General features: G+C 38.2%; 1 pseudogene; it reads left to right on the forward strand.

Annotated features, from left to right (window-relative positions):
* The first annotated feature begins 23,930 nt into the window (after positions 1-23,930).
* On the forward strand, positions 23,931-33,955 carry LOC138076275 (DNA primase small subunit-like; annotated as a pseudogene).
* Positions 33,956-72,089: the final 38,134 nt, after the last annotated feature.

Below are 72,089 nucleotides of genomic sequence, written 5' to 3' on the forward strand. Positions count from 1 at the left end.
TCTAAAATACTATTTTTTCTGCTTGCATATTATGCTATTGCACATGTAATTTATCAAAAGTGCCATCTAAATGATTGTTTACTTTTACAGAGTTTTCCCCAGCATTTTACTAGTGTGCACAAAACTACTAGGAGAATTATTGTATTTTAATTACAATGAAATTCTTAATTATCTCATGAATCTAATTACAAATGTCAGTCAGCAACATAAAGTTCTAGAATTGTGATCAGCATTGTCATAATATTTTCCAGTAAGTTACTACCATGGACACTGGTGAGAGTAGCCACTTCAGATACTCGTCAACACTGGTTGTTGCCACTTGATACAGGATTAATATGATTTACCTATTTTCCATTTTTTTCATTAGTGTAATTATGCTACACTGTCTTTTAAAATCCAGGTAGTATACACATTGTGATTATATCTATATTCACTCAAGTGAAATAACTAGAAGAAGGACAGAATGGGTATATATTCTCACAGTGAACTAGAACCCATGTATCAACAGTGCATGTGGAACACAAAACTTGTCACCCTCTGTTAAAGGCTTAGCACATTTTGAATATTTTTTGCAGCTTTCTTGAGATATAATTGATGTGCAATAAACCTTACATATTTAACTGTACAGTTTGACAAGTTATGACATTTGTACAAACCCAAGTAACCATCACAACGATTGAAATAAAAAACATTACCATTATCTTCAAAGTTTCTTTTTGTCCTTTCATAATCCTTCCTTCATCACATCTTGTACCCATTCCCCAGGAAAATATTTATTTTCTTTCTATATTTGTTTCCAATTTCTACAGTTTTATGTAAATTGAATAACATACTATGCATTCTCTTTTGTCCACTGTGTTTTATTCCTCGCAATTATTTTGAGATTCATTAAATGGTTGGATGTACTAATAATTTGTTCCTTGTCCTTGTTAAATATGAATATATCACTATTTGTTTATCCATTCATTGATTAATGGATATTTGGTTCTATTATTATAAATGAAGTTGCTACAAACACTCATATACAAATATTTTTGCGGTTGCATTTTTCATTTCCTTAGAGTAAATAGCTAATAGTTGGGTGATACAGTACTCATGTGTAGCTTTTTTACAAATTGCAAACTGTTTTCCAAATTGCCACATTTTACATTCCACCAGTTGCCAAATCCTCTACTGCAGCCTCAGCTTTGGAATCACCTGAGCTTGTCATGGCAGCCCCACAGTTCGTTAAGTCAAGATTCACACCATATAGGAATTAAGAGCCTCTTAGGAAGGAGAAACATCAAGGTCAGCTTCAGCCCAGCCAAAGGATCTACCATATTCACTTTATTATGGCCATGCTTCAAGTTGGTACTATGCAACTTTTGAGAGCTCCTACCGGGGAACTGAAAGATAAACCTGGAATAGTGTAACCTGTCCTCAACATATCTAACATTCCTAGACGCTACCCTCAGCAAACAATGGAAACATGGAGATGAAAATTCCAGAAACACAAGTCTGATGTCTTTTTGCTCTTCTCTCTCTCTCTTCTTTCCTTTTACCAAATCACTCATAGTCAGAGAAATGAGCTATTTCACTGCACTTGACCATGTCCTTCTAACATAACAAGATGCCTTAAGGCTCTGCTGTATAAGGGGAAGCATTCTCCTTATGCCTAACCCAAATCCAATTCTTTTAGGACTCCCATCAGAGACAACCACTATCATGAGTTTAGTGTGTTTGTTTCCTAATATCATATACATGGGCTTCCCTGGGGCTCAGACCACAAAGAATCTGTCTGCAATGCAAGAAACCTGGGTTTGATCCCTGAATTGGGAAGATCCTCTGGAAAAGGGAATGGCAATCCACTCTGTATTTTTGCCTGGAGAATTCCATGGTCACAGAAGCCTGGTGGGCTACATACATATACACATACATGAAAAATACATTAAACAGTTGTATGTGGGAATTTTTCAAAATTTCATTAAGATATATTTTGAACATACACAAAGTATATAGAAGTATATATGTCATTTTTGTTATTTAAATAATTAATAATAAGTAATATAAGTATTTTTATTAATATTTTGTAACATATTCTAAAATAAATCACAATATCAATCCCTTTACTGAAGAAAAGAACCTTAAGTTTTAACCTTTCTTTGAATCCCCACTTCTTATCCCAAACCATGTGAAGTAACCATGCATTTGTTACTATTTTTAGAATCCTTTAAGTTATTTTTAACACATTTTAAGATATTATGCTCATCTCTGTTTGCAGAACACCACTCCCTCTGCCTGGGGTTATTTTGTGTGCATGTATATAGTTTAATCTTATCTATGACAATCTGTGGGGAGATTAAAAGATAAACATTTCAGAAATGCATTCATTTTATTTATGCTTCTTTCTGAAAGACAATAGAAAATTCTGACTTATTGTTTAAAAAATATAAATCATATTGGAATTTTCTTGATGTGAGGTGAAAAGGATAGTTCTGATAAAAAACTTTTTCACTATACATACATTTCAAATGTACTTTGGTTTTGACATTCAGTTAAATCTGAAATATATAATAAGTCTAATTAATGAATCAATATTATCTTAAAAACTAACTATACATTCTTACTTCCCATACTTTGCTAAATGTTCCATGATTTTAACAAGCATAAAAGTTTACACTGAAATAGGTAATAAAAATAAAATGTAGAGAATTCTTAGCATGGAAATTAAAGGGCAAGAACAGTAGCATAGGAAATTTACTTTCAATCCCACAGAAAAATTTGTCTTAAGACCCGTTTTAACTTGATCAGTGGGAAGACATGAATCTGCCTAACACCCTATGTTATAAATATTCTGAATGCTTAGCTTCTCTTAGCAGTGAAGGGAAATAATTCACAGCATGGTGTCTGGATAAACAGAAATGCCTTAGATCCTAGTGATTTAAATCATAGCTTCTTTTTCATTTAAAGGTGATTCTAAGTTTAAAGGATACTGCCAATTTGTTTCCTTTTTAAGGGAGGTCTTATTTCATTCTGTCTTAGTGGTGGGCTCTTTGGATTATTATGTCTGTGTAAAATACCGTAAAATAGTTTGGACAAAGAAATCCAAGTTCAAAGATACTTTCCCTCTGCACTATGAAGATACTATTCCATTGTCTTCTGATACACACTATTGGTGACATAAACCTTTCCTTTGTTGGCAAAGTAATGTCTCTGCTTTTTAATATGCTATCTAGGTTGCTCATAACTTTTCTTCCAAGGAGTAAGTGTCTTTTAATTTCATGGCTGCAATCACCATCTGCAGTGAATTTTGACGCCCCCCAAAATAAAGTCAGCCACTGTTTCCACTGTTTCCCCATCTATTTGCCATGAAGTGATGGGACCGGATGCCATGATCTTCGTTTTCTGAATGTTGAGCTTTAAGCAAACTTTTTCACTCTCCTCTTTCACTTTCATTGAGAGACTCTTTAGTTCTTCACTTTCTGCCATAAGGGTGGTATCATCTGCATATCTGAGATTCCTGATACTTCTCCCAGCAATCTTGACTCCAGCCTGTGTTTCTTCCAGCCCAGTGTTTCTCATGATGTACTCTGCATAGAAGTTAAATAAGCACGGTGACAATATACAGCCTTGACACACTCCTTTTCCTATTTGGAACCAGTCTGTTGTTCCATGTCCAGTTCTAACTGTTGCTTCCTGACCTGCATACAGATTTCTCAAGAGGCAGTTCAGGTGGTCTGGTATTCCCATCTCTTTAAGAATTTTCCAGTTTGTTGTGATCCACACAAAGGCTTTGGCATAGTCAATAAAGCAGAAATAGATGTTTTTCTGGAACTCTCTTGCTTTTCTGATGATCCAGCAGATGTTGGCAATTTGATCTCTGGTTCCTCTGCCTCTGTTCAACCAGCTTGAACATCAGGAAGTTCACAGTTCACATACTGTTGAAGCCTGACTTAGAGAATTTGAGCATAACTTTACTAGTGTGTGAGATGAATGCAACTGTACAGTAGTTTGAGCGTTCTTTGGCATTGCCTTTCTTTGGGATTGGAATGAAAACTGACCTTTGCCAGTCTTGTTGCCACTGCAGCGATTTCCAAATTTGCTGGCATATTGAGTGCAGCACTTCATAGCATCATCTTTTAGGATTTGAAATACCTCAACAGGAATTCCATCACTTCCACTAGCTTTCTTCATAGTGATGCTTCCTAAGGCCCAAGACAGAGAACAGGGAAAGGGAGAGATGCACACAGAGAACAGAGGGTCCTCTGCAGTCTTCAGCACGGGAAGGTGGGACACCTCCCCCCAACCCCCCTCCTCAGCATGGGAGGGAAGGCCCAGAGCTCAGTTTGCTGGTACTAGGCCTGCACACAATGGCCTGGGTAGAGAATGTCTTTAATTCGTAGGGCAGAGGGCAGAGTCCAGAGGTCTCTTTGAGGCAGACTGAGCTCCAGAATCAGTGCTGCTTTAGCACAGCACTGGAGTGGCCGCTGCGCAGCACTGGAGTGACTTTGAGGAGATACCCCACATTCAAGGACAAAGGAGAAGCCCCAGCAAGATGGTAGGAGGGGTGAATTTGCATTTAGAATCAAACTCCATTCCCGCCAGAGATGCTCAGAGGGCTCAAACAAACCTTGTATGCACCAGGACCCAGATACCCCACAGAGACTGAGACTGAAACGTGCTGGAGCATCTCCTGTGGAGGTACGGGTCAGCAGTAGACTGCCACAGGGGCAGGGGCTCTGGGTGCAGCAGACTTGGGTATGGCATAAGCCCTCTTGGAGGAGGTCGCCACTAACCCCACCATAGGGCTGCCAGAACTGACACAGGACTGGGAAATAGGCTCTTGGAGGGCACAAACAGAACCTTGTGCACACACAGAACCCAGGAGAAAGGAGCAGTGACTCCACAAGAGACTGACCCAGACTTGCCCAGGACTGTCCAGGAGTCTCCAGTGGAGGCATGGGCTGGCAGTGGCCTGCTGCAGAGTTGGGGGCCCTGAATGTACCAGTACACGCCTGGGACCTTTTGAAGGAGGCGCCATTATCTTCATTACCTCCATCATAGTTTCAGTTCAGTTCAGTCGCTCAGTCGTGTCCGACTCTTTACAACCCCATGAATCGCAGCACGCCAGGCCTCCCTGTCCATCACCATCTCCCAGAGTTCACTCAGACTCACATCCATCGAGTCCGTGATGCCATCCAGCCATCTCATCCTCGGTCGTCCCCTTCTCCTCCTGCCCTCAGTCCCTCCCAGCATCATAGTCTTTTCCAATGAATCAACTCTTCGCATGAGGTGGCCAAAGTACAGAAGCTTCAGCTTTAGCATTTGGCCTTAGGTAAATAACAGGGAGGGAACACAGCTCCACCCATCAATAGAAAATTGGATTAAAGATTTCCTGAGCATGGTCCCACCCATCAGAACTAGAACCAGTTTCCCTCTCAGTCAGTCTCTCCCATCAGGAAGCTCCCATAAGCCTCTTATCCTTCTCCATCAGAGGGCAGACAGACTGAAAACCACAATCACAGAAACCAATTACTTTAGTTCTTACACAAATCCACACTGATGTCCCAGCAAGTCCTCTTGACCCTACCTTCAAACTATATGAAAAAGAGGCTGATTTCCTTCACCTTTCCTCTGCTACTCTATGACACCACTATATTTGACCCAGATTACTAAAACAGTCTTCAAATTGACATCTTAGTTTCACTTTAGTCTTCAGATTGACCTTGTTTCACTTGACTTCTTTACAACACAACTTTCAAGACAATTATTTAAAAATATGTCACACCACATCATTTCTCTGTTTGGAGTCCCCCAGTGGGTTCCCATCTAATTCAGATTGAAGACAAATGATTTACACTTATAATCAGTATGCCATATTACTCTGAAATTGTCTCCTACTATCTCCTCTTTGATGATTCCTCTCATACTAATCTTTTGTGGTTTCTTAATGCACCAGTGAACTTTTTCAGTGCAGGCCTTTGCCCTTCATTTTGGTTTTGGCTAGAAGGGTTCCTCCACCCTCAATGTTCACATGGTTTGTACCCTTTGTTTTTTGGTATTTCCTCAAATGTCACTTTCTCAGTGAAGCCTTTTCATTGCAACCTCCTGATTCTGGCACTTGAAAACTGCCCTTTTTCACACCTCTTTAGCACTTACCTCTGTCTAAAATATTACCTAGTTTTCTCTGGTTTAACTTCTACTCCTCTGTTAAACTGTAAACCACTTAAGAGTTGGAGTTTTGGTTTGTTTTATTCATCTGTATCCCAACATCTACTATAGTGCTTGGCCAATAAATAGATGTTGGCAATTTGATCTCTGGTTCCTCTGCCTTTTCAAAACAAGCTTGAACATCTGGAAATTCACAGTTCACGTATTGCTGAAGCCTGGCTTGGAGAACTTTGAGCATTACTTTCCTAACATGTGAAAGTGAAGGTGAAGTCCCTCAGTCGTGTCCATCTCTGTGACCCATGGACTGTAGCCTACCAGGCTCCTCCGTCCATGGGATTCTCCAGGTAAGAGTACTGGAGTGGGTTGCTGTTTCCTTCTCCAGGAGATCTTTCCAACCCAGGGATCAAACCCAGGTCTCCTGCATTGCAGGCAGACACTTTACCATCTGAGCCACTTTGGGTTTGAAATGAAAACTGACCTTTTCCAGTCCTGTGGCCGCTGCTGAGTTTTCCAACTTCACTGGCATATTGAGTGCAGCACTTTCACAGCATCATCTTTTAGGATTTGAAATAGCTCAGCTGGAATTCCATCACTTCCACTAGCTTTATTCAACTTGCTGCTGCTGCTGCTGCTAAGTCACTTCAGTCATGTCCAACTCAGTGCGACCCCATAGATGGCAGCCCACCAGGCTCCCCCATCCCTGGGATTCTTCAGGCAAGAACACTGGAGTGGGTTGCCATTTCCCTCTCCAATGCATGAAAGTGAAAAGTGAAAGTGAAGTCGCTCAGTCATGTCTGACTCTTAGTGACCCCATGGACTGCAGCCCACCAGGCTCCTCTGTCCATGGGATTTTCCAGGCAAGAGTACTGGAGTGGGGTGCCATTGCCTTCTCCATTTATTCAACTTAGTTGAACACAAATTTACATTTTTCATAAGCTTAAACATCATGTAGAAATGTCAGCTTATTTGTTCAGCAAGTAGTAGAAGTAGTGCAGATTCATTTACTAGTTACTTTCTGAGGAAACAAACAAATTTTATGAAAAATAATTTGGATCTTTTTATTATAGTTAACACTGATGAATCATAGCAAATATACATAGTTTTTTCCTTAAATAAAAATTATAAATCTGTGTGATTTGTTAAATATTCATTTTCATTTTGTGACTTAGATTCTTTAAATGTTTCTAAATTAACAATACCTGAAAGAAGGAGTGCTATTTTTCCAGGAGAGAGGAACAGACTACTTAAAGTATGAGAACACAATTTATTTTCTATGAATTTAAAAATACATAATATATGTAAGTATTTATTTATTCTTGAAAAATCTATCAGACTAGAACTCTATTAATTAAAAAGACATTATAATGTAACCTATTTACACCTGGCAGAGATAAGAAAACACTTCACACTTGTCAAAGATATGTAAATACGTTTCTGAATTATAGACACACAAACATAAAAACAGATATAAAGAGAACTTACAGTTTCAGCTCTGTAACTTCAGTTGTAGATCAAAAATAAAAAGAAGCACAAAATTCACCAGTTCAGAATTAAGTTGTTCTCCTTCCCATAAGGCACAAAATTTTAAGTGTTTTAAGCTCACAAATAGACAAACAAACAAAGACTAACAGACCAAGTTCTCTGCTATATATCACCCAAGTGAAGACAGATCATCATCCATAGAACAGGCATCTCACCAAAGAGTCAAATTTCTATCTATTGCTACCCTAAACAGGAAAAGGTTGTTCATTGTCACCCTGCTTATTTAACTTATATGCAGAGTACATCATGAGAAACGGTGGACTGGAGGAAGCACAGGCTGAAATCAAGATTGCCGGGAGAAATATCAATAACTTCAGATATGCAGATGACACCACCCTTATGGCAGAAAGTGAAGAGGAACTAAAAAGCCTCTTGATGAAAGTGAAAGAGGAGAGTGAAAAAGTTGGCTTAAAGCTCAGCATTCAGAAAATGAAGATCATGGCATCTGGTTACATCACTTCATGGTAAATAGATGGGGAAAGAGTGGAAACAGTGTCAGACTTTATTTTGGGGGGCTCCAAAATCACTGCAGATGGTGACTGCAGCCATGAAATTAAAAGACGCTTACTCCTTGGAAGGAAAGTTATGACCAATCTAGATAGCATATTCAAAAGCAGAGACATTACTTTGTCAAGAAAGGTCCATCTAGTCAAGGCTATGGTTTTTTCAGTGGTCATTTGTGGATGTGAGAGTTGGACTATAAAGAAAGCTGAGAGCTGAATAATTGATGCTTTTGAACTGTGGTGTTGGAAAAGACTCTTGAGAGTCTCTTGGACTGCAAGGAGATCCAACCAGTCCATTTTAAAGGAGATCAGTCCTGGGTGTTCATTGGAAGGACTGATGTTGAAGCTAAAAGTCCAATACTTTGGCCACCTGATGCGAAGAGCTGACTCATTTGAAAAGACCCTGATGCTGGGAAAGATTGAGGGCAGGAGGAGAAGGGGACAACAGAGGATGAGATGGTTGGATGGCATCACCAACTCATTGGACATGAGTTTGGGTGGACTTCAGGAGTTGGTGATGGACAGGGAGGTCTTGCGTACTATAGTTCCTGGGGTCACAAAGAGTCGGACACAACCGAGCGACTAAACTGAAAACTGAAATGGGGAAGCAATTATCAACTATGTATGAACTAAAGATAAAAACAGCTGAAAGGAAACAGAGAGAAAGAAAGAGACACGTCAAAAAGGTTAAAATTCACTGCCACTTGAGATTTACTCTAGCATCAAGAAGACATGCTTGAACTTAAGTAGTTATGGGGTACATGGGTTCTGCAATACAGTTTTTATTAGTCCTGACATGAGTCTACTTGGGTATCTCAAAGAATGATCTCCAAACAAATCATAATTTTCAAAAGTTGAAAATTGTGATTCTTATAATACAATATAAAGTGAACACAAGAAAGATTTGAAAAATTAGTTAATAAAGAAACCAATAAACTTCATGACTGGTTCACAGATCCTTTAAGAAGCTAAGTATACAGAGGAATTTAAACAAAGAAACGTTAGAATAAGATTTCTGTGTTATACATGAAACTTCTTAGATCCAATCTTCAGCCTTATCTATTCTCCTGACAGGCATTATTTGTTTCTCTCCCAGACAAAAGTCTGTAAGTTAATCTCTTATCCCTTCAGAATTGAAAACAGCCTACTTGAGTCCAGCAATACGCTGAAAGAACACCAACACTCTTTGTTGACTACTTTGAGTTTGAAATAATTTCTTGCCAGTTATATATAAGTCTCTGGATTTTATTAGGCTTCTATTTACTTACAGGAGCCCCAACTATCTGTGTCTAACTTCTGGCTTGTGATTCATGTAGTTTTAGCTCCTGTTTAGCACTATGTGAGGCGCACTTGATAACCTACAGAGATGGAGCCCTATTTAGCACTGTGAATCCCAAGACCTTATATAGAAAACAATCCCACAAGAGTTAAAGTATATTTGACACTCCATGATAGTTAAACAGAGTCATGTCTTCTATAGTATGGTCAATTTATCAAATCATAAAAAGTTTGGTTTCAAAACCAATTAGGTTTGTATTTGGGAAAGCCTGAAGAGTTTTGTCTCGTTTAGCACATGGTCTTTTTCATCATTTGGATAATGACAAAACAAAATGAATGTGCTAAAAAATAGCCTCACAGGACAGATTAAAATGATAGTTAGGAGTTCTGTTATATTCAGGTTGCAAAATTTCATTTCTGTAGTAGCATTTTCCTACAGTAATCTAACTTCAGGGCTTTTGTTTAAATGACTATAGCTGCCGTAATATCTCAATGAAGCTTTATGCAAGGACTAGATAAAGTGAAAGAAATTATTCCCAATGATTACAGTTTTCAAACAGTCCATTCTCAGCATCTGATATTCTTTCTTTATCACCATATCATTTATATTGATATTATCACTTTATTACATATTAAGTAATAATTTAGTTCAATTTATTAGACACTAATTACTTCTATTAATATTTTCAAGCCTACATTTTATTCTAAACTAGCAAATATTGAACAATATAATGTTTAAAGACCTCTTTGTATTCTGTGTAATGAATTTATTCAATTTCCTCTAATCCTTGATCTTAATGTGAACATCATTGGAAGTCCTGATGTTTTTACCTTGTTCTCAAAACAGCGGAATTCTATGGGTGCTTCCAACAAACACCCTGATTGCCACCTAATCTGCAATACTTTTTTCACTTTCCAGTTAATAGGCTCTTGTTCTACCTGGTGAATACATGGAAAATACAATGGTCAGACCCCAACTCTATCACTCCTTTTGGACAGACTCCCATACTTTGTAGCTTTCCCTATCTCAATCACTCATTCAAAAAACATATTTTTCAGAGGCTATGATAACAATTGCTAATATGTTTATTCATTGTCTTTTAAAAAAAACATTTAAATAAAGGCCTCTTTTAGCTCAACTAATAAACCTTTCATAGAAATTCAGGTTTATTAGTTTCCAAGCTGTTATAACAAATTACCACTAATGGTGGCATACAATAGAAATTGATTCTCACAATTCTGAAGAGTAGAAGGTGTCAGCTGAACTATCTCTGAGGTTCTAAAGAAGATATTTCATGATTTTTTTTTTTTTTTTTTTTTTTGCTTCTGGTGTCAGCGATTCTTGGTGTTCCTTGGCTTATTGATATATCATTCTAAGCTCTGCTTCCATCATCACATGGCATTTTCCTGAGTGTCTTCTGTCTTTTCTCCGCTTCTTACAAGGATACCAGTGGCCCACCCTAATTCAGTGTGACCGTATCCTAATGATTATATCTGCAATGATCCTAATTTCAAAGAAGATCACCCTCACAGTTACTAGGGATAGGACTTTGATACATATTTTTCAGGGGGACGTGACTCAACCCACAATCTTCCAATTATTCCCCAATGGTTACAGAGGCTCTAGCGAAAACCACTGGCAAGCATGCAGTTTAAATCATCCATCAACTATACTTCTCATGTCATAAAGTGACCATTTTTCATGTCCTTTTTGTTTGAATGTTGACATGCTTGGCTTTTCCTCTCAATGTTAAAACATAATGGTGACGGAAATCTACAGGAGCCATGCTGGTCTGCCTCCTGCATCATCTGCAAAATTGGCAGCTCAATTCTGACTCCAAAATTTTTCTTTTAGTGTTAGTACTAGAAGCAGAATAAACACGGCTTGATTTGAAGTCCGTATGCTCTGGTTGTGACATTAGAGCTTTAGAAAAAATACTGCTGGGAAGCATAAACTAAGAAAATTTAACATAGAAATCATTGATGCAGTCTTAGGAAAGGCCCTTTTTCAAACAATAGATGCATTTTATTGTGCTTTTAACACGCAATACATTTTCAGCACTTTCCATATACATATTAAAAATAACTTAAAGAGTAATTTATATGCAAATATATGGGATTTAATTATCACATGACTGTAAAGCTATTAGATACTGCTTTAAAGGATATAGAAAAAACTAATTTGAGCCTAATTCACATTTTTGATATTTTAATAAGAATTCAGCTTAATTTTACTTCTGCTTTATAAGAAAATAATTTGCTAAGCATATTTAACTTGTGATGAAATTACCCTCCTTATGTGACAAATTGTATACATATTCCAAGTAGCCTGGAAACATTTACATATGAATAATTGATACACTAATTATAAATTATTCTTCAGCTGTCAGTTTAGTCAAGTTTTCTAAGTTCAGTGTACTTCAAGGCTGAATATAGCATGGTTGAGGGTGTTATAAAAAGACATTTCTATATAAGAAAAATCTTTTAATTCATAATTTTACTTATTCAAATAAACCTGTCCTTGGAGAAGGGAACAGCAACCCACTCCAGTATTCTTTCCTGGAGAATTCTATGGACAGAGGAGCCTGGTACATGGGGTTCCAGTCCATGGGGTCGGTCGCAAGGAGTCAGACATAACTGAGTGATTAATACCTCACTTCACTTCACTTCACTTCATTTTATAAGATGGAGCAATTTAGAATATAATGTTTCTTTTACAAGATGTTACTCCTGATTGCTAATTTTTTCACATTCTGAGATACAAAGTAAAAGTTGAGTGGGTAGATATTAAGATTGATTGTTTCTGCAAATGACTGAATAATGGCGCCTAGAACACCAAGGGGTTTTCTTTGCACAGTGTGGAACCAAACTTGGCTTTATTTCTTATTATGAAAACAATCATAATCATAAAGTAATGGTACCAGACTGCATTCTTTTAGTACAGTGTGGGTACTAAGGATGTATATGTCTAACATCACTCAACAGGATTTAGGAGACAGAGGAGTCTCACAGAATCTACTACAGAAATTTACAAAGGAAATATCTTAAGACATTCTGATTTTGTAACATGAGTCCTCATGGAGTCAAATAGCTTGTGATGGTTATAGAGAATTCACTCACAAAATGCTGGGAGAGAAACTGAGTTTGTGGTTCAGGTATTTCAGAGAAAAGCAGAGCAGATCACAGACCTGAGGCTCAGACAAATTCCACTGAACTCAGGTTGCTATTTCACCTGACTTTTGCCTGTTTCCTCAATTGTGCTTTCAGTATTGTCGAGCCTCAAGATCCATACTGGGCTTAAAAGACGTCAAATAATTTGAGACAGTACCAACAACTATCACTGTATTAGACTGGTCATGTATCAGCACGTCATTTTATGTCCATCTCACACGATTAAATGAAGTTCATTTTAATATGATTATGTCACAGATTTCTCAGATTCCTCATTATACATTAAAAAGTTGATTAAATGTTTATTACCTGTATTTCAAACTTAGCATTTCTGGTTGAGTAAAGTTCTCATTTAGACCAGGCTTGATTAATGAGGAGATTTAACTTATCATTATCTCCTACAGAAAGATCACAGCTACCACCATACTGATTTAAGAGATATTTCTGTGTCCCCTAGTGATCTTTCTGAGTTATAAAAACAACTCTTTTGAAATACTGACCTATTATATAAGTTGAAGGAAAATGCTCAATATTTTTGGTATGTTTTCTGATATTTGAATATTAAGTGATTGTTCCTCTAGAGGTTATATCACAATAGAGATTACAAAGATTGTGGCATGAGATAACTGCTTCTGAAAATTCTAGATGGTACCTAGGGAAAATGGGAAGTCAAAGTTTTTGAAACCAGGCTAAGAACATTAGAAAAAAAAAAAAAAAGACTTAGAGAAAATATATACTAAAGTCTCAAAAGGTTCCTTATCTTCGATAGCCATAAAACAGATACAACTGAATCTGACTGCAAGGGGCACAAAGTTGCAGTGCCAATTAAATGTGGAACTTAATCATATCTCTTTCCTAACTTACAATCATGGAGTGGAAAACACTGGAACCTAAGATACAGGGTCATTTTGGTAAAAACATATATAACACCCAGAAATTTGATTTACTAAATCATTCGAATCTTCCTTACTTATCAAAGCAGCTAATCCACATCTGAGAGAACTAGCTTTACTGTTCACAGAAAATTTTACATCAGGCAGTTGCCCCAACATTGCATAATTCTTGCAGAGACTCAATCTCATCATCTCTGACTGTCTCCAAGTTCATACAAAGACATTTTAGCCCATCATAACCCAAATGGAGAAGTTAATTATCTTCTCTGGGAAAACACAGTCTGTGCCCAAAAGAACTGTAGAAACTTGCTAGCAGAAGTATTAGCAAGTAAAGATGCTTGGGGAAATCGAAATACTAGATTTTCCAGGAATTATAGGAGGTTGGCTCTGAACTGAAGCTAATACATAAAAACTCCACTATGAATCACTCGTTAGAATTAGTGGCATTGGAGGTCAGTTAAAAGATGACGATGTAGTCTAAATCATCTCACAAGGCATCCAGTGAAATCACAGTCACATACTGTGGCACTTTCCTTAGTCTTAGATAAATACTTGGTAACCGAAAGAATCCCTAGCTTTATTCTGTGAAGTGTGGGTCATTACAGTAGCAGTGTCAAGAAGAAGCCATTATATCATAACTATGTCTAGACAGTAAATTAAAAGCAACACAGTATTCCAGGAGATTGGCAGAAATAAATATTATTTATCAAATACCTGAAAAATTTAGTGGTGATGATTCCTATTGAATCCCCATTAAGTTACCTTTTGGTTGGCACAAAAGCCAGAAAGGCCTTGCAAAATGAATGACTATATATTATTCTGAATTTAAGCAAATAATTTCCCAATCAAAACTGTGAAGAAACAGAAATTTTAGTAGATAAAACCAATATATCTTGACACATCTATGATGCTTTCTTTGCACTTCCTATCAATAATGATAATCCTGCTCAGATACAGCAGAACACCTTGACTGTCTTATCTCATGATACTGCAGCTCTTCTGCTCCCAGACATCACAGTCCCAAGGAACACTGTTGTTATTCAATCGCTCAATCATGTCCCACTCTTTGTGACCCAATGGACTGAGTATGCCAGACTTTCCTGACATTCCCTATCTCCCAGATTGGTCAAACTCATGTCCAATGAGTCAGTGATGCCATCCAACTACTTCATCCTCTGTCAACCTCTTCTCATCTTGCCATCAATCTTTAACAGCATCAAGGTCTTTTCCAGTGAGTTGGCTCTTCATATCAGGTGGCCAAAATATTGGAGTTTCAGCTTCAACACCAGTCTTTCTATGAATATTCAGGGTTAACTTCCTTTAGGATTGATTGGTTTGATGTCCTTGCTGTTCAAGGGACTGTCAATCTTCTCCAGCACTACAGTTTGAAAGCATCAGTCCTTGAGTGCTCAGCCTCCTTTATGGTCCAACTCTCACATCCATACATGACTACTGGAAAAACCAAAGCTTTGATTATAAGGACCTTTGTCGGCAAAATGATGTCTCTACTTTTTAATATTCTATCTAGATTTGTCATAGCTTTTCTTCCAAGGAGCAAGCATCTTTTAATTTCATGGCTGCAGTCATCACATGCAGTGATTTTGGAGCCCAAGAAAATAAAGTCTGTCACTGTTTCCATTGTTTCCCCATTTGCCATGAAGAGATGGGACAGGATGCCATGATCTTAGTTTTTTGAATGTTGAGTTGTAAGCCAGTTTTTTCACTCTCCTCTTTCACCTTCCTCGAGAGGCTCTTTAATTCCACTTTCCTTTTTACCATTAAAGTGGTATCATCTGCGTTATCTTAGATTGTTGATATTTCTCCTGACAATATTGATTCCAGCTTGTGAGTCATCAAACTTGTTACTTCACATGATATAGTCCAGGTGACAATATACAGCCTTGACATACTTCTTTCCCAATCTTGAACAAGTCTGTTGTTCCATGTCCAGTTCTAACTTGTTGCTTCTTGTCCTGTATACAGATTTCTCAAGAGGCTCGTAAGGTGGTCTCGTATTTCTATCCCTTTAAGAATTTTCCACAGTTTGTTGTCATACCCACAGTCAAAAGGTTTAGCATAGTTAATGAAGCAGACATAATTTTTTTTTTAATATCCTTGCTTCTTCTATGATCCAAAGGATGTTGGCAATTTTGATCTCTGGTTTCTCTACCTTTTCTATATCTAGTTTGTACATCTGCAAGTTCTTGATTCATGTACTCCTGAAGCCTAGCTAGAAGTATTTTGAGCATGCAAAATGAGTGCAACCTTTGCCAGCAAAGGTCCGTCTAGTCAAGGCTATGGTTTTTCCCATGGTCATGTGTGGATGTGAGTGTTGGACTGTGAAGAAAGCTGAGTGCCAAAGAATTGATGCTTTTGAACTATGGTGTTGGAGAAGACTCTTGAGAGTCTTGAGATTCCTTGGACTGCAAGGAGATCCAACCAGTCCATTCTAAAGGAGATCAGCCCTGTGTGTTCTTTGGAAGGAATGATGCTAAAGCTGAAACTCCAGTACTTTGGCCACCTCATGCAAAGAGTTGACTCATTGGAAAAGACCCTGATGCTGGCAGGGTTTGGGGGCAGGAAGAGAAAGGGATGACAGAGGATGAGATGGCTGGATGGCATCACCAACTCGATGGACATGAGTTTGGGTGAACTCCAGGAATTGGTGATTGACAGGGAGGCCTGGCGTGCTGCAATTCATGAGGTCGTAAAGAGTCGGACACAACTGAGAGACTAAATTGAAAAGAACGATCTATATCTTTTCACTCCATTCTTGTAGGATATTTTTTTAATTATAGTTATGTAATGGAAAGTTATGACCAACTTAGATAGCATATTAAAAAGCAGAGACGTTACTTTGCCAACAAAGGTCCATCTAGTCAAGGCTATGGTTTTTCCCGTGGTCATGTATGGATGTGAGAGTTGGACTGTGAAGAAAGCTGAGTGCCAAAAAATTGATGCTTTTGAACTGTGGTGTTGAAGAAGACTCTTGAGAGTCCCTTGGACTGCAAGGAGATCCAACCAGTCCATCCTAAAGGAGATCAGTCCCGGGTGTTTATTGGAAGGACTGATGCTGAGGTTGAAACTCCAATACTTTGGCCACCTCATGCAAAGAGTTGACTCATTGGAAAAGACTCTGATGCTGGGAGGGATTGGGGACAGGAGGAGAAGGGGACGACAGAGGATGAGATGGTTGGATGGCATCACCGATTCGATGGACATGAGTTTGGGTAAACTCTGGGAGTTGGTGATGGGTAGGGAGGCCTGGCATGCTGCAATTCATGGGGTCGCAAAGAGTCGGACATGACTGAGTGACTGAACTGAACTGAACTGAACTGAATACTTCTTACATCATTGAAAAATGCATATTTAAAACCTGAGCTCATAAAAAACCCCTATCAGTAGTCACAAATAATATTCTTTTTCTTAGCTGAAATATCTTGAATTTGACACACCTTAACTTTATTTTTTTTATTATTGATTCAAATTTTATTAGTATTTAGATATTTAGAGGTGATCATGTGATCCTATCTACCTTTTCATTATATTTAAGAATTTTTTGATAAAATTACCTATTGTCCTACCTAAACATATTGTCTTTTCTAGGAACGAAGAATTCTGAAATCTTAGGCCAAGGTTCTGAAAATCAAGTCTTGTTCTCTATTTATATATATATTAATTTAATCTTCCCAAAGTCACACCTTTCTCCATAAAAAATGTGAATATCATTAGTCGTATCCCTTTGTCCTTGACTATCTATGAAAATGAAACTATGGTAATCAGCTCTAATTTGCAACAGCTCTCTATTAAGCACAGTTTCCTTCCTGAGTGAGCAGAGTAGCTCACTGAGACTTTGACCAATATGAAAAGCATTTCACTCACCTCTTATGTTTTAATACATAGGTATCCTAGTCACCATTGCCAAAATAAATATTGTTATCAGAACATAAATTTTACTTTCTACTGATACTTTCAAAGAGACTACCAAGACATGACAGATTTAGAACAGAAAAAGAGATGACAAATGTGAGAATGCTCAGGGAAAAAACCTATCAAAAAACCATTTGACTGTATGATATGGTCAAAGCAGAGTCTCCAAACCAGTATCCAAACCTATGTCTGACACCTTCATCTTAATTACTTGAGTAGAATTATATTTCAAATAATTAACATTTTCTCCAGTATTTCTTACTCTGTGCTCTTTATTTACTCTATGAAACTCTATCAGCCATGCAAGACTGACAGAAGAAGTAAGGACTTGCAGAATTTGTTTTCCCGTTTTAAAATGTAGGGTAAAATCAGAGCTAGAGAAAGGTAGGTGATATTAGGATGGGAAAGTAATTTGCAGATCAGAGTTCTTAAAGTAGAAAGTGAAAAGAAGACTTCCTTGGTGATCCAGTGGTTAAGAATCTGCCTTCCAGTGCAGAGTACATGGGTTCAATCCCTGGTTGGGGAACTAAGGTCCACATGCCAGGGGGCAACTAAGCCCAAGCATCGCAACTAGATAGAAACCCATGTGCCACAATGAAAGATCCCATGTGCCGAACAGAAGATCCTGTGTGCTGCTACTGAGACCCGACACAAATAAATAAATTTACTTTTTTTAAAAAATGAAAAAAAGTCTCTATTATGAGGACTACAAAGTTAGTTGGAAAAAATTCAACATCCATTATGTCCAAAAATGAAGAATCCCCACTGACCCTTGCTTTTGTATATGTGCTGCCAAAAAAGAGCACCTGACCCTTACATTTGAACTACCAACAGTCTTCTTGAAAATTTTCTAAACTGAACTGAGGTACTAACATAGGAACCATGCACGATTCAAAGATTATTTCTTCCTTGAGTAAGATGGCAGTGAACTATTCCAATAGGTGACTTCCTAATAATCCAGACTAATATTGGACACTGAACTGTAATGTGCCTTGGTGTAGTTTTCTTAAGCATTCCTGTATTTATATTTCATTGAGATCCTTGAATTTGCTGGTTTAAAATTATCAACAAATTTGGAAAATAAATTGACCATAATTTCTTCAACTATTTTTTTCAACTCACTTCCTATGCTTTGAGATCCAGTTTCATAGCTTAAGTCACTTATGTTTGTCCCACTGCTCCTTTGTTCATATTTTGAACGTCATTTTTCTCTGACTTTCTATGTTTATTTATAATTGTGCTCAGTTTTTGCTGCTGCTCAGGTTTTTCTGTAGTTGCAGAGAGCTGGAGCTACTCTCTAGTTGCAGTGCAGAGGCTTCTCATTGTGGTGGCATCTCCTGTTGCAGAGGAGCACGGGCTTCAGAGTACTAGGAGTTGCGGCACGTGGGCTCAACCCAGTAGTTACAGTTTCTGGGCTCTAGATCACAGGCTCAGTACTTGTGCACACAGGCTTAATTGCTGCACTGCGTGTGGGAACTTCCTGGACCAGGGATCAAACCCAGGCTTCCTGCACTAGCAGGTGAATTCTTTACCACTGAGCCACCAAGGAAAACTTCTCTGATTTTCATTTTGGATACTTTCCAGTGTATTTTTCATGAAGACAGATCTTCTTTCATTTCTAGACGTTTTCTTAGGCATTTAAAAAAATAGATACAATATCATTTCTTCACCTGCTTGATTTTTTCCAGCTTGAATATACACAATAAAGATATACAGAATACATTATAATAACTTTTTAATTGTTCTTGTAAGAGATTCTATCATGTGTTAGTTCTGGGCATATTCCTTTTATTTTTTGTCTTCATTATGAGTTATAATTTTCTTTTCTTTGGCATGGTCTGGTAATTTTTACTGTATACCAGACACTGTGAATTTAACCTTTTGTGGTGCTTTATATATTTGTATTCCCCTATATACTCTTGAGATTTTTCTGGGGAACTCTCAGGAACTTTGATTTTTTCCAAAGTATACTTTTAAAATTAATTATCTGGAAATAAAGCAACATTAATATAGGGCTATTTCCCCTACTCCTGAAGCAGTATCCTGCTACTAAGAAATACCCAATGACGCATAAAACGTGAGGTTTTTTGGATTGTAGGAACACCAACTTTTCCAGCCCCTATATGAGCTCTCTGAATTGATCCCTCTGCTTCTTTCAGATGATCTTTTTCCTACCCTCAAGTAGTTTCTATCTGGCTAAATATGTGAATGACACCCTCAGAATCTCCAGAGAATCTCTCTCTGCATAGCTCTTATCACTCCAGGACCCTGCTGTGAAACATTTCAACACCTTGACCTTCATAGGCACTAAGTTCCATTTCCTAACTCAAGAAATTTACTAGGATCCTCCTTGGTGTCCCCCTTCCTGTGCTGAATTTTGGAAAGTCTTGGGTAGTAAGTTAAGGCAGTTACAAGACTAACCTTTTACTGTCCTTGCACTACCTAGTATCCAGTAATTAAGACAAATAAATATATATGTTTTTCACACTGTTTTCATGTGAAAGTATATACCTTGTTATGCGACTCCATCTTGGCTGAAGATCATAGTCCCCCGTGAGTTTGTTTTATTTTAAAGACATCCCATATTCACAGTGCATAGTCACTTTAAAACCACAAAAAGAACTAGTTCTTGAATAATTTATATTTAAAATATCAGAAACAGGCAACTGGTGAGACTTTTTGGGAAAGGAATCGGGCTTAATGTTTCATAAATATAATAGTTTTACACTGTTTTATAACCATTTAAAATTAATAGCCTTTAAGAATATAGCAGTATAGCAGTAAAAAGACAGTTTTTGTGCCTGGCCTTTGCTATTGTCAATGGTTTCAAATTTTAGCAGAAAGTCTTCATATTTTCAAATAGAACAAATTCCAGTGATGCTTTAAAAATAACATTATAGAATTAGCTGAAGTGTGGTCAAAGAGCTTTAGCTTAAATATAATTGAAAAATAACTCAAAACTCACTGACATTGCTTTTTGCATACATCATTTTAAGTTTCAACTTGTGAATTATGTCTATGATTTTTGAGTATGGGATAATAACAAATTTAACAGTGGAAACAGTGTCAGACTTTATTTTGGGGAGCTCCAAAATCACTGCAGATGGTGACTGCAGCCATGAAATTAAAAGACGCTTACTCCTTGGAAGAAAAGTTATGACCAACCTAGATAGCATATTCAAAAGCAGAGACATTACTTTGCCAACAAAGGTCCATCTAGTCAAGGCTATGGTTTTTCCTGTGGTCATGTATGGATGTGAGAGTTGGACTGTGAAGAAAGCGGAGCGCCAAAGAATTGATGCTTTTGAACTGTGGTATTGGAGAAGACTCTTGAGAGTCCCTTGGACTGCAAGGAGATCCAACCAGTCCATTCTGAAGGAGACCAGCCCTGGGATTTCTTTGGAAGGAATGATGCTGAAGCTGAAACTCCAGTACTTTGGCCACCTCATGCGAAGAGTTGACTCATTGGAAAAGACTCTGATGCTGGGAGGGATTGGGGGCAGGAGGAGAAGGGGACGACAGAGGATGAGATGGCTGGATAGCGTCACTGACTCGATGGATGTGAGTCTGAGTGAACTCCGAGAGTTGGTGATGGACAGGGAGGCCTGGCGTGCTGCGATTCATGGGGTTGCAAAGAGTCGGACATGACTGAGCAACTGAACTGAACTGAACTGATACACTATTAAATCAAACATACAAAGTTACATATAAACCAACATAAAGATTATTAAATTCAGCTTCCTAAATAGCTGAATTAGAAGTCCCCACTTTATATACAGTAAGTAATTACACTGGAAGTTACAATTATGAATGGATGGGATGATCTTTCTGTCTTGGTGACATGAGTTTAATTAAACTGATTGTCAGAGCCTCAGTTCAGCCCTTTTAAGTGGAATTTTCTTTTAACCATTGGAACAAAGTTTATTCATTTTTGTTAAAAAGATAGAACAATGCTTTTACTGGATTTTAAATTTGTAGGCATAGCTTCTCAAGTAGAAATTATTTTTTAAGGGAGATTAACATAGATAGAATCATAATGTTGTTTACAGGATTACATATTAATCAACTAATTTATATTCTTACAGTTCAACCCTCAGTCTCATTCCATTTGTTATACAATAAATTTCTTGAATTTCTCTCATAAACCTCTTTTTTCAAGGTAATAAATCTCAAAGGTAAGTCAAATTAAGTTCTCTATGCTTTTTAACACTCTATTTGTAAATTGTTATCTTGTAATGTTTTGTATAAATAATGTGCTAAAAATGAAGGGAAGCCATTAACAGGAAACACCAATAAAATTAACTTTCCCAAGCCATAGAAACTAAGACCAATAAATCTACAATAAAAGTATTAAAGATTGCCAGCAATCATTGCTCTAATATTCTCCATCACTTTCTGTCTTTCTCGATATCCTGGGGTAATTGGGCTAATATTGGGCTAATTCTAAATGGTGTCTTTACCATTTCAGAAAAACAATTTTCTCAGATTCAGATCTCTATACCACCTTTGAAAATCACAGACATGACATGGTCCTAGAAGCAGTCCAACTCTCTAAGGTCATCAGTGTAATATACTCTAACTCCCTTGATTTAAAATAATGTTTCTTCCATCCCTTTAGCATGCAAATGCATATAAGTTTAAAACTGATTTGTCTAATAATATTTCTTAGGTTCAAAAAACACAGATAAATAAAATTCATTTTACTTCATCTTTTGTGCATTTTTTGTGTTTTGTCCCATTTTAAAAATATCATTGTAAATATGATGTGAAAAATGCATTTAAACTAATTCTGTATTATGAATTATTCATATATAAATTTTTCTGAAATATGAGAATAATGAATTTAGGTACAGCATTGTCCTAGCATGCTTGACAGTTAATTGGCTACCATGCTTTATTCCATATGCACTGGAAGATTATGCTGTTTAAGAGAGAAAATAAATTCCTTTAATGTTGGGCTAATTCTTGGTATGCCCACATTTAATATCAGTCATTTGGCTTAAGCTTTGACCCTGCTTAAATGCAAATGTTCCTGAGAAGAGTAAAAAATTCAACTCTTATCACGCATTTGTGCCTTATTATATACAGTTTGTAAACATTTGGCTAGAAAGGAATGAGTTCAGAATTTGAGAGCACTATCGACTGAAATTTTGAAGAGAGAATATATCTGAGAATGGAAAAACTATGAAATTCAAAGACTGTGGATATTCAATGCCACCAAATTGCTGATTCTATATTTTTGCACTGTTTGTTTCTTACCAATATTCCATATTTTTTAAAAGATATTTTAAAAATGTAGCCCCCACACCTCAAAAGTTTTACAATATTTTGATGTTCTATATCTTGCTGTTTCCACTTTACAATTTATAAATTGGTATCATTTCAGAGGAATCTTTTAAGCAATAAATAAACTCGCATTTTCAGTAAAAAAAAAAATAATAATAGTAATTTAAAGCAACACATGAAGCTCTAACACCCTTGCCAAAATTTGCATAATTGAGAAAGCCACCTTCATGTGTCAAATCTAATTTCTCTTATTTTCAAATGAAAATGTTGAAAACATGGAGAATCAATGGTTTGCCAGTTACAGTCAGAGGTGAATCTAAGATCAGGACAGGGATCTCCTAGTTGCTAGTCCTGGTAATTTGTATGTATGGCATTAGTAAAATGCTTTCATCCACTTCCCTCTAGCAAGACCTCCCATTTTCCCATGTCTTTGTCCTGTATTCCAAGTGTGCTCTCAATGATAATGTCAGTAGAATATAACAATGTGTAATGTATGTAATAACAATAGAGGTTGTGAAAATAATTCTTAAGGGATTATTCTCCTAAATAATACCTGTATTTTTAATGGAGCCTATTAAAGTCAAATACCTAAGCATAGCAGATCACCCTGCAATGAGAGGAAAGCCTGATACCAAGGAACTCACCTTGTGTCTTTCATCCTCTACCAAAGCATTCACTTGCACTACTGCTGGAAGTATGTTCCATGTTAATCCTCTAATCACTTAGTCAAAATGCTTCCCACTGCCCGTGGGAGAAGGAGAGCACTAGACACGATGGGCTCTGCAGATACACTGAGAATAAAAGTAAAGTCTTTGCTCAAACTCTGCAAACTTAGATGAAATAATCAAATACAAATCAGATTTTTGAGCAATACAAGAGAATTATTACCTATCCCTAACATAATCCCAAAGTTTCTATAGCAAGATACAAGAAGAAAAGAGGAGAATCTGGGCCAGGTAATCAAGGCATGAAAAATTATATGCCACAATCTACGTAATAATGTAGACAAACACGAATCTACCGGGAAAAAATTTAAGCAGAACTGAGGTCATTAGGATAAAACAAAAGGAATATCCTGAATGCCAAGACTAAGTGGGCAAAAGAAGGACAGCCTTCTAGAGCAGAAGGCCATAAGAAGGAGATCACAGAATATCACAGACAAGAATAAACTGGGGCTATGGAACGAAAAATAAGAAACGAGAAAGCTGGAAACATTGAGTTCCGTCATAAAAAAGGAGTCTCGAGTAGGAGCATGTTGCATGTGCAAGGTATGATGTAGTTACTTGTCTACCAAGCTTCATTTCAGATGCTTAGGAAGAATCTACTATATAAGACAGAAAAAAAAAAGATTCCTTTATCCATTGACTGATTGCTGATTTAATATTCAACACCTCAAGCATGTGGCTTGAAGTCTTGACTCTCCTTAGAAAAGAAATCTGTGGTTCATTCTTTGCACCTCGTCCAGGTTATAATAGGATTTGTGGTAAACCTCCAGTCTTCATACATCTGGAACCTACAAGATAAATGAATCACTCTGTGGTTTATACACTGATGTTTTCAACATACCTTTCTTCATATTATTGTTGCACTTTATATACATTTCCATCATTCTGAAAGTAACAGTGAATTAAAATTATGTGTATTCATGTCTTCTTCATCTAATATCCTCATTTAAAATCTCTAAAGGATGGCATCATAACTTTCACTAATCCTTTATCCTCAGAAAATAAAATTTTGTATATGGGAGGCATTCAGTACTAGCTGATAAGAACTTTACTAAAGATACTTCTGTTAAAGAAAACATATGATTCTCAGCCATGTGAACCAAATATTATTAATTTTCCATAGCATACTGAGAAATGTTTTTTTAATTTAAATAAATTACCCTCTGAGTCCATTACCGTGTTTTAAATTCCACTGTGCTTACTATAGAATTAGTGTTCAGAATTGGTGCTAAGAATTCGAATTATGTTTCTACTTCTATCTGACCTACGCTTTGTCCTTAAATATCTCGACTCTTTTTTCCTAAATCTAAATTCCAGATAAGACTATTGATTTGTGTCTGTGTGTAATGTAGAGAGGTACCTTTTATCCATTTTCAATAGGGCATCCTATTTGAAAATACTTTTCTAGCAAAGTTATAATTTTTGATGCAATATTGAATGAACTACTATAAATCCTTTCTCAGAATTCCTGTGTAAACATATATATGTAAATATACACACATACAGAGTCTCACCTATTCATCTTTCAGATCAATAGACTCTATTTGGCTGGGGTCTGGGGGACAATTTGTATCAATGGAGTAGAATGAAACCAAATGTTGTGTCCTTGGTCACATTAGCAAGGTAACTGAAGTAAACGAGTTTACAAACAACTGTGGTTCATAAAAGTGCCTAAGAAGCTTTTGTACCACCATAACATTAAGATGCCAAAAGTCTTTGCCAGGGAATTTTGGTTTCATGTAAAAGTTTCTCAACTCTCATAAATATTTCTCTTTATATCACAGCATTGAAATAAGACATTTTCATGTGGGAAAATTTAGATAAGTCAATGGGCTTCCCTGATGGCCAGTTGGTAAAACATCTGCCTGAAATGTAGGAGACCCTGGTTCAATTCCTGGGTTGGGAAAATCCGCTGGAGAAGGGACAGGCTGCTACTGCTGCTGCTAAGTCACACAGTCGTGTCCGCCTCTGTGCGACCCCATGGACAGCAGCCCACCAGGCTCCTCTGTCCCTGGGATTCTCCAGGCAAGAACACTAGAGTGGGTTGCCATTTCCTTCTCCAATGCATGCATGCATGTTAAGTCACTTCAGTCATGTCCAACTCTGTGTGACCCCATGGACAGCAGCCCACCAGGCTCCTCTTTCCATGGTATTCTCCAGGCAAGAATACTAGAGTGGGTTGCCATTTCCTTCTCCCAGGTATAGGCTACCCACTCCAATATTCTTGGGTTTCCCTTGTGGCTCAGCTGGTAAAGAATCTTCCTGCAGTGTGGGAGACCTGGGTTCAATCCCTGGGTTGGGAAGATCCCCTGGAGAAGGGAAAGGCTACCCACTCCAGTATTCTGGCCTGGAGTATTCCATGGACTGTATAGTCCATGGGGTCACAAAGAGTCGGACACGACTGAGCGTATTTCACTTTAACTTTCAGCTATGACACAGTGATCTTGTTTCAATCAAACTATGCTATTTTTTTTAAGCTCCGTTTCTCTCAGGAAGATATTTTTTTCTTAAGAATATTTACCAGTGACTAGAAACTAAGCTATTCCAGTCTGTATAAACCACACCCTTATATCCTGTACCTTCTCAGCTTCTTTTGAATAAATAGCTTACTCCATGACCTTGTCACTTGCCACAGCCAACTGAACTAGGAAGACAGTCAACCAAATGGGTCAACTGGAATGCCTCCAAGGAATGTGGAGCCATTAACCAGAGAGACAAGAAAATGCAGTCTCTGCACTGAGAGAGTCTTACACGGCTGTCTCTGAGCTACCGGAGGAAGTAAGGGTAACAGTTTTCTTAGTGTCTGATTATTTTATCATTCTTGGTTCTTATTCCTCTGACTAAATTCCATTTGGAATTAGGTAATATAGGATCATTATAAATGTTCTTTCTTACCAGAGTCAAATTCAAGCTCTTGTGTGCACTGCCAACAACTAGGACTATATAGATCTTATAGTAAGCACTGAAAATGGCTATTACTTTTTAAAACTATATATAAAACTACACGTAACGTGTTTTTTAAAGACAGTAGTTTGCTTAGATACTTTGGTTCCAAGGAATTAAATAGATAATTTAGGACTCTCATATCTGAAAGAAGCATCACTGACAAAGTGTCTGTTACGGGGTATGTGTTGGGTCAATAGTTTTACATCATCTCATTTTATCCTTCAACAAACTTCTGAATTATGTGCTATTTCCAGCATTTCACAGATGACGAAACTGAGACTTAAATAACTTTCCTAAGGTCATAAAGGCACTAAGTGGTGAAGCCAGAGAACAAACTCAGGTCTCTCCAATTCCAGAACCCATATTCTTTTCATATTTTATTTATGTAAGTTGGTCAAATTTGTATGCATCCAGTTTTTGACAGAGCTGTTCTTCCAGAGTAATGGTAAATTAAAACACTAAGCTAAAGGCTACTGAAGATGGTTTAAAATACTTGCAATTCTAAACTTGCTAAATTAATAAAGGGAATAAAGTTGGGATTAAAGGACACATGAAGTCAAAACTAATTAATTGCTCGAGTGTAAGTGAACTAAAATCACTCAGATGCCATAATTTAATACAGGAATCTATTTTGATTTTGCCTCATAGGGAGTAAGATGATATATTTTCATATCTTTAATTTCAAAATTACTACCTTTTATTAAGTAAAGTTGGCAACTTACTTGTCAAAAATATATGTACTTAGTATTTAATAACCATACAGGCACAAATAAATGGAGAATTGTCTTTATGATAAAAAAAATCTGAAAAATATGATTCATAGAAATGAATAATTTTACAGCATTATTGAAAAGGCACTTTTCAGTAGATGTTTCTTATTGATATTAAAATAGGTTTATCTCTCTGTCACCAAAATATTCATGCAAAATTATAAGTACTTCATTATTTTTAATCCACTTTCAAAATTTTATTTTTTAACAAGGGAAACCCACTGCAGTATTCTTGCCTGGAGAATTCCCTTTTGGACAGAGGAAACTTCAGGCTACAGTCCACGAGATCGCAGAGTAGGACATGACTGAGCGACTAAGCACAGCACAGCACAGCAGTGTGAAACTGTACCCTCGATTAAGACACTGGCCTAAATTAAGACTCAAATAAAGTGTACTCAGTACCTTAAGTTTCATATTTATAAAATAAATATATGAGAATAAGTTCAACTAAAATAAGTTTATTAAACAATATTATTTGCAGTTACTTTTTTTAGTATGTCATCAACAACAAAAAAGGGACAATTTTTCTAAAGACTAGTGATTATGTCATTTAAATCTTTAAACTGATTAGCAACTTGTAGACTAAATATAATTTGCACCATTTTAGGAAAATAATTTTTAAAACATCACTATTCTGGAAGATTTTAGAATGAAAACTAGAATACAGTTATATATTTTAAGACTTTGATAAAATAATTTCTTTTATATGACTTTAAAAGCATCTCTTTTCTTAGTTATTTTTTGCTTTGTTTTTAATGATAAAAGAGACGAAAAAACAGTTTACTCTTTGAGACAGTCTCTGCATATTAAACAAATTTCAATTACAGAGAAAACATGGAAAGGAAAGAGTTTTTTTAAGCATAGCAATCTTCAAAAATAAGATAAACATCTATGGAACCAAAAATGGAATCAGGTGTGTAAAGCAGGAAGTAGAGCTGAAACTTCAGATCTCCTAGGCTTTGCCTCCAGCAGCAGGCAGAGCAGATAGGGAGAAGCAGAAATTAAAAATTCTTCACTGACGTAGACACTAAATACAGACTCACTATTTGAACTGAGGCCTACAAAGGGGGTTAAAAAAAAAACTGTAACTCTTCGTAAGGAAATGACATATAAAGAGACATACCTAAAGACATGGGGAAGAAACAGAAAAATCTTCCCACTGAGAAAGGTACCCAACCACTTGCTAGATCATTACTTAACCTGAGTTTTCCCAATATCCCCAGAAGGTTAAAGTGCTAACTTTAATCGATAACATAAGATCTGTCTATATAATAGGACTTTAGGACCAAATGAGAAACACAAAACTAGAAGCAAGGGAAACTGTATAGAGAGGGGATGAGAGGAGGCAAATGCCATCCTAGACAGGCCTGCAAACCAAATTCCAAAATAAAAGAGCTTCTATTTGTCTCTTAGGGTATAAAGATAATATTGGCTTTATAGCTATAGCTTTGCGGATGCCTTCATATCTGGTCAGTATTCTCATTTATCTTCTTAAAGTGAATGCAGCAATCTCTAAGTGTTTTTTTTTTTTCTCCAACACAAATTTTTTAATGAATCTGTTCAATTACACTACAGATTCAGCATAATTATTTCTTGAGATTGCACTGGATTTGTAAAATAATTCAGAGAAAATAATATTTAACACATTTAGTATGTTATGTCATTCCATTATGGATGTTATATACCTATTATTTATTCAAAATTGTTTAATAAACTTAATATAACACATATTACATACAAATTTATACATTATATATCGTACATTTATATACATAAATATCCTATATATCATATACGAGGTGGAGGGCATGATGGAATTAGTGTTCTTATATAAAGAGATGGGCTTCCCATGTGGTGCTTCCTCTGGAGAAGGAATGACAACCCACTCCAGTATTCTTGCCTGGGAAATCCCATGGACAGAGGAGCCTGGTGGGCTACAGGCCATGGGGTTGCAAAGAGTCAGACACGACTGAGCAACTGAGCGTGCACGTGTATGCTTCCACGCATGCACACACACACACACACACACACACACACAGGAGGATATACTGAGGCAGGAGATAGACAGTCCCAGGCTGAGGAGCTGCAGTGTGTCACCTATGAACAGATACTCCAAGATGATGATAATAGCAGGAGGCTAATAGGAGAGGCTGAGCCCTATCTAGATAAGGGACAGAGACCATATACTTCTCATCCTTGAGGTCAAGGAGACCTTCTTGACTATACATGTGCAGAAAGCCTCCTTGAAGGTCAAAAAGGAAGTGATGTCAACCTACTCTTAGGCCTCTTTGCTGGAATCCTTCTTGGCTAAGAGATGCACCTGTAGCCAAATGTGGACTCAGAACCAGGCAAAGCAAGATGACTGGCCAAAGGAAACCCAGGATAAATGCCTGATATAAGAGCACAACCACCATGTGTCTATTCACACATACTCTTTTTTTCCCCCCAAAGACACTTTACTTGTTTCACTACTCTCTCTTTGTGGGAATTCATTTCTACAAAGCCAGTGGGCCAGGGGTTTTGTCACTGGCCACTGGTCTAGTGGCTAGGATTCAGCACTCTCACTGCTGCAGCCTGACTTCAATCTCTGGCCAGGAACCAAAATCCTGCCTCAAGCCACTGCAGGCTGAGGCCACCTGAGATCAACACCACAGAGCTCGCTTCCTCTCACTCTGTATATGAGACCCCAGCAAGAAGGCAGCCATCTATAAGCCAGACTCAAGGGGAAACCAAATGGGCCAGCACTTTAATCTCAGACTTCCCAGCCTACAGAACTGTGAGAAATAAATTCCTACTGTTTAAGTCTATGGTAGGCTGAGCTAATATAAATTTTGATACCAAGAAGGGAGGTATTACTACAACAAATATCTAAAATTGTGGAAGTGGCTTTGGATCTGGGTAATGGGTAAAGACCTGAGGAGTTCTATGGTACACGCTAGAAAAATTGTTATCACATTCAGAGTGATTCTGAGAAACTCAGGGGAAAAGGAAACAGAGATGGACAGAAATTTTCCATCTTCTTAGAAAAATACATAAATAATCATAAGTAGAATACTGGCAGAAATATGGATACTAAAGGCAGGCCATTTTGAGGTCTCAGATGGAAATGAGTAATGGGTTATTAGAAATCAGAGGAGAGGAAAGGTAATACTTGTTACAAAGTGGCAAAGAACTTGCATGAATTGCATTCATATTTTAGTGTTTTGTGGAAATTATAATTTGCAAATGATGACTGGATAAATATTGGATATTTAGCTGAGGACATTTCTAAGCAAAGTGTTCCTTAGAAAAACTTGTTTCCACCTGCCTCCTTATAATAACAGCGAAGAAAAGAGATAAATTGAAGAAAGAACTGTTATACAAGGAAAAACCAGACTTTATAAGATTTGGAAAATTCTCAGCCTGTTCATATTTCGAAAACTGAGCAACTGTATTCAGAAGACAACACCAAGGATATGGCTGGACTATCACTTGATAGAGACATTGCATGCCCGCATGCTAAGTCGCTTCAGTGGTCTCCGACTCTTTTGCCTATGGATTGTAGACTGCCAGGTTCCTCTGTCCATGGGATTTTCCAAGCAGGAAAACTGGAGTGGATTTCCATTTCCTACTCGAGGATAAAGACATTATGAGAGTATATAAGCAGAAACACAGCCAGTTTGAACTGAAGATAAAGACCATATAAAATAACAAAAGGCTACTGGACTTCTTAAATTCCACGGGACAGGACAATAAAGCTATTCATCTACTGCTGCTGCTGCTAAGTCACTTCAGTCATGTCCGACTCTGTGTGACCCCACAGATGACAGCCCACCAGCCTCCTCTGTCGCTGGGATTCTCCAGTCAAGAATACTGGAGTGGGTTGCCATTTCCTTCTCCAATGTAGGCAAGCATGCTAAGTCGCTTCAGTTGTGTCTGACTCTGTGAGACACCTACAAATATGCATTATTCTAAGAAAAGAGAAGAATGATATTGGGAAAAAAAATAAAAACAAAACCACAACAACAAAAACAAGCTTATTGATACAGAGAAAAAGATTGGTGGTTGCCAGAGGTTGAGCAAGGGTGATGGGATGATGGTGGACAAAATGCATGAACTGAGTAAAAAGGTAGAAAGCTCTAGTTTAAAATAAATAGGTCATGGAGATGTCATTCACTCATCCTTCAACTTTTTTTTCTGTCTGCTGCCATTCCTTTCATTTCTTTTTAATTTAACATCGCTATCTTCCTGAAATATGAATACTTTAATATATCCTATCTTCCGTGGTATGCAAGCCCTTTCATGCCTTCTCCCCCAGTAAGTTCTTTTTTTTTTTTTCAATAGACAAAGGGAAAAAAAAGCATTTCAGGCTGATGAAGAAAGACCTTATTCTTCAACAAAATATAGGAGCATATATTTATGGTCTCAGGATAGGGAAAAATATACTTAAGTCAGATCTCTCCCCAAAATGGGAGTAATGCTAAATTTTTGCATTGTTTCAGACAGGAAATGAAGTAGAGTCGAGTACCAACTGGCTGGTTTCTTTGCCTCACTGTTTTGAAATTTAGATTACTAGGTCTGAAAGAATCGACTGAAGTTTACTCAGAGAGAAACCATGTCTTATTTTCATCAATTTCTAAGCCATTTCGACCATGAGGTTTTGGAGACTAATAAGTAAATTGTGAACCCCATCTCACGTTAATTCATACTCTGCGCAGCTCAGACTCCTGAAAAAAGTTCCACCTCGGTTGAGGGGCAAATAAATTTGATCCTTTCCCCTCTGTTTCAACCTCCTCATCCTTAGGCATACACAAGTTATTACAGTAAGAAAGCAAGTGTATGATAAATCACTCTGGGAGCTTCCGGGATGGTGAACCGAATAGAGATTCAGGAAGAGTAAAAAGAGTTGGGAGGACCTGCAAGCTCCTGCCCCTTCCTACACGCATGGCACTACATTTCTCTTCACGGGGCTGATCTTCAACATGCGCAAGGGCTCATCTTCTCTCAGAATAACTTCTTTCTGCAACAGGCATGGCCTCCTTCCTTCCAACTGAGCGTGGGACCCACTGTCGAGTGGATGAGCAGAGATGCCGCAGGGCCTCCAGCCGCCAGGCCATCTCCCAAGAGGGAAATAACAATTCTCAGTAACTGCTTCAGTCGCCGAGGCCGCAAGGCGCCTGCGCAGTGGGCGAAGTCGGCCTTGTGCGGTTCCTGCCAGTTCTCTGTGCGACCGGGCCTGGGACTAGTTCAGCGTTCTGTGGAAGAACTGAACGTGCCTCAGCTGCCACAGCTGCTTAAGCTGTATTACCAGGGGCTCTTTCCAAATGCAAGGTACTATCGCTGGCTCACATATGGCGGAGTGATAAAGAATTACTGAGTTACTTTTAACACCATGGATTTTCATTCTCATTGAAGAAGATATTTACGTTCGCTATCACTCCATCATCAACCAGAGAGATCTGGAAAGGACGATGTAGACAAGTGTTCTAAGTGCTGGGCTCTCATGACGTTGGCGATATGCACCATAGACAGAGCACTGAAAGATTTAAGATCGTTTCTGGATGTATTCTGGAAGGAGACGTTTTCATTGCTGGGTCTGGGATTAAGCAGAAAATTGACCTCTGAAATACTTTTTGGGATAGTTGAGTTATTGCAGCTAGTTAAGGTGGTCAGGGCTTCCCCGGTGAGTCAGCAGTAAAGAATCGGCTTGCAGTTCAGGAGAGCTGGGTTCGATCCCTGGCTTGGGAAGATCCCCTAGAGGAAGGCATGGCAGCCCACTCTGGTATTCTTGCCTGGAGAATCCCCTGGACAGAGGAACCTCGTGGGCTGCAATCCATGAGGTGGTAAAGAGTTAGACAGGACTGAAGCAGCTTAGCACAAGCGCAAAGGTTGCAAAGTTCACTTAACTAAAGAAAGCACTGTTTTATCAGAAAATCTATGCTATGCTAAGTCACTTCAGTCGTGTCCGACTCTGTGCGACCCCATAGATGGCAGCCCACCAGGATCCTCCGTCCCTGGGATTCTCCAGGCAAGAACACTAGAGTGGGTTGCCATTTCCTTCTCCAATGCGTGAAAGTGAAGTCGCTCAGTTGTATCCTACTCTTCGCGACCCCATGGACTGCAGCCCACCAGGCTCCTCCGCCCATGGGATTTTCCAGGCAAGAGAACTGGAGTGAGGTGCCAATAAACATAACTTTTAAAAATACATTGACTTGATATGGCTTGGTTGATCAAATATTCTTGAAAACAAGAAAGCTAGAATAAGATTTTAGCCCTTGTTTCTGAAACAATTCATGATGAACTGCAACAGAGCTTGCAAAGTCACAGTTCACTTGAGGCTGGGAGCATTTGAAGAAGGTAGCCGGTAGCTGCCAGAATAACATTGAAAATGACAGATGTGGACTCCGGCTGGAGTGAGAGATGCCCCAGTACTGTTTGCCACAGTGGGATATCAGTGTTAGCAAAGGAATCCATCATTGACTAAAGAACCCTTTTAAGTGTTCATCCTAATACATATTGCAGTGTGCTTATTGATTCAGAAAGTAAATCAATTTACAGTTTCCACCATAAGCTCCATCTGCCATGAATTGGATACTATTTCCACTAGTGAAGAGGAAAAAGAGAAGTAAGCTGAATCTGATATCAAGCATAGAATCAGAGATTATAAGACAACCAGTCTAGCTCCTTATGCAAAAGTTTCTGAACAGTTTCTTGAAAGTTTAGATAAATTCTCCAAAGGAGAAGTTGTCTTTCAGAAGAGTGATTTACAGAAAGACTTCTGAAGATAACAACTCCCTTCAAACCTGTGTGGCTATCTTTTACCTTCAACCAAGAATCAAATACTTCAAACACCATTTCATAAATAGGACAGAACAATGTATGCATTTTTAATGCTCAAAGCAATTCTTTTTTCTTAAATGATTATGTTGAAAATATTCCTGAGGCTACCGAAGGAAAGTATCAGTTTTCCTGGAAGGAGCCATAATAGAAAAGATAAGTGGATTGCAGATAAACTTGTAAAATTTAGTATTGTACAAAGATAATTCTAAGATTTCTTATATGAATATACAGTCCTGCCAGTTGCCATATACAGAGGTAAGTGAGCAGTAGTATGTTTAAGACTTTAATCTCAGCTCATTGGATACAGCTTCCATATTTCTGGAGTGAATGTTCTAGGTGAATGAGGGCTTTGTCCGTAAGTCTTAGACACTCATTTATATGCGGAAGGTGCATTCAGTCACTCCCTAGTTTTGCTTACTAATATTTTTATTGGTTAGACTATACCTCACTGTCCATATTTTAAATATTATTTTGAACTAAACATCTAAAGCTACCAAAACTTCAATTCAAACATAGAAATTACTAGATTACAACATTAGGGGCTAGTCAAGTTATTTTTTTTTTTTACAGCTATCACATTTGTAGCTCCTAACTTCTTCCCTCAGAGAACAATTAGATTAGCCTACTATAAAGAAGCAGCTTAGAAAAAATAACCAACTTCATTTCATCAATATAAAACCTGTTGTGTTTGTCAAAACACTTGGACTTTCCATTTATTTAGATACTTAAATTGAATTTTAAAGATTTGGTTTCTTCCATGTTATTGTGTGGGATTGATTTTGAAGTGTCAGATTTATTTTGCCTCGGTTTACAACCAGTCTGGACAGAACAGTTGTTCTGGTCTCCATTTTATCTTCTGAGAAACATTGAGAAGCGGGCTATTGGACTAGTGCTTCATAAAAATTGTATTTCCTTTAAGGTTGTTTTTTTCTATAGGCACACAGTCTTTTTTAAATCTTTAATCTTGTAGTTTATGTAGAACAAAATCTGTCTTGCAGTCAACAGTCAACACATTGAAATGCCTTGCATCTCTTTCTCCTTCCTAATTTTTTACAGAAAAATTGAAGACTGTGTGCAAAAAAGCAAATGCTCTAGACTGTGGTCTGTATATGAGGATCAAGAAAGTGGCTCAGTAAGAAACAGCCTAAATCAGAGTTTATTTTGGACAAAACCCAAATCAGTGTGCCATAGAAGCATTAGGTGAGGTTTTAGCCCCATCTAGTGTCCAGTACATGGAATCACTTCTTAGAGATTATCATTTCACAACTCTAAGATGAGGCAGCTAGCATAGGTTGGGCACCGACTCAAAGCAGGTACAGTCAAAGAGACGTTGCTTTGTGCTTCTTTGTTACTATCCTGAAAAACAACCATGCTAAAGAAGCTACTATTAGATCTAAGGAATTCATCAAATACTTACAGGGCCAATCAATAGATGTACTCTTTCATATATCAACTTAAAAAAACAGGAAGTAGAAACCCTGATTTGGTAGAAATAAGAATGGATAGTGATGGCAGGCAGACTGGCAGTAACACCTGGGAATAAGAAATTTTGCACATATCTAAGGATAAATTTACATATGCTGAATGAGGTCATATTGTGCTGTTTTTCCCCTTTCTTTTAGTACAAGTGAAAGATTTCAATATACCCATTTTGAAATTGGACTGAGATAGTACACAAAAAAACAGGTAAAACTATGATGCAACTGGTATATCTGATTACATAACTATGGCTATATATGGAAAGGGGCTTAACATCACCAAATAGAGAATAATCTTTACTGTATATCAATGGAAATTTTTAAAAATCATGCACATAGCCAAAATGAACCTCCAAAAGTGAAATATTTATATATCACATTCTCATAATATAAACTAGAAAGAATTTTAAGTTTATCATAATTATTTGGGTGTTAAGCATACCCAACTCTTGAACCTATGGAAACAGAAAAATAAAATTAAAAACTAAAAATCAGTGAAAAGGATAATACTTTATAACTGAACGTAGGGGTTATAGAAGAAAGCGGGATTGAGGAAAAATTGTACCCTCACAATATCCTCACAATTGTTATTAATAAAGAAAGATGAAAAATAGAGGAGTTGGTATGTACCTTAAAGTATTAGAAAAAGAATGACAATCCCAAATAGAGAAGAGAACTAGTAAAGGTGAAAAGGACTGATTTGCTTTATTAAGAAACAATAATATAAAACAAAAACAGGCCTATTTGTGCCTGGTTGGAGGAGCCAAATGCAGTATTATTTCAAAGTTATCCCAGCAAAGTTTTCAGTCTTGACTGCCTCGCAAACCCAAATCAGAGGCATTTTCATGTTTTTAACCATTACCTTTTTCAAAATGTATTGATGCTCTAATTTTGAATTGCCAAAGTGTTTGTTACTACCCAAGTTGGGCCCATCTTAAATGTTTCACATGTGCTGTGCTGTACTGTGCTTAGTCACTCAGTCGTGTCCGATTCTTTGTACCCCATGGACTGTTGTCCGCCAGACTCCTCTGTCCATGGGGATTCTTTAGGCAAGAATATTGGAGTGGGTTGCCATGCCCTCCTCCAGGGAATCTTCCCAACCCAGGGACTGAATCCAGGTCTCCCACATTGCAGGTGGATCCTTTACCATCTGAGCCACCAGGGAAGCCTATATTCCTGAAAAAGGTTAGGAGTGATCGCCAAACATTTTTTTGTTTGGGTTTAAAAGTGTATATCTTTGGCTTTGTGAGCTGGTTGGTGTTCAGTCTCACAGTCTCATATCTGTCTCAACCACTCAACCCTGCCACTGTTATTACAAAGCAGCCATAATCAATATAAAAATGAATAAATAGGTCTATGTTCCAATATAAATTTGCTTATAAGAAAAAGAAAAAAAAGAGGGGTATGGGCTGAATTTGGTCTATGGGCTGTGTTTGCTGATCCTGGGTTATAGTTAAACTGATTTTGAAAGTGCATAGCCACCATTAATATGCATGTGAATATATAAGCAAGTTCAATTCAAAAAGAAATTCATTTGAGGATATAATAGTGATAATATAATCACAATTACTGTAATATTTATCATTCTGGAAGGATCTTTCCATAGGTCAAGTACTTTACATAGTGTTTTACATGTAATTTCTCAATATCCACATCAACCTGGTGAAGTAGGTACTGTTATCATTGCCTTATGACAGATGAAAAAACAAGAGTTTAGACACAACATTTATTCAGTGTTCTAGTTGAAAGGTGGCAGTTTGGGATTTAAGGTAATCTTTGCAAAGAATAGCAAGAAGAGATAAGAAAGCCTTCTTCAGAGATCAGTGCAAAGAAATAGAGGAAAAGAACAGAGTGGGAAAGACTAGAGATCTCTTCAAGAAAGTCAGAGACACCAAGGGAACTTTTCATGCAAAGATGGGCTCGATGAAGGACAAAAATGGTATGGACCTAACAGAAGCAGAAGATATTAAGAAGAGGTGGCAAGAATACACAGAAGAACTGCACAAAAAAGATCTTCATGACCCAGATAAACACGATGGTGTGATCACGCATCTAGAGCCAGACATCCTGGAATGTGAAGTCAAGTGGACCTTAGAAAGCATCACTACAAACAAAGCTAGCGGAGGTGATGGAATTCCAGTTGAGCTATTTCAAATCCTGAAAGATGATGCTGTGAAAGTGCTGCACTCAATATGCCAGCAAATTTGGAACACCCAGCAGTGGCCACAGAACTGGAAAAGGTCAGTTTTCATTCCAATCCCAAAGAAAGGCAATGCCAAAGAATGCTCAAACTACCACACAATTGCACTCATCTCACATGCTACTAAAGTAATGCTCAAAATTCTCCAAGCCAGGCTTCAGCAATATGTGAACCGTGAACTTCCTGATGTTCAAGCTGGTTTTAGGAAAGGCAGAGGAACCAGAGATCAAATTACCAACATCCGCTGGATCATGGAAAAAACAAGAGAATTCCAGAAAAACATGTATTTCTGCTTTGTTGACTATGCCAAAGCCTTTGACTGTGTGGATCACAATAAACTGTGGAAAATTCTGAAAGAGATGTGAGTACCAGACCACCTGACCTGCCTCTTGAGAAATCTGTATGCAGGTCAGGAAGCAACAGTTAGAACTGGACATGGAACAACAGGCTGGTTCCAAATAGGAAAAGGAGTACGTCAAGGCTGTATATTGTCACCGTGCTTATTTAACTTCTATGCAGAGAATATCATGAGAAACACTGAACTGGAAGAAACACAAGCTGGAATCAAGATTGCCAGGAGAAATATCAATAACCTCAGATATGCAGATGACACCACTCTTGTGGCAGAAAGTGAAGAGGAACTAAAAAGCCTCTTGATGAAAGTGAAAAGTGGAGAGTGAAAAAGTTGGCTTAAAGCTCAACATTCAGAAAACGAAGATCATGGCATCTGGTCCCATCCTTTCATGGGAAATAGATGGGGAAACAGTGGAAACAGTGTCAGACTTTATTTTGGGGGGCTCCAAAATCACTGCAGATGGTGACTGCAGCCATGAAATTAAAAGACGCTTACTCCTTGGAAGAAAAGTTATGACCAATCTAGATAGCATATTCAAAAGCAGAGACATTACTTTGCTGACTAAGTTTCGTCTAGTCAAGGCTATGGTTTTTCCAGTGGTCATGTATGGTTGTGAGAGTTGGACTGTGAAGAAAGCTGAGTGCCAAAGAATTGATGTGTTTGAACTGTGGTGTTGGAGAAGACTCTTGAGAGTCCCTTGGACTGCAAGGAGGTCCAACCAGTCCATTCTGAAGGAGATCAGCCCTGGGATTTCTTTGGAAGGAATGATGCTAAAGCTGAAACTCCAGTACTTTAGCCACCTCATGTGAAGAGTTGATTCATTGGAAAAGACTTTGATGCTGGGAGGGATTGGGGGCAGGAGGAGAAGGGGACGACAGGATGAGATGGCTGGATGGCATCACTGACTCAATAAACGTGAGTCTGAGTGAACTCCGAGAGTTGGTGATGGACAGGGAGGCCTGGCGTGCTGCGATTCATGGAGTCTCAAAGAGTCAGACACGACTGAGCCACTGAACTGAACTGAACTGTACTTGCTGAGTCCAAGTTGTAAATTGTTGCTGTTGTTCAGCCGCTAAGTCGTGTCTGAAGGCATGTTCGACTCTTTGTTACTTCATGAACTGCAGCATGCCAGGCTTTCCTGTCCTTCACTATTTCCCTGAGTTTGCTCAGATTCATATACATTGAGTCAGTGATGCCATCCAACCATCTCATCCTCTGTCACCCTCTTCTCCTCTTGCCCAGCAACAGGGTCTTTACCAATGAGTTGACTCTTCGCATCAAGTTGCCAAAGTATTGGAGCTTCAACTTCAGCACCAGTCCTTCCAATGAATATTCAGAGTGGATTTCCTTTAGGATTGACTGGTTTGATCTCCTTTCTTTCCAAAGGAATTTCAAGAGTCTTCCCTCAAACTGCAATACAAAAACATCAATTCTTCAGCACTCATTAATAGCTTAATAGAAATACTTGGAATTCAGGCTGTCATATACCTGGCAAGTTAGGGTATTCTGGGTGCAAGGAACTATCTCTCAGTGTTCATTTTTCTACAAAGGAATTTCACTCCACTTCCTAGGAAGGAGCACTTTTTTTCATGTTTCCACATTATTTCAGCTTTGAGTTCTCCCTATGATAGAAGAAATGATCATTCCGATTAAAGTCTGTACTTTTCTGAATCAAATAATTATGGGGTTAGGACTGAACCATTATGATTTAAGCAGCATGAACCCAATTCTTTCACTTTTTGGAGAGAGCTATGTGCGGGCAAAGCTAATGCTTGCACTTGTAAATTCCATGGAGTAAGCTGAAGAAGCAGGGCTTCTTTCAGGTCCAGAATATCCAGCTGTGATGAGACAGATCAGAGACTTGAAGATCTCAAATTCTAAGATCAAAATAAAGATAGACTCTGCTATACTCTTCAATCCAGCTTTACTGGAAAAATTCTGAGCCTATTTTAATATTTACTGGCCCCTTGTCTGACAAATTGGTTAAGTTCTGAAAGATGGGAAGAGCGATTAATTAGGCTCCCTCAAACTCTTGACAATAGAAACTATAGAAATTACAGTACACATCTGAGGTTGCTTAAGAACAAGTCCAGACTGTTTCTGGAGTGTTATCTACCCAAAGTATACCCAAAGGCACAGTAACTCTAAAGGCTGCTGAATCTCTCTCCATTTGACAACTCTTTGAGTTTCTTAAATGATTGCCTATAATGAAGCTAAGTAGAAAATGAACAAATTGCAGTCTGGTCATGAAACAGGCTATAACTGGACCTAATGAAACAGTGTGAAATTGCAAAAGACTGTGGAATGAATTACAAGGGTCAGTGGTCACCACCACTTACATGAACTGTTTGACATGATGAAGTTCAACTGCAAAGAGATGACTGATATAAGGACAAGTAAGTAAAAGGAAGGGTAACCACTAATTTTCTGTTTTCATGGAGTTTTAATGTTCATCCTTAATGTAAGAAGAATTTAATTCAGACAAAAAAAGTAGTCTTTAATTTAAAAAATGGTGGCAAGGCCAGTAAGTTACTGAGATGAGGGAAAAAGCTCATTTGTCTATGACATTTTAAATGTCATATGTTCTCTTCTTTTAGAGTCTAGATTCTAGAAGTATTATCTAAGCCTATGACTGGAGAGACTCACCAGGACTATGTTTTCACGCTATCAGACAGACATAACAGATTCTCTTGGCATCATCTAGTGAGATTGCAGCCTGTCAGTTTACACTTCACAGCTACTGGGAAAGCAAAACTCTGTTTGGGTTGTGAAAATTCTCCCTGAGTAAGAAGTGCGATAGAGGAGAGAGGGATGTCTGGCAGGTAGAAGGTATTTTTTTCTTAAATTACTTTGAGGACTAAAACTTGTTAATCACACATCATTTAAGAGCCACAGTCACAAGCTAATTTGGAATTATTCCTGGTTTATCTACATAGCATCAGTAATAATACAGGTTTTCTTCCCAGTCTGTTACATTTAAGTATAAGATTATACCAAGGTATGAATTCTCTCTACTGTTATTTAAATATAAATTTAGTCAGCCTTGGAAAGCTTCTGACCAATAGGTACATAGCATAGGTATACAACAAATGGAAAAAGATAAACATGTACTAGTTGGATACAATAGAGAAATTGAGTTTCAGGTTATGAGGAAATTAAGGAAAGACTGAACTATAGTGTACAGTCAATGTGTATAGAATTGTACAGAATATTCGTACTGTACAAATTGTACAAATATTTGTATAGAATATTTGTATTATATTCAAATATACTGTTTTAAATGTAAATTATGGTTTAGGATATGGATAAATGGAGTAATTAACCCAGAGTAAAATGTAAACATTGCTTCTAACTTGTTAGAAAACTTTTTTTGAACAATATAATTCTGGAATGCTTTTTATATAGTCAAGTTTATATATCAAAATGATATATATATGCTTGGATTTATGTGATTAACTCTCAGGAGCTATTGGGTTTTTCCCTCTGATAACCTTAAACAATGGAATAAAAATTGGTACTTTATAGATTAAGCACATATATAAATCAATGTCTACATATTTTTACACATACATTGCCTTCTCCCTTCTCCCTCTATCAATCTTTTACTCCTCCAGAGGCAACCTAGTTTTGAAAAACTAAGATACTTTATTGAAGACACTTAGAGCATCTCTGAAAACAAAACAAAACTGAATGACCTTAACTTTACAATGCTGCAAGAATTACTTTGTCTCTGTCCTCAGCAATAGCAAAATAATTGACTCTTTGAGGTGAATCAATATCAGTGCTTTGCTCTTTTGCCAACCTTAAAAAAAATTATGGGCATACTATAGGGATATTACATTCCTATCACTGCTGTAGCAAATTGTCACAAACATAGCGGCTTAGGGTGACTGTTGCATTATGGGGGGGTCAGAAATCTTAAAAACCAAGTGTCATAGGAGCTGCACATTTTCTGGAGGCTCTAGAGAGGAATCTGTTTCCTTGCCTTTTCCAGCTTCTAGAAGCCTCCTGCACTTTTTGGTTCATGGTCCCTCTTCTATCTTCCAAAACTATCGCTGACTCTGACATCCCTTATAAGAATGACTCTGACATTCTCTTATAAGAATCCCTATGAGTATACTGCACCCATTCAGATAATCCAGGATACTCTCCCTTATCACAAGATCCTTAACCACATAGGCAAAGTCTCTTATGTCAAGTAAAGTAACATTGACATTCTGAGCATTGGGATGTGCACATCTTTGGCAAAAGAGGAGGAAGACAGAGTTCTGTCTACTATAGTAACATTTAGAACCCTGAGGCTAAATCTAATGTGGTTTGGGAAGAGAAAAATGGTAATAGAGATGGTAAAAGGAAAAGGCCCTTTAGGAAACAGTTTGCATTCCTTCCTTATCACTAAAACTGCAATGAAAGAGGTTGATATAATCCCTATGAGACATTAAATGGGAAATAAATTCTGTTGAGGCATAAGCTGGTCTGGTTTGGGAGAGAATTTTTTTTTTTATTCTGGACCATAATGTATTAAAAAAATTTATAGATGTGAATTGCTTTCCCTTTCTCATTATCTGCCTTATCTGTCCTTCTACAGATATGCGGTAGAAGGAGAAAAAGGAAAAGTACTTCACACTCAAGAAATTTGTTAAAAGCATCTACCTTACCACTTCATATGTAATTTATTGTAGGTGTCTAGTTACTGGAGTTTTTCGAGACTGCCCCCTGCAATTTGCCCTACAGATTATTCTTCTTAACATATGCTGTTTACCTATCCTTTTGTTACTTCAACACCTTAAGTCATACCACTTGATGGACTAGTATATTGGATAATCAATTCTTTCATTCATTAGTTCATTCTACTGATATTTTGTTGGCCATATCCTAGAGCTTATGCTAGGTACTGGGTGGGCATATGTGTGTGTGACAACCACAAAACAGTATAAAATACATGGGTTTTTTACAGTCCTTTCCAGACTCATCACCACTGAGAATTATTTTGTTACCTTTGGGAGATGGCAGCATACTGCTTGGTGATAGACAGGACTCAAAAATGTCTAAGTTTAGACAGGGCTCAACCATTTATCATTCCTCTGGTCTTGATAGATTACGAACTCCTTCATACCTCATATCTTTCCTAAATAAAATGAGAATTGCTTCAGACCTTACATAATAGTGTTTCTGAAGTTTAAGTGAGCCAATCCATGTAAAGTACTGAAGTCAGCACCTGATACATTAAGAAGCCCTCAACAGATGTTCAGTTCAGTTCAGTTCAATTGCTCAGTCATGTCTGACTCTTTGCAACCCCATGAATCGCAGCACGGCAGGCCTCCCTGTCCATCACCAACTCCCGGAATTCATTCAGACTCACGTCCATCAAGTCAGTGATGCCATCCAGACATCTCATCCTCTGTCGTCCCCTTCTCCTCCTGCCCCCAACCCCTCCCAGCATCAAAGTCTTTTCCAATGAGTCAACTCTTCGCATGAGGTGGCCAAAGTACTAGAGTTTCAGCTTTAGCATCATTCCTTCCAAAGAAATCCCAGGGCTGATCTCCTTCAGAATGGACTGGTTGGATCTCCTTGCAGTCCAAGGGACTCTCAAGAGCCTTCTCCAACACCACAGTTCAAAAGCATCAATTCTCTGGTGCTCAGCCTTCTTCAGAGTCCAACTCTCACATCCATACATGACCACTAGAAAAACCACAGCCTTGACTAGACGGACCTTAGTCGGCAAAGTAATGTCTCTGCTTTTCAATATGCTATCTAGGTTGCTCATAACTTTTCTTCCAAGGAGAAAGTGTCTTTTAATTTCATGGCTGCAAACACCATCTGCAGTGATTTTGGAGCCCCAAAAATAAAGTCTGACACTGTTTCCACTGTTTCCCCATCTATTTCCCATGAAGTGATGGGACTGGATGCCATGATCTTCGTTTTCTGAATGTTGAGCTTTAAGCCAACTTTTTCACTCTCCTCTTTCACTTTCATCAAGAGGCTCTTTAGTTCTTCACTTTCTGCCATAAAGGTGGTATCATCTGCATATCTGAGATTTCTGATACTTCTCGCAGCAATCTTGACTCCAGCCTGTGCTTCTTCCAGCCCAGCGTTTCTCATGATGTACTCTGCAGAGAAGTTAAATAAGCACGGTGACAATATACAGCCTTGACACACTCCTTTTCCTATTTGGAACCAGTCTGTTGTTCCATGTCCAGTTCTAACTGTTGCTTCCTGACCTGCATACAGATTTCTCAAGAGGCAGGTCAGGTGGTCTGGTATTCCCATCTCTTTGAGAATTTTCCACAGTTTCTTGTGATCCACACAGTCAAAGGCTTTGGCATAGTCAATAAAGCAGAAATACATGTTTTTCTTGAACTCTCTTGCTTTTTCCATGATCCAGTGGATGTTGGCAATTTGATCTCTGGTTCCTCTGCCTTTTCTAAAACCAGCTTGAACATCAGGAAGTTCACGGTTCACGTATTGCTGAAGCCTGGCTTGGAGAATTTTGAGCATTACTTTAGTAGCATGTGAGATGAGTGCAATTGTGTGGTAGTTTGAGCATTCTTTGGCATTGCCTTTCTTTGGAATTGGAATGAAAACTGACCTTTTCCAGTCCTGTGGCCACTGCTGGGTGTTCCAAATTTGTTGGCATATTGAGTGCAGCACTTAACTGTTATTATTTCCCAGTCCTCACTTATTTTTTTAAGAACTATCTACTAACCAAAGATCCCCATACTTATCCTAATAGTGAGTAAAAGAGAAAGGTAGAGAAGAAAAGGATAGTGGGATTTGTGTTAATTAAATCACAGGATTTCTCTTGGGAATGAAGAGAGGAAAGAGAAAAGAAACAGATAACCAAGAGGTATAAGAAACATGGAAAGTGAAAAAAAAATGATTTTTAAGAACATGCCTTAGTAAGATACTGAGACTTGAGAATTTTTAAGGAAATATTGTGAGACTAAGCTTTTATTTAAAGTTGCCAGATCATTTTTTCATTCATTCATTCAACAAATGGTTGATGAGCTAATACTATGTGTCTATATCCTGTGCTAAATACTCATGACAGACCTGAGAGAAAAAGCAAAGTGGGTTTCTGTCTGCATTTAGCTTTTGTAGAAGGAAGATGACAAATGCTATTGAATAATCAGTCATACAGATGTTAAATTATCAACGTTCTAATTGCCACAAAAATCACTGCAGATGGTGACTGTAGCCATGAAATTAAAAGATGCTCACACCTGGGGGAAAAAAAAAGCTATGACCAACCTAAACAGCATATTAAAAGACAGAGGTATTACTTTGTCATCAAAGGTCCATCTAGTCAAAGCTATGATTTTTCCAGTCATCAGGTATGGATGTGAGAGTTGGACTATAAAAAAAGCTGAACACCAAAGAATTGATGCTTTTGAACTGTGGTGTTGGAGAAGACTCTTGAGCATCTCTTGGATTGCAAGGAGATCCAACCAGGCCATTCTAAAGGAGATCAGCCCTGGGTGTTCTTTGGAAGGAATGATACTAAAGTTGAAACTCCAGTACTTTGGCCACCTCATGTGAAGAGTTGACTCATTGGAAAAGACTTTGATGCTGGGAGGGATTGGGGGCAGGAGGAAAAGGGGACGACAGAGGATGAGATGGCTGGATGGCATCACCGACTTGATGGACGTGAGTTTGAGTGAACTCCGGGAGATGGTGATGGACAGGGAGGCCCAGCATGCTGTGATTCATGGGGTCACAAAGAGTCGGACATGACTGAGTGACTGAACTGAATTGACTGAGCACACATCTTGATTACTTAGTAAAGTCAGTGAATGATGAGGGAAAAAGGAGGACAATTGTGGCAGGACTTAGAAAAAAGAAACAGGCAGATTTGAGGAAATAGATATCATGCAAATAAGCCTCAGGTTCTTGAAGAAAGACACTCCAAGACTCTCACAGGCTGTTTTTCCAATCTCTGTCTCTAGGATTAGGGCTTCCCTAATAGCTCAGTTGGTAAAGAATCTGCCTGCAATGCAGGACACCCTGGTTTGGAAAGATCTGCTGGAGAAGGGATAGGCTACCCACTTCTGTATTCTTGGGCTTCCCTTGTGGCTAAGCTGGTAAAGAATCTATCTCCAATGCTGGGTTCGATCCCTGGGTTGGGAAAATCCCCTGGAGAAGGGAAAGGCTACCCACTCCAGTATTCTGGCCTAGAAAATTCCATGGACTGTATAGTCTATGGGGTCTCAAACGGTTGGACCCCACAATCTCTAGAATCACCAGAGCAAGCCTAATGCAGAGCTGAAGAGAATGTGATTTACAAGATTTCTTTTTTCTGAAATCAAGGTTGATTACAAAATGGATTACTATGACCATTTAAACACCTATGGCCTTACACTTCCCAGAACCCTCCTTGAAAACAGAATGACTATTATTCATCTGCTGAGTACGGTTGCACATTTCAATGTGGTAGCTATATGAGTAGGAGAAGGCAATGGCAACCCACTCCACTACTCTTGCCTGGAAAATCCCATGGATGGAGGAGCCTGGTAGACTGCAGTCCATGGGGTCACTAAGAGTCAGACACGACTGGGCAACTTCACTTTCACTTTTCACTTTCATGCATTGGAGAAAGAAATGACAACCCACTCCAGTGTTCTTGCCTGGAGAATCTCAGGGACGAGGGAGCCTGGTGGGCTGCCATCTATGGGGTCGCACAGAGTTGGACATGACTGAAGCGACTTAGCAGCAGCAGCAGCTATATTAGTACTCAAAAACATATGAGCACTGTGTTATGAGCACAGAGGGGTGGATTCACCTTGTCTGGACAACTTACAGAAGTTAGAAGGAGTGTTTTTAAAACCAGATTACTTATATTTATTAAAGGTTAATATATATTAATTTATCACACATATCAATATATCTATGAAAGCGTACAGATATAAGTGTATGTGTGCGCATGTGCACTAAGTTGCTCTATTTGTGTCTGACTCTGTGTGACTCTATGGACTGTAGCCCACCAGGGTCCTCTGTCTATGGGATTCTCGAGGCAAGAGTACTGGCTTGGGTTCCCATGCCCTCCTCCAGGGGATCTTCCCAACTCAGGGATGGAAACTGCATCTCTTAGATCTCCTGCATTGACAAGCGGGTTCTTTACCACTAGTGCCACCTGGGAAGGCTAATGTAAGTGCATACCTCAGTGAATTTTCGTTAGAATGGATATAGTGTATGTGTGCATGAGTGCTAAGTCATTTCAGTTGTGTCCAACTCTTTGCAACTCTGTGGACTCTAACCCTCCTCGCTCTTTTGTCCATGGGATACAGTACAACTATGCAATCAACACACAGATAAATAGAAAATTCCAGGATGTAAGAAATTCCCTCTGTGCCCCATCTCTGCCAATTTCCCCTCAAAGTAATCATCATCTTGACTTATATGACCATAATTAGTTTGACAGATAGTAGTATCTTATATAAATAATATCCTAAAGTATTTATTTTTGTATATATCTTCTTTAATACTATGATTTAGAGATTTATCCAAATTGCTGTATACAACAGCAACTTGAATATACTATAATATGTATCTATGTGTACTACTTTGGTAGAGTATTAATTTAAAGTAGACTCACTAAATCAAGGATTCACTTTGTAAACTCTAGGAAATCAATCTCTTCTGCTTTTTGTGATCCCATGTACTATAGCCTACCAGGCTCCTCTGTCCATGGGATTCTCCAGGCAAGAACACTGGAGTGGGCTGCCTTTTCCTTCTCCAGGGAATCTTCCCAACCAAGGGATTGACCCCGAGTCTCCAGTGTTGCAGGCAGACTCTTTGCCATTTGAGCCACCAGGGAAGCCCAAATAATAATATAGTATATAGTTAATACGGAGAAGGCAATAGCACCCCACTCCAGTACTCTTGCTTGGCAAATCCCATGGATGGAGGAGCCTGGTAGGCTGCAGTCCATGGGGTCGCTAGGAGTTGGACATGACAGCGACTTCACTCTCACTTTTCACTTTCATGCACTGGAGAAGGAAATGGCAATAAGGGTACAGTGATAAAGAATCTGCCTAACAATGCAGGAGATGCAGAAGTAGGTTCAATTCCTGGGTCGGAAAGATCCCTTGGAGAAGGAAATGGCAATCTATTCCAGGATTCTTGCCTGTAAAATCCAATGGTCAGAGGAGCTTGGAAGGCTACAGTCTACAGGCTTGCAAAAAGTCGGACACAACTGAGCAACTGAGCACATATAGTAGTTCAGTTCAGTTCATTTCAGTCACTCAGTCGTGTCCGACTCTTTGCAACCCCATGAACCACAGCACGCCAGGCCTCCCTATCCATCACCAACTGCCGGAGTCTACCCAAACCCATGTCCATTGAGTCAGTGATGCCATCCAATCATCTCATCCTCTGTCGTCTCCTTCTCCTCCGGCTCTCTATCTTTCCCAGCATCAGGGTCTTTTCAAATGAGTCAGCTCTTCGCATCAGGTGGCCAAAGTATTGGAGTTTCAGCTTCAACATCAGTCCTTCCAATGAACACCCAGGACTGATCTCCTTTAGAATGGACTGGTTGGATCTCCTTGCAGTCCAAGGGATTCTCAAGAGTCTTCTCCAACACATAGTTAAGAAAGAGAAAAGAGAAATATTAAAAATGCATTTGATTAATTCATAATAAGTCAAGAAAGAAGAAAAAGGAAATGAGCAATAGGGAAAAAGCAGCAAGCTGATAGATCTACATCCAAATATACCAGTGATACTATTAAAAGATGAAGATGTTCATTCTGGATGAAAATAGATCTATTTCCTGATTATAATAAACACATTTAAGAAAGATTGAAAGGAAAATGATGTAAAAAGTAATGCTGTGCAATACAAACCAAAAGAATGTTTAGTTTTACTAAAGTCATACAAAAATAATTTAAAACAAATTACATCACTTAAAGATGATATTTCATGATAAAAGGTTGAACATACTGAGGAGATATCATGATATTATAGTCAATATCTTTTGATATCCAAAATATAGCTTTAAAATATAGAGAACAAATCTTGGCAACAGTATATGAAAGTACACACATTCACAATCATAGTAGGGTATTTTGCCATACCTCTTTCAGTTACTCTTAACAGAAGGGCACAAAAATGAGGAAGCACATAATGTATTTGAACAACACCATTAATGCAAATGACTGACATATAGAACATTCTACCCATTAACAACAGAATACACTTTTTCCCCCAAGGGCACATGAAACATTTAACAAAACAGACCATGTCTTGAACCATAAAGCCCCTAAGGTTTAAAAATCATGCAGAATATATATCTGGCCACAATGAAATTAAGCAAGTAACAAATAGCAAACAATAACAACAATACCACAAATAAATATCTAACACTGTAGTGAGTAAATAACACAGTTCTAAATAGCCTAGTCTACAAATTATCAAGGAAATCAGATAATATTTTAAGCTAAATGAAAATAAAAAGAAAACAAACTCATGGTATGTAGCTAAAGTGGTGCTATGTGAAATTTATAGACTGAGATGCATATTGGGGAAAGAAGAAAGCCTAAACATTAATAATTGAAGAGTCCATCTAAAGAAGCTAGAGAATAACAGGAAACCAAAGGAAAACACAAGAGAAGAAAGTAAATAATAAAGATAAGATGCATAAGCAATAAAATAGAAAATAAATGAACAATAGAGGACCCAATTGGAGAAGGCAATGGCACCCCACTCCAGTACTCTTGCCTGGAAAATCCCATGGATGGAGGGGCCTGGTAGGCTACAGTCCATGGGGTCGCACAGAGTCGGACACGACTGAAGTGACTTAGCAGTGGCAGAGGACCCAATAGAACCAAAATTAGTTCTTTAAAAAGACTAAGCTATTTTTTTTTTCAATAGCAAAATTGATTAAGAAGAAAGGAAATTACCAAATCAAGATTTATTTAAACAGAACATCATTACATATTCTAGTATACTAAGCAAAGAGAAAATATAATGGACAGGTCTATTTCTAGAAGGTAAACATTTAATGGACACATTTCTCTTTTTTTTTTTTTTAATGGGCAAATTTCTCAAAAATGCATTTTTTCAAATTGGCTTGGGAAGAAATATAAAATGTGAGTAGTCTTACATAAGAAATTGAATAAGGAATTAAAGCCATGGTCTCACATGTAAGCTTTCTCAGTTCAGTTCAATTCAGTCGCTCAGTCGTGTCCGACTCTGTGACCCCATGAATCGCAGCACACCAGGCCTCCCTGTCCATCACCAGCTCCTGGACTTCACCCAAACTCATGTGCATCAAGTCAGTGCTGCCATACTTCAGTATTCTTGACTTGAGAATCCCATGAACAGTAAATTTTCTAGACATATACAAAAGCTCTTTGAGAAAATAGAAAAAATACTTGAATTCTAGTATGAAGTCAGCATAAACATATCTGATATCTGACAAGAAAATTTTAAGAAAGTCAAATAATATGCTACTGTCTCTCGTAATCATAAATGCGAAATCCCTAACAAAATATTTGAATATCAAATCCAAAAATAAATAAAAAGAATAATGCCATTATTATATTGGTCTACTTTCAAGAATGGAAAGCTGGTGGTACATTAGTAAAGCAGTTTATTTTAGATGCCCTTTCCTAAACCAGGGGCTTCCCTGGTGGCTCAGAGGTTAAAGCATCTGCCTGCAATGCAGGAGACTTGAGATCGATCCCTGGGTTGGGAAGATCCCCTGGAGAAGGAAATGGCAACCCACTTCAGTATTCTTGCCTGGAGAATCCCATGGACAGAGAAGCCTGGTGGGCTACAGTCCACAGGGTCACAAAGAGTCAGACACGACTGAGCGACTTCACTCACTCATTTCCTAAACCAGGTTTCCTTCTCAGCTGAATTCTAAATGATTTGCCTCTTTTGTTTCTTGATTTTTCAAACTTAATGTTTTATATTATCATGTTTCCTTTCCCTTGACTTTCAAAAATCTTAATCTTATTTAAATCTGTAATTGTCCCTACTAACTTCAATTCAAAATCTTCTTTTAGCAAAGCTCAGGTAGCCTTGAGTAAACAGTTTCAGGCATAAAACTCTCCCTGTTGGAGCAATTTCTGAGTTCCCTAACTCAGCCTGCTCTGTGAAGTATTTTTCTGTATGGCTTCCTCTGTTCTCTCCTATCGGAGCTGAACAAATTCTGAAACCTTTAGAAACTTGCATTAGGGCTGAAGTGATGTTATAAACACTGCCTCGTCAGCCGTATTTTCTTTGATAGGATTACATAGAAAATAGTATCTGAAGGAAACGTTTATATGCTTGCTTTTTATTGGTGATTGCGATACCGTGGGAACTGAGGTCTGAAGGTCCACAGTACCAGTAAAGCAGAAGCAAATAGATTTTGCTTCAGGTTCTGATTTCTCAGTTATAAAAGGGAGTGAACAGACATACTGGAGTGAGGCAGCCACAGCTCTGTAACAAGGGTAAGTTTTTGCTTTAGCTTAGTGGGCGTTCTCCTAGAAGCAGTGTGGAAGCACTGCGTCTCAAATAGTCCAAACCAGGAGGATGTTGTGGAGAAGGCGATGGCACCCCACTCCAGTACTCTTGCCTGGAAAATCTCATGGACGGAGGAGCCTGGAAAGCTGCGGTCCATGGGGTCGATGTGGGTCGGACACGACTGAGCGACTTCACTTTCACCTTTCACTTTCATGCATTGGAGAAGGAAATGGCAACCCACTCCAGTGTTCTTGCCTGGAGAACGGGGGAGCCTGGTGGGCTGCCGTCTCTGGGGTCGCACAGAGTTGGACATGACTGAAGCGACTTAGCAGCAGCAGCAGCAGGAGGATGCTGAGAGGGAATTTATCCTGCTTCTCTCTGGACTCTCATCCTTCATTGGTCAAAGTTTTCCCCATGGGGGATTGATTTGGCCTTCATTTACAGGTGTCTCACCTGATTGTCTCGGCTCCCATCAGAAAGCCAAATTCCTCCATCTGCTGCGTGGAACTTTTTTTGTCAAAAGTGGTGGGATGAGCAAACATCACAAAATTTAGCTTTAGATTGTTCTGTAGTAATGTGAACACGGTCCACATAAAATCAGTGGATTTGCAGTAATTTGGACAACATAATTGGTTTAGGAAATGTGGGTGATCTTTAGATCTATGGTGGCAATCAGTGGTATCCAGTATTCTCATGAACCCCAACTCGGCCTTTTAAGCTCCAGAAAGCAGTCCATACTTCCAGTGTTTACCTTTTAATGAACAAAAATTTTTGGTGGTATATAATTTGACACTTAAGAACACTATTAGATTGACTATCTGATTTTTTGCATATTCCATGCTACTATATTTTTTAAAATCTGGGACCTAGTCCTAGCAGAGCACCCTCAAGTTAGTATCTCCAAGTAATTTATCATTCAAAAAATATATCACATGTTGAAATTCATTACATTAATGAATTTATTAATTATATATTAATATAATTAATGATGTTTAATAATACTAATGTTAATAGCAAGATATCTAAAAATCAGTAATTCTACCCAAACACATTTTTGTTTCATATTTTATAGCACTTTTTAGAGTAGACTCATTAGTTGTACTAAACTATCTTTAGCAAGTGTGCCCCACGTACTTCTCAGACATTGTAAAACTTGGTATGATAACTAAAACTGAATCAAGTTTATATGGTTATAAATAATAGCATCTGTAAAATGAAATGGGCTTCACAAATGGTGCTGCTGCTGTTAAGTCGTGTCCGACTCTTTGCGACCCCATAGATAGCAGGTAAGAATCCATCTGCCAATGCAGGAAATGCTAGAGACATGGGTTTGATCCTTGGGTATGGAAGATACCCTGGAATGGGAAACAGCACCTCACTCCAGTATTCTTGCCTGGAAAATTCCATGAGCAGAGGCGCCTGGAGGGCTACAGCCCACGGGCCCGCAAAACGTTGGATACGGCTGAGCAACTGAGTACAAAATGAAATAAATTTACAGAAGAGTGAAATTGAAGAATGGGTGGTTAGAAGTAACAACAACAACAAAAAAGATCAATATGCTAACTGGCTTATATGCTGTTTAACACTTTTATAGACAAATTACAATGAAACTGGAAATTGTGTTATTACATAAGAGGTGGCTACTTCTGAGTCCATTCCTTCCAGCATTTCCATTAATTGTGTTTAGAAGATGGATTAGAATTTAAGTTGTCACTGATGGCTCTTAGTAAAGCTTGGAAAGAGTTGCTTTTCAATGTTCCCCACTTAGCAGTCCCAGAGGACCTGGGAAGAGTATTATGTTCTTCTTGGCATAATATTCTAAGAAGATTCCAATGCTTAGCCGAAGCAGTTACATTAGGAAGAGTAAATGTTTGAAAGAAGGCAGTGCCACTTTGCTTGGCTAAACAAAGAATCCCTAGAACGGAACTTGCCTAGTGCTCGGCAAGTGACGCATGCAGGCTGCTGATGGTGAGTGAAGGGTATTGAGTAAAGAAGCTGGCTCCTCCAACTTGCACAAACCAAATACCTGATGCTCGCAGGTATAACTCCATTGTTGTATTCACGATTCCTGCCAAGCCAGTGTATCCCAGAACTTGGTATGTCTACACTTGTATCGGGCTGCAGTTAAAATGTTGATCCCCAGACCTCACTCCATATTTATTAAATTTGCAATAATCTGTTTAAACTAATTTTAAAGCAAACCAAAGTTTGGGGACTGTAAATTGGCTTGGAATATAGAGGTTAAGAGGTTATCCACTAAGGGTTAAGAACATGTACCCTGAATTAGCTCTACCTGGACTCATTAAGTGTGTTGAGACGATAATCGTACTTTCCTTATGAGCCTTTAACTCCACACAAAATATGTGCAGGATGATGTCAGCTCTAATGAGAGTTGTCAAAGCATAGTTCCATACTGTCACTGCCTTTGCTCTTTGTGTGCTGCCTTTTAATAAGTTAATTTCCCCTTTAATAATACCCTGAATGATCATTTTAATTGCATTTCAACTGGGGAGGTTTTTAATTGAAAAAAATGGTGTTCTGATTTTTCTGGAGTCAAGGGCCTATTTACCATGGTCTCGTTACTTCTCTACCCATGGAGAAGCATAGAATTATGTAAGGTAGAAGCATCATTGTTCACCTCAATTAAATGTCAGAGGATAGTAGGCTGAGTTATCCCCAAATAAGTGAAATAATTGGGACCCAGTGCCTAACAGAAGCAGAAGATATTAAGAAGAGGTGGCAAGAATACACAGAAGAACTGTACAAAAAAGATCTTTATGACCCAGATAATAACGATGGTGTGATCACTCATCTAAAGCCAGACAACCTGGAATGTGAACTCAAGTGGGCCTTAGAAATTATCACTACGAACAAAGCTAGTGTGGGTGATGGAATTCCAGTGGAGCTATTTCAAATCCTGAAAGATGATGCTGTGAAAGTGCTGCACTAAATATGCCAGCAAATTTGGAAAACTCGGCAGGGGCCACAGGACTGGTAAAGGTCAGTTTTCATTCCAATCCCAAAGAAAGGCAATGCCAAAGAATGCTCAAACTACCGCACAATTGTACTCATCTCACATGCTAGTAAAGTAATGCTCAAAATTCTCCAAGCCAGGCTTCAGCAATACGTGAACCGTGAAGTCCCTGATGTTCAAGTTGGTTTTAGAAAAGGCAGAGCAACCAGAGATCAAATTGCCAACATCTGCTGGATCATGGAAAAAGCAGGAGAGTGCCAGAAAAACATCTATTTCTGCTTTATTGACTATGCCAAAGCCTTTGACTGTGTGGATCACAACAAACTGTGGAAAATTCTGTAAGAGATGGGAATACCAGACCACCTGATCTGCCTCCTGAGAAACCTGTATGCAGGTCAGGAAGCAACAGTTAGAACTGGACATGGAACAACAGGCTGGTTCCAAATAGGAAAAGGAGTATGTCAAGGCTGTATATTGTCACCCTGCTTATTTAACTTATATGCAGAGTACATCATGAGAAACGCTGGGCTGGAAAAAACACAAGCTGGAATCAAGATTTCGGGGAGAAATATCAATAACCTCAGATATGCAGATGACACCATCCTTATGGCAGAAAGTGAAGAGGAACTAAAGAGCCTCTTGATGAAAGTGAAAGAGGAGAGTGAAAAAGTTGGCTTAAAGCTCAACATTCAGAAAACAAAGATCATGGCGTCCAGTCCCATTACTTCATGGGAAATAGATGGGGAAACAGTGGAAACAGTGTCAGACTTTATTTTTGGGGCTCCAAAATCACTGCAGAATGTGACTGCAGCCATGAAATTAAAAGACGCTTACTCTTTGGAAGAAAAGTTATGACCAACCTAGACAACATATTCAAAAGCAGAGTCGTTACTTTGCCGACTAAGGTCCATCTAGTCAAGGCTGTGGTTTTTCCTGTGGTCATGTATGGATGTGAGAGTTGGACTGTGAAGAAGGCTAAGCACTGAAGAATTGATGCTTTTGAACTGTGGTGTTGGAGAAGACTCTTGAGAGTCCCTTGGACTGCAAGGAGATCCAACCAGTCCATTCTGAAGGAGATCAGCCCTGGGATTTCTTTGGAAAGAAGGATGCTAAAGCTGAAACTCCAGTACTTTGGCCACCTCATGTGAAGAGCTGACTCATTGGAAAAGACTCTGATGCTGGGAAGGATTGAGGGCAGGAGGAGAAGGGGATGACAGAGGATGAGATGGCTGGATGGCATCACTGACTCGATAGACATGAGTCTGAGTGAATTCCAGGAATTGCTGATGGACAGGGAGGCCTGGCCTGCTGCGATTCAGGGGGTCACAAAGAGTCAGACACGACTGAGCGACTGAACTGACTGAACTGAACTGAAGCAATTCAGAATTCTTTGGAGTTTCAAAACAAGTGTAGACTAGCTTAGCTGGAAAGAAACTGAGTGAAGAGTGAGGAATCCTACTGAAAAGAGAATCTAGGCTATTTTCAAGCAAACAAATTGTTAGAGAGTAAAATATACTGCATTATTCACATACTCCATTATGTCTCTGACTCCAATAAATAATTAATCCTCCATAAAATGAATACCTACCATAAGTTTCAGTTTGAGCTGAAGAATGTATTGTATATAATGTCCTCAATAAAATTTTTAACTCTAAATAATGTTAGCTGATTTAAAATAAAATGAAACCAGTGTGTTTCAGATACAAATGTCAGTCCTCAATCACAGTATTCTTAGTCTCAAGGTCCTCAAGACTCTAAGAATTTCCTGAGCAGTAATATATTTATTAAAGTATCTTCACTCTCTAAATGCATTTTGTTTTCCTTCCCTGTTCTTGGACTATTGAAAATCATTACCATTGCAGGAAGACAAAGTTTTGTGCCTTTACAAATGCTTTATTTATTCTTAATGACTACAAGAGTGGAAGCCAAAAAGTAATTGCAATACATCCTAAACAAAAAGTCCTTTTAGTCACAATTATGGTATTTGTGCAAACTTTAAAATCCTTAATTGTATATGTCTCAAAAGACAAATTCTTCATTATCATTAAAATATAAAATACAATTTCCTAAAACAATTTTCTTTTCTAAAACAAAATCTGGAACTTGTAACTAATTCTGACTCTCAAAATATTCCAATGTAAATGGTCACTTTTTTGCAACTACCCTCCCCCAAAATGTAGCAAAAATTTCCATACATTCTGAGGTCTTAAAAAAATTATCTTATGGAAATAAAGTCTGAGCACTTATTTTATATTAACTCCCTATTATCTGCCTAGAATTTCATAAGTGTTTTTTTTCTGAAGCACATTAGTGCTATTATTTTTCACTCAATTGATTGTAAAATCTAATGACCTTCCTGCCAGCTTACTTGTTTCTCTCTCTTCTTTCCTCACATTTCTCTATGCCTGGGTTAGAGGATGCTCAGGTATTTAATCTGGAACAGACTGAGTTATGAGTATTGTTTGTTTTCTCTTTATGAATCAATCCCTATTACTAAAAAATCTTGGCCTGTAAAAAGATAAGTTGCTTTGCTTTTACATCACATGGACAAACTTCTTATCGCTACCACCATAATTGACTACTATGGGGTTATTGACATTGCAACATTGGCCAAAACCTAGCCATTGCTTCTGATGAGAAATTTTTTTTTTTTTTTGATCCTTGGCATCTTGATTCAGAACAATTTTGTCTTGATTCCCCATAGTAACTTCTATTTGTCCTTTTAATGCACTATCACATCATACTGTGCTGCTGCTGCTGCTGCTGCTGCTAAGTCGCTTCAGTCATGTCCGACTCTGTGCGACCTCATAGACGGCAGCCCACCAGGCTCCCCCGTCCCTGGGATTCTCCAGCCAAGAACACTGGAGTGGGTTGCCATTGCCTTCTCCACATCATACTGTAAATCCTGTTTATCTGTATCCTCTATTAGGCTATAATTTTCATAAGGGAAAGAAGTGTCTGCCTTGTACCTAACTATATCTGACATAAAATTTAAGAATATTTGTGTATAAAATTGACAATGAAAAATCCCTGACTTTAAGGCAATTGAGCAGGAAATTAAGAAGGAAACTAAGAAGGAATACAGAAGGGAAAGGCCTGAGTGGTGGGCAGGATATCTAACATCTTGTTATTGACACTGTTACCTTAAATGCCCCTTGTGAAATACATCTTAGCTTCTTCCACGAGAGATTTGAACTAGAGATCATTGTCAGCTTTGGCTGTCTAATAGTATCATTTTGCTATCCTTCCAAGTTAATTTGAACAGGAAGTGCAGAAGGGATGCTAAATTAATGTGCATCCTTGCAAATGTGCATGAATGTGTTATCATGAGAGGAAGGGAGGAGAAAGGGAGCAAGGGAAGGAAAGAGAGGTAAAGGGAGAAGAGACAGACTGAGAAGTGCAGATTTGAGGCAGGAATGACGTTAGACACAGCAGTTGAATCAGCTCAGACATGTCAGGCATAATTATTAATTACAAAAAGTCACAGCTGAAATGAAAATAAGTCTGCACCAAAACTCTGCCTTTGATAAGAAAAAGCTTGAATGAAACAGAATATAGGGCAGGAGGTAAACTGTGTAGAATATAAGACTTAATTTGACCACCAGGGGGCAATAGGGTATTTTCTTATTTAAAATGTGATGTTTAACAGAAAAAACAATTTAAAATTGTTCTTCAAAATAGAGACACAGATGCAGAAAACAAATGTATGGATACCAAGGAGGAAAGCAGAGGTAGGACGAATTGGGAGACTGGGGTTGACATATACACGCCGCTGCTGCTGCTAAGTTGCTTCAGTCCTGTCCTACTCTGTGCGACCCCATAGACGGTAGGCCACCAGGCTCCTCCATCCATGGGATTTTCCAGGCAAGAGTACTGGAGTGGGGTGCCATTGCCTTCTCCGATATACACACTACTATATATAAAATAGATAACTAATAAGAACCTACTGTATAGCATAAGGAACTCTACCCAAGGCTCTGTGATGACCTAAATGGGAAGGAAATACAAAAAGAGGGGATAAAAGTATACATATGGACTCCCCATGTGGCTCAGTGGTAAAGAATCTTCCTGCCAAGTAAGCAACATGGGTTTCATCTCTGAATTGGGACGATTCCCCCACAAAAGGAAACGGCAACCCACTCCAGCATTCTTGCCTGGGAAATCCCATGGACAGAGGAGCCTGGCAGGTTACAGTGCGCATGCCAAGTTGCTTTAGCCGTATCCGACTTTTTGTGACCCCATGGACCATAGCTCCCCAGGTTTTTCTGTCCACGGGATTCTGCAGGCAAGAATACTGGAGTGGATTGCCATTGCAACCGTCTACAGGGTTGCAAAAGAGTCAGACACCACTTAGTGACTAAACAACAGCAACAACATAAGTGTACGTATAGCTGATTCACTGTGTGTAGGAGAAACACAGCATTGTAAAGCAACTATACTCCAATAAAAATAAATAAAACAATGTATGCGTGCATTCTCAGTCCTTAAATCGTGTCCTCTTCTTTGTGACCCCATAGTCTGTAGCCCGGCAGGCTCTTTTGTCCATGGAATTATCCAGGCAAGAATACTGGAATGGGTTGCAACTTCCTTTTCCAGGGATCTTCCCAAACCAGAGACTGAACCTGTGTCTCTTGAGTCTCCTGCATTTACAAGTGGATTCTTTACCACTGACCACCTTGGAAGCCCCAAATAAAATAATGCACAGATGCAAAAAAGTATTTCTTCAATAAGTCATATTTACTCAATGCCCACTATGTGCAGACACTTGAAAAAATACGTTGAGGAAATACCTTAAATAATGTACACAGTTCATAAACATTTAAAATGGAATAATGATTAAATCCAAAATCAATTCTATGTTATCTAATTTAAGCCAATGCTTTCTAATTCAATTACAACATAAGTAGCCAATATATATGCTTCTTGCAATAGCGAGCTATAATTTCTTTTTTGTCACTGATGTTTAACATTATATTGATTTTAGTGTATAGCAATGATTCAATATGTGTATATATGATGAAATAGTCACCACAATAAACTAGTTAAATCCATCATCACACACAGTCGCATTTTTTTTTTTCTTTTTGAGAACTTTTAAGACCTACTCTCTTAGCAAACTATAATTTCTTGAGTGGCATCCTATATCCTCTGTGCAAATGCTCTGAATAGATTCCAATAACTAACTGAGTACTAATTATCTCCTCTAGTATTCAAACTGCTTCATATCATAGAAGGCAAAAATCTTTGGGGTTTATGTTTTCGGGAAATCATGACATTTTTATGTGAAAAATGACATATTTTTATGTCATTCTTCATGACATGTTATTTTATTTTCAGAATGTAAACCTGGAAGTACAAAAAATCATTGCAGCCAGCTGTTCTGACGCCCCCTCCCCCTTTTTTGCAACTAAAGCAACTGAGAAAAATATACATATCTTCTCCAAAATCACACTACTTTCTAGTGCTATACTGCCCAATGAGGTAGCAGCTGGCCACATGTCATTATTTGAATTTAAATCAGTTTCAAGAGAATAAAAATTTATAGTGCAGTTCCTCAATTTCACTAGCTATATTTCAAGTGCTCAATAGCTCCATAGGGTGAATGACTATTGTATTAGGCAGCTATGGAACATTTCCATCACTGCATAGAGAATTATTTTGGAAGGCCCTGGACTAGAGAAAGAACTGGAATAAAACCAGGTCTCTTGAGATAATGGGCCAGAGAAATTGGATTAGAAAAGTGTAGGATCAGCAAACACAAAGAAAAATATAGCTTCAAGAAGGAAATAATAATGCAACAGAGGTGTTAGGCAGATGGAAACTGAAAAGTGTCTGTCGATTCTGACATATAGCAAATCATTTTTTACAGCTTTAATACAGTGCCTGCTCACTTCCCAGAATCCTAACATAATATGATTTTCCAGAGAGGAAAAACCATTGTAACAAAATGAGATTACTGAATTATAGTGTATGGTAATACACAATTTCAGTTAATCAGCATTGAAACATTGTAATTGTAATTTTTGCAGTGTAAACTTTGCAAAAAGTTTGTGAAAATATAAACTGAAAGAAGAGTGAACCAGTATAGCTCTTATGGAGACACCATGTCCATTGCATGGGATTTTATTTATATAAGATACTCTAGTGATTGGCACCCCACTCCAGTACTCTTGCCTGGAAAATCCCATGGTAGGAGGAGCCTGGTAGGCTGCAGTCCATGGGGTCACTAAGAGTCAGACACGACTGAGCGACTTCACTTTCACTTTTCACTTTCATGCATTGGAGGAGGAAATGGCAACCCACTCCAGTGTTCTTGCCTGGAGAATCCCAGGGACGGGGGAGCCCGGAGGGCTGCCATCTATGGGGTTGCACAGAGTCAGACACGACTGAAGCGACTTAGCAGCAGCAGCAGTGATGGGCAAGAGCATTTCAACAGGAAGAGCCTAAAGCCAAATTCCAGAATAGATGGAAAGACTGAATGGGGAAGAAGCAAAATATCAATACAAGCTGTTCCTTTATGCTGACAGAGTAAAGAAAGAGAGTGGTGCTCTGCAGAAACACTGTCTACTTTAAGATTCATAAATGACTCTCAGACTGGCTCATGAGTCTTATGAAACTAAATGCAAAACGTTCTAGGCTTGTGTCTATGTGTCTTTTTCTGTAGATGGAATGTGTAGTGCATCTACAGTCTATAGCCTAATGGGAAAATTCGAAGAGAAATAAAAAGTAGAAAACTGAGCAAGGTCCCAAAGGAAGAAAGTAAAAAAAAAAAAAAAAAAAAGTGCGGGGCGGATCAGGAAGAGAGGGGAAATGCAAATCTTAGGGAAGAGTGAAAAAGCTTCATCTTAGGGAAGAAAGGCTGTATATGTGGATACAATCTTGAATGATCATATTGAGAAATCCTGCAAAACTGTTTACAGAGCTTTAAGTCTCTTCTTGGTTTCACTAGGCCTCCTATAAGCAGATAAATGTTTCTGTTAAATGATATGTTACATTCTGTGGGAAATGTGTAAAACTACTAATTATAAACTATTTTATCAATAAATACTAGTTAAGCACTTAATATAAGCTGATTACACTTGGTACTATGTTTTAATATTCTTACATATGTTTACTAGTACCAAGGCCAGAACTGTGCAAAGAAAAGCCTTGTCCAATATGACTTTAATAATTTTATATGTTTAATACACTTGGGAATCTTACTTTTCTTTCCTATTCTGCATGCATAATTTATTTTCTGCCTTCTCTAGTGTGTCCAAAATCCTCATTATGCTTTACATTATGTAGCCACAGTTCTTAGGAAGCTTGTCTAATTACAATGTGATACTATTTCCTTTAACCCTTCTAGTTTATTGTAAAGTAGGTGTTTGGAAATTGCATTGTTGTTCTGTTATTGTTGTGATTGTTCCTTAATAATCTGTAATACAAAGTTTAATTGCAATAAAATATAACATTTATTAAGTAATTACTCTAAGTTAATGAGCCTTATATACATTGCATTATTTAACCATCCCAATGACTTTAGACACTAGTACATTATTATTTTGTCTTACAGATAAACTATGCAACAATTCTTGAATTTGCAGAGCTCATACTGAGACACAGTGGTAAGAACAACACAGTCACTGACCCCTTGGATGTTACATTCTGAGAAGAAGATAAAAATCAAAAAGAGAGTGGCACAATGAATAACTAAATTACAATAAATAATGTGAAAGCCCATAGCTGGGATAATTAACTTGACCTGGTAGGAGACAGCAAAGGGTTTCCTAAGGATTTTTAAAATGAAGGATAAACTATTGAAGGGAAAATAAAGCAAGAGGCAAAATCGCTTGACAAATGCAGAAGAAGCAGATCCAGAAAGAAGAATGAAACAATAGTTAATTCTTTTTGTTTTTTATAACATGGTGAAGGGAAAATACCTGACTTATTTCCCTTCATAAAATTTCAGAATGCTGAATTTAGATGTTTATCTGTTCACATTAGTTGATGTCTGTTGTGCATCAGAAAAGATGGTGTTGGCAAGATGTGAACCCTGCTGGACTACTGTTTCATTCAAGATTTGCTCCCTCAGAGGAAACCAGAATTGAAAGAGACACATGCACCCCAGTGTTCATTGCAGCACTGTTTATAATAGCCAGGACATGGAAGCAATCTAGATGTCCATCAGCAGACAAATGGATAAGAAAGCTGTGGTACATATACACAATGGAGTATTACTCAGCCATTAAAAAGAATACATTTGAATCAGTTCTAATGAGGTGGATGAACTCTCTATTATACAGAGTGAAGTAAGCCAGAAAGAAAAACACCAATACAGTATATTAACGCATATATATGGCATTTAGAATATCTAGAATGTAGGATAACAATAACCCTATATGCGAGACAGCAAAAGAGACACAGATGTATAGAACAGACTGCTGGACTCTGTGGGAGAGGAAGAGGGTGGGATGGTGTGAGAGAATAGCATTGAAACATGTATATTCTCATATGTGAAACAGATCACCAGTCCAGGTTCGATGCATGAGGCAGGGTGCTCAGGGCTGGTGACTGGAATGACCCTGAGGGATGGGATGGGGAGGGAAGAGGGAGGGGGGTTCAGGATGGGGGACACATGTATACCCATGGCTGATTCATGTCAATGTATGGCAACAACCACTACAGTGATGTAAAAATTAGCCTCCAATTAAAATTTGCTCCCTCCATCAGCTGGAATATTGGGGCATGGGGAGGTGGGGGTCCAGACAGGCAGTTGATTTCTGTTTCCAGAAGGGATGTAGTTGCTTCTGGAACAGAGTTTCCAGTGGGAATGTTGACTTAAAGAAAAACACACAACTTAAGAGCTGTGAGTTTAAGTTTTATTCAGGGACCTTAGAGAAGACAATTGCCGGAAGACAATTGTTCAGTAGCTCTGAGGAAATTGCTCCCAAGAAGTAGAGGAAAAGCCAGTTTATATATGATTTTTGGCTATGTATGTGGTCAAGCATATATCTTGGTAATAGGCTTCTGCTAGTCACATATAACAGATATCTCAGGTTAATGATTTTACTGCTTTTTTGATTATATGGGAAGATGTGAGAATCTGGGTCCACTAAAATAAATTCTTCCTGAGATATACACATCTATCTATGGGACCTGTTTACCCAGAGCACAGGGTGCCCCATGCTATTTTTCATCCTGAATTCCTCTCAGGGTTGTTGGTCAGAGACTTGCTGTGTCTAACAACATATCCTTGTAGAACCTGACTGTGAACAACACACTGTTTTTCTTTGTTAACAGGGAGTTACAAGATGGCACTTACAAGTAGACTTTCTCCAATGTGAGAGTGGAGTCTAGAATGTGTGGGTGGATTTCTCAGACTACGGCTATCAATGCAACATTCACTTAACAAGAGAAGAGCCAATCGAATATTGGGTGACTCTGGAAATTTCTTTCATTTCTGATGATGTGACAAACGGGATGCCAGCATCTCTTCGGAGAATCATCTCTTGAATGCTTCTTTTGTGAAATCTCTCACTCCAAGTTTGTCTTTTCTTCCGATGGGATAAAGAGTTAAAGCATCAGTCAAGAGGAGAGGTGGGACAATATTTAAATCCTGATGTTGATATTATAACTTCATGGGAAATTATATATCAACATTATTTTCAATTAATTCTGTGTTTTATTAAAGTAAAACACAAACATTGATTTAAATGTTCAATAGTCCTCAAAGACATGTATAAAAATTCATTTTCTTGACTTTAGGCAGGGAACCCTTTAAATTATTTTAGCTTTCATCTGTAATCTTCCAAATTTACAAATAGTATGTGAACAATGTTGTCTTTTGACTCATCAATTTAAAGTATTATTTATCAGATTTCTACTATGGAAAATTAGTGTTTCCCCCCTCTTTCACCCCTTGCCCATGCAAACATCCTGACCATGTTGCTATATGACACAGATTAAAACCACATTGGTTGCTTTGATAATAAGATTCTGCTAAGTCAAGGAGAGTACCGTAACCATATTTCCCTATGTATGTGTGTGTGTGAGATTTTGTTTTGCTAGGGTTAATACTCAAATCACTTTTAAATTTCCTAATTTTTTTAAATTGTTGACTAAATATCCTCACACTCTTCAAAATTTCTGTAAAATACCTCATTTACTTCCATATTCAGTCTGAACTGGATCTCTTGGAGTCTGCAGTGTATCTCTCATTCTGGCACATTTGTTCTGTTTTGAAACCCTGTTTATTAGATCCCAGGAATATTTTTGTATTATTCTCTCTGGATAAATCACATTTTTTAATAATTTCTTAAAAACATGGAATATAAAGTTTTGAGAAATCTCATGTCTGAAAATTATTTATATCGTTCTCTTATGTTACTGATGGTGTCATTCAGTTCAGTTCAGTCACTCAGTCATGTCCAACTCTTTATGATACCATGGACTGCAGTATGCCAGCCTTCCTGTCCATCTCCAACTCCTGGAGTTTACTCAAACTCATGTCCATTGACTCGGTGATGCCATCTATCCATCTCATCCTCTGCCGTCCCCTTCTCCTCCCACCTTCAATCTTTCTGAGCATCAGGGTCTTTTCTTTCTTTTTTTTTTTTAATTTTAAAATCTTTAATTCTTACATGTGTTCCCAAACAAGAACCCCCCTCCCACCTCCCTCCCCATAACATCTCTGTGGGTCATCCCCATGCACCAGCCCCAAGCATGCTATATCCTGCGTCAGACATAGACTGGCGATTCAATTCTTACATGATAGTATACATGTTAGAATGCCATTCTCCCAAATCATCCCACCCTCTCCCTCTCCCTCTGAGTCCAAAAGTCCGTTATACACAGCTGTCTTTTCAAATAAGTCAGGTCTTCATGTCAGGTGGCCAAAGTATTGGAGATTCAGCTTTAATATCAATCCTTCCAATGAATATTCAGGACTGATTTCCTTAAGGATAGACTGGTTGGATCTCCTTGACTCCAAGGGACTCTCAAGAGTCTTCTCCAACACCACAGTTCAAAAGCATCAACTCTTCAGTGCTCAGCTTTCTTTATAGTCCAACTCTCTCATCCATACATGACCACTGGAAAAATCATAGCCTTGACTAGACAGGCCTTTGTTGGCAAAGTAATGTCTCTGCTTTTTAATAATCTGTCTAGGTTGGTCATAGCTTTTCTTCCAAGGAGCAAGCATCTTTTAATTTCATGGCTGCAGTCACATTCTGCAGTGATATTGGAGCCCAGAAAAATAAAGTCAGCCATGGTTTCCACTGTTTCCCCATCTATTGGCCATGAAGTGATGGGACCAGACGCCATGATCTTCGTTTTCTGAATGTTGAGCTTTAAGCCAACTTTTTCACTCTCCACTTTCACTTTCATCAAGAGGCTTTTTAGGTCCTCTTCACTTTCTGCCATAAGGGTGGTGTCATCTGCATATCTGAGGTGATTGATATTTCTCCCAGCAATCTTGATTCCAGCTTGTGTTTCTTCCAATCCAGCGTTTCTCATAATGTACTCTGCACTGAAGTTAAATAAGCAGGAAGACAATATACAGCCTTGACGTACTCGTTTTCCTATTTGCAACTAGTCTGTTGTTCCATGTCCAGTTCTAACTGTTGCTTCTTGACCTGCATACAGATTTCTCAGGAAGCAGGTAAGGTGGTCTGGAATTCCCATCTCTTGAAGAATTTTCCAGTTTGTTGTCATACACACAGTCAAAGGCTTTGGCATATTCAATAAAGCAGAAAATGTTTTTCTGGAACTCTCTTGCCTTTTTGATGATCAAAGAGATGTTGGCAATTTGATCTCTGTTACCTCTGCCTTTTCTAAATCTAGCTTGAACATCTGGAAGTTCATGGTTCACGTACTGTTGAAGCCTGGCTTGGAGAATTTTGAGCATTACTCTCCTAGCATGTGAGATGAGTGGAATTGTGCTGTAGTTTGAGCATTCTTTGGCATTGCCTTTCTTTGGGATTGAAATGAAAGCTGACCTTTACCAGAAGTCCTATGGCCACTGCTGAGTTTTCCAAATTTGCTGGCATATTGAGTGCAGCATCTTCACAGCATCATCTTTTAGGATTTGAAATAGCTCAACTGGAATTCCATCACCTCCACCAGCTTTGTTCATAGTGATGCTTCCTAAAGCCCACTTGATTTCGCCTTCCAGGATGTCTGGTTCTAGGTGAGTGATCACACCATTGTGATTATCTGGGTCATGAAGATCTTTTTTTGTATAGTTTTGTGTATTCTTGCCACCTCCTCTTAATATCTTCTGCTTCTGTTAGGTGCATACAATTTCGGTCCTTTATTGAGCCCATCTCTGCATGAAATGTTCCCTTGATACCTCTAATTTTCTTGAAGAGATCTCTAGTCTTTCCCATTCTATTATTTTCCTCTATTTCTTTTCATTGATCACTGAAGAAGGCTTTCTTATTGTTCCTTGCTATTCTTTGGAACTCTGCATTCAGATGGGTATATCTTTCCTTTTCTCCTTTGCCTTTCACTTCTCTTCTTTTCATAGCTGTTTTTTCATAGGCCTCCTCATGCAACCATTTTGCCTTTTTGTATTTCTTTTTCTTGGGGGTGGTTTTGATCACTGCTTCCTGAACAATGTCACAAACCTCCATCCATAGTTCTTCAGGCACTCTGTCTATCAGATCTAATTCCTTGAATCTATCTGTCACTTCCACTGTATAATCATAAGGGATTTGATTTAGGTCATACCTGAATAGTCTAGTGGTTTTCCCTACTTTCTTCCATTTAAGTCTGAATTTGGCAATAAGCTAAACTGATGGTTTAGCTGTGTCTAAAATACTAGATTGGAGTTCATTCTTCTCTAGATATTTGAACTTAGCACCCCATTGCCTTCTGGATTTCTATAGCACAATTCTTTGTGTGGTGGTTTTAATCTACAGATTTTACTAGAATTTCACTAGTTTTTCCACCAATGTATTGATGCCTCAGGATACAATCCAGAATTCCACATGATTTGTACTTGTCAAGCCTCTTTGATCTCTACAATCTATCATGGCTTCTTGGTTTTTCTTTGCCTTTAGTGACTTGGACACCTTTGATGTATTTGGACCAGTTATTTTTTAGTTTATCTCTCCATTTGAGTTTGCTTTGTGTGCTCTCCTGATTAAATTGCGTTTGTGAATATTCTGACAAAATATTACATGTCTTATTGCTGGTAATTAATTTTTTCAACGTTTTATTTTGTCTTAGCCAATTATCAAACAATACTGTGATAGTTTCAGGTGAATAGCACAGGGACTCAGCCATGTTGCTGCTAAGTCATTTCAGTCGTGTCCGACTCTGTGCGACCCCATAGACGGCAGCCCACCAGGCTCCGCCATCCCTGGGATTCTCCAGGCAAGAACACTGGAGTGGGTTGCCATTTCCTTCTCCAATGCATGAAAGTGAAAAGTGAAAGTGAAGTCACTGAGTTCTGTCCAACTCTCAGCGACCCCATGGACTGCAGCCTACCAGGCTCCTCCATTCATGGGATTTTCCAGACAAGAGTACTGGAGTGGGGTGCCATTGACTCAGCCATACATATACATATATCCATTTTCCCCCAAAACTCCCCTCCCATACAGGCTGCCTCATTTTGATTATTTCTTTTTGTTGGCCTCTGTCAGGATACTCCACTGTAAAGTTGCTATTTTTTCCTTTGTAATCAATGTCTATTTTGTGACTAGATTCTTTGAGAATATGGAAATATCTATTTCTCTTTTATTTTGTCCTAATAATATTGCATTTCTTTTACAGTAGTTTTAAATTTATAAAAAAATTTTTGAAAACATAATACAAAGAGTCCTATATACCTTCTCCCTACCCCTCCCAACACACACACACACACACACACACACACACACACACACAGTTTCCCTTACTATTTACATTTTTTATTCAGTTCAGTTCAGTTCAGTCGCTCAGTCGTGTCTGACTATTTGCGACCCCATGAATCGCAGCACGCCAGGCCTCCCTGTCCATCACCAACTCCCGGAATTCACTCAGACTCACGTCCATCGAGTCACTGATGCCATCCAGCCATCTCATCCTCTGTCGTCCCCTTCTCCTCCTGCCCCCAATCCCTCCCAGCATCAGAGTCTTTTCCAATGAGTCAACTCTTCACATGAGGTGGCCAAAGTATTGGAGTTTCAGCTTTAGCATCCTTCTTTCCAAAGAAATCCCAGGGCTGATCTCCTTCAGAATGGACTGGTTGGATCTCCTTGCAGTCCAAGGGACTCTCAAGAGTCTTCTCCAACACCACAGTTCAAACGCATCAATTCTTTGGCGCTCAGCCTTCTTCACAGTCCAACTATCACATCCATACATGACCACAGGAAAAACTATAGCCTCGACTAGATGGACCTTAGTCGGCAAATTAATGTCTCTGCTTTTGAATATGCTATCTAGGTTGGTCATCACTTTTCTTCCATTAATTGTGACAAATGTACCATACTAACATTTTTTATTGTCACAATTAATGAACCAATGTTGATAAAATCATTAACTGGAATCCATAATTTTTAACCTCATGTCCTTTTTGCAGTTCCAGGATCCCATCCAGCTTATCATCTTTATATTCAGCTGTATCCTTAGGCTTCTTTTGGATATGACAGTTTCTGAGACTTTTCCTTGCTTTAATGCTACCAACAGTTTTGAAGAGTACCAGTCAGATAAATTGGAAGTTGTTCCTCTACTGGGATTTGTCTGATGTTTTTCTTTTTGTCTGCAGATCCAAGTTTTCAGAAGAAGATCACAGAGGTAAAGTACTATTTCCATCAAGTCATTTCATAAGACTGCATACTATCAACAGGATTTATGACTGTTGATGTTGATCACCTGGCTGAGGTAGGATTGTCACTTTAAGGTTACTCTTTTCCCCATTTCAATACGGTACCCTTTGGACAGAAGTATCTATGTGTAACCCAGGCTTAAGGGGTAAGGAGTCATGCTCCCTCTCCTTCAGTGTGGAGAATCTATATAAATTATTTAGAATTCCTCTGCATGGAAGATTTGTCTCTTCTCCCACATTTATTATCGTATTCAATCATTTATTTATATCAGCATGAACTCATGGATATTTTATACTTTGGGTTATAATCCAACACTACTTTACTCATTTCATTGCTCAAATTGTTCTAGCTTTGGTCATTAGTAGCTTTCAGTTGGCTCTCATGTCTCTTTGTTTTGATGTGCCCTATTTACTGTGAAGTTTTTTTGAGCTTTTATTTTCTGGAAAAGCAAGATGCTCCAGACTTATCTTATATATTACATGTCCCAGTCCTACAATCAACCCTCTCTCAAAGGAATCTGCTTGATTTTGTTGGAGAATGATATTACACTCAAGATTTGGGAGAAAGGTATTAACTCATTTATTTTTCTGTCTGTTATTGTTGTTAAGGTGCTTAGTCATGTCCAACTCTTTGGGACCCCATTGCAGCACACCAGGCTTCCCTGTCCTTCACCATCTCCCCAAGCTTACTCAAACTCATGTCCATTGAGTCAGTGATGTCATCCATCCATCTTATCCTCTGTCATCCCGTTCTCCTCCTGCCTTCAATCTTTCCTAGCATCAGAGTCTTTTGTAATCAGTGGGCTCTCATATCAGGTGGCCAAAGTATTGGAGCTTTAGCTTCAGCATTAGTCCTTCCAATAATATTCAGTGTTGATTTCCTTCATGATTGACTGGTTTGATGTCCTTGCAGTTCAAAGGACTCACAAAAGTCTTCTCCAACACCACAGTTCAAAAGCGTCAATTCTTCAGTCCTCAGCCTTCATTATGGTCCAACTCTCACAACCACAGCTTTGACTTTAAGGACCTTTGTCGGCAAACTGATGGCTCTACCTTTTAAAATGCTGTCTAGGTTTGTTATAGCTTTTCTTCCAAGGAGCAAGCATCTTTTAATTTCATGTCTGCAGTCACAATCTGCCATGATTTTGGAGCCCAAGGAAATGAAATCTGTCAGTGTTTCCATTGTTTCCCCATCTATTTGCTTAAGTGATGGAACTGGATGCCATGACCTTTGTTTTTTGAATGTTGAGTTTTAATGTTGAGACAGCTTTTTCTGTCCGGGAGCTTTAATATCTTTATCTAAAAATTCTAGCATTTCATGGTTATTTTCCCTGTTGAGAAATTATTTCCACTTAAATGGATTGGCTATCCATTCAGTTGAGAGACTTGGGTCCTTCAATTCTGAGAAATTTCCTTGTGTTGTTTATTTTATGATTTATTCTCACTTATTCACCATATTTTCCTTCTGGAAGCTGAAGATTAAACCTTTGGAATTTTGTCTCTTATTTTATCTTTAATACACTGTTGTCTCTTTATTTGTACATACTTGATCATTTCCACAATATTATTATCAAACTCTTCCATCATTATCAGCATCATCACTGTCAATCATATATTAAGATTTCAAGAGCTATTTTATATACTGATCCTTCAAAATAGTACATCCTATCTTTGTTCCATGGACCTATAACTCATTTCTCATGTTAATTATATTTTCTTTGAATTTTCTTCTGTGCCTTACTCTGTCTTTACCTTCAAAAAGTTACTTTGTCCAGTAGATTTGATTGAGTTCTTCTTTGCCATGATGAAGTCATTCCTCAAATGTCAAGTGATTCTTGTTTAGTGATCACTAAGTAACTAATCAGATGCACTGTATATTTATGCATGGGTTTGAGGATTGATGAAGTAAATCGTGTGGACTAGAAGACTTAATTCTAGGATGATCCAGTAATCAGTTAATTATTGTTGAAGGTATGAATGTATCAGTAGCAATGAGTCTGTCCTGTGGGATATACCAAATTTTGCAGGAGGAGATCCTAGAATCTACTTTCTGAAATATAAAATGTGATTACCAAAACACTGGTGCTAATTAAGGGAAATTACCTGGAGCACAAGGGAGAGTCTCATCATCTAGAATACAAATTTAAAAAAAAATTGGAGGATAATTGCTTTACAATGTTGTATTGGTTTTTGCTGTACAACAATATGAGTCACCTATAACTGTATATATATGCCCTCCCTTTTGAGCCTCCCTCCCACCCCTGCATCCCACCCCTCTAGGTCCTCACAGAGCACCAAGCTGAGTTCCCTGTGCTGTACAGCAGCTTCCCACTAGCTTATCCATTTTACCCACGATAGTGTATATATGTCAATGCTACTCTTTCAGTTTGCCCCACCCTCTCCTCCCCCCGCTGTGACCACAGGTCCCTTCTCTACATCTGCATCTCTGTTCCTGCCCTGCAAATAGATTCATCAGTACCATTTTTCTAGATTTCATATGTATGTCTTAATAGACTATATTTGTTTTTCTCTTTCTGGCTTACTTCACTCTATATAACAGGCTCTAGTTTCATCCACATCACTGCAACTAACTCAAATTCATTACTTTTTATGCCTAAGTAATATTCCATTGTATATATGTCCCACAACTTCTTTATCCATTCATCTGTTGATGGATATCTAAGTTGCTAGAATAAAAATTGTTATTAGTGTTCTTGCTTTCAGTCCAACACCTCTCTCTATTCTTCTCTCTATTTACTATTCAAGATTTCAGGTCTTTATAATGCAAATTTTCTAGAGAATATATTTCCTACCTTGAGTTGAGAAAGAGAG

The sequence above is a fragment of the Capricornis sumatraensis genome, chromosome 3, assembly GCF_032405125.1.
Source record: "Capricornis sumatraensis isolate serow.1 chromosome 3, serow.2, whole genome shotgun sequence".
Lineage (NCBI taxonomy): Eukaryota > Metazoa > Chordata > Mammalia > Artiodactyla > Bovidae > Capricornis > Capricornis sumatraensis.